Source organism: Oncorhynchus mykiss, chromosome 11, assembly GCF_057628025.1.
Source record: "Oncorhynchus mykiss isolate SJ-2025 chromosome 11, ASM5762802v1, whole genome shotgun sequence".
Lineage (NCBI taxonomy): Eukaryota > Metazoa > Chordata > Actinopteri > Salmoniformes > Salmonidae > Oncorhynchus > Oncorhynchus mykiss.
This window is the reverse complement of record NC_143032.1, coordinates 9,295,849-9,367,251: the sequence shown is the minus strand read 5'-3', so window position 1 is coordinate 9,367,251 and position 71,403 is coordinate 9,295,849. Positions and strand designations below refer to the sequence as shown.

At 42.6% G+C, this 71,403-nt stretch overlaps 5 protein-coding genes, 2 long non-coding RNA genes and 1 pseudogene across 8 annotated transcripts in view; all 8 read left to right on the top strand.

Moving 5' to 3' along the window:
- LOC110536546 (myelin-associated glycoprotein-like) overlaps positions 1–3,328 on the top strand; it is a 9,625-nt gene extending 6,297 nt beyond the window's left edge. Inside the window, exons 4-5 of the mRNA XM_090189190.1 lie at positions 2,970–3,063; positions 3,171–3,328. Of these exons, the coding sequence (XP_090045316.1) occupies positions 2,970–3,063; positions 3,171–3,249 (173 nt within the window). The 3' untranslated portion in view covers positions 3,250–3,328. The remainder of the gene's footprint in view (positions 1–2,969; positions 3,064–3,170) is intronic.
- Positions 3,329–9,164: 5,836 nt separating this feature from the next.
- Positions 9,165–10,515, top strand: LOC149979483 (B-cell receptor CD22-like). The gene is made up of 2 exons (XM_090189189.1): positions 9,165–9,666; positions 10,235–10,515. Exons 1-2 carry the CDS (start codon positions 9,165–9,167, stop codon positions 10,513–10,515), a joined length of 783 nt encoding a protein of 260 aa, XP_090045315.1.
- Positions 10,516–11,448: 933 nt separating this feature from the next.
- On the top strand, positions 11,449–12,726 carry LOC149979482 (uncharacterized). The gene is made up of 2 exons (XR_016484345.1): positions 11,449–11,507; positions 11,852–12,726. It is a non-coding gene; the product is annotated as an uncharacterized LOC149979482 (long non-coding RNA).
- An 8,509-nt stretch (positions 12,727–21,235) lies between these two features.
- Positions 21,236–22,531, top strand: LOC149979481 (myelin-associated glycoprotein-like). The gene is made up of 3 exons (XM_090189314.1): positions 21,236–21,403; positions 21,700–22,086; positions 22,215–22,531. Exons 1-3 carry the CDS (start codon positions 21,355–21,357, stop codon positions 22,529–22,531), a joined length of 753 nt encoding a protein of 250 aa, XP_090045440.1. The 5' UTR covers positions 21,236–21,354.
- Positions 22,532–22,635: 104 nt separating this feature from the next.
- On the top strand, positions 22,636–24,482 carry LOC149979480 (B-cell receptor CD22-like). The gene is made up of 4 exons (XM_090189187.1): positions 22,636–22,921; positions 23,343–23,436; positions 23,545–23,614; positions 23,766–24,482. The coding sequence occupies exons 1-4, from the start codon at positions 22,636–22,638 to the stop codon at positions 23,823–23,825; spliced, it is 510 nt and encodes a 169-aa protein (XP_090045313.1). The 3' UTR covers positions 23,826–24,482.
- A 10,427-nt stretch (positions 24,483–34,909) lies between these two features.
- LOC149979479 (sialic acid-binding Ig-like lectin 13) lies at positions 34,910–35,984 on the top strand (annotated as a pseudogene). The gene is made up of 3 exons (XR_016484321.1): positions 34,910–34,943; positions 35,028–35,409; positions 35,539–35,984. The product of XR_016484321.1 is annotated as a sialic acid-binding Ig-like lectin 13 (transcript).
- A 5,596-nt stretch (positions 35,985–41,580) lies between these two features.
- On the top strand, positions 41,581–43,377 carry LOC118937305 (uncharacterized). Its single transcript, XR_005034547.2, has 3 exons — positions 41,581–42,318; positions 42,427–42,496; positions 42,648–43,377. It is a non-coding gene; the product is annotated as an uncharacterized LOC118937305 (long non-coding RNA).
- Positions 43,378–48,385: 5,008 nt separating this feature from the next.
- Positions 48,386–53,473, top strand: LOC110535226 (sialic acid-binding Ig-like lectin 13). The gene is made up of 6 exons (XM_090189319.1): positions 48,386–50,419; positions 50,548–50,853; positions 50,989–51,252; positions 51,980–52,091; positions 52,205–52,262; positions 52,607–53,473. Exons 1-6 carry the CDS (start codon positions 49,915–49,917, stop codon positions 52,877–52,879), a joined length of 1,518 nt encoding a protein of 505 aa, XP_090045445.1. The 5' UTR covers positions 48,386–49,914; the 3' UTR covers positions 52,880–53,473.
- Positions 53,474–71,403: the final 17,930 nt, after the last annotated feature.

Here is a 71,403-nt window from a genome sequence, read left to right as displayed (position 1 = left end):
GCGACCCCACCTGCAGGAGCACCCCGTCGTGATCCGAAAAGAAAACAGGCAACAGCCGCCCAGACAACTTACCCAAAGACCTGGGTACAAAAATATAGTCGAGCCTCCGCGCAACCCCCATGGAGTTGCGCCATGTAGGACCGGCCATTTTCGGAGTAGTGTGCAGGCCACCATCAACCAGACCATGGCAAGCCATTAGCCCGGTGATGGCGCCTGCACTGCTATCCCCCCCTATTCCTAAATCTGTATTAAAATCCCCCCCTATCACTAATTTCCTATTTGTGACACACAGGGGCGCCAGACAGTCCACCATCTCCCTCCTGTCTGCCACCACCTGTGGCCCATACACCACCACTAATCTAAATGTACAATCCCTTATCATGACATCCACCCCTATAACCCTCCCCTGCATCACCACAAAAGAACCCTCCACTTTTACCTCCCTGTGCCCACACAAAATCTCTACCCCCGATGAGTTTACCCCCCCAATACCCCAAACCGACTCCCCCTTGTCCCACTCCCTCTTAAACCTACTAACATCCCCTCCATCCCTCAGGTGAACCTCCTGTAAAAAACAAAAATCAAACCCCACACCCTCCAAATAACTAAAAACCGCCCTCCTCTTAACAAAATCCCTTAAACCCCTTACATTTAAACTAACAAAAGTAAAATTAGACCCCATGAAAGAATAAAATAAAAACATGTAATACACTCAAATACTAAACCCAGACAGAAAAAAACAAAAACAGGAGACTCACCCGATGCTCCCTTGCTCCATATCTACCTGTGAAAACACCATCCGTACTCCCGACATCCCCCCCTCTTCCTCCATCTCACCAACCCAGGATGCAGGAATAGTGTTTGGCTCCGGGGTGCCCTGCACCCTGGGTCTACCCCCACACTCCTCCCCCTCCCCAGTGCGGCAGCTGGTTTGGAAAAAAATAGGGGAGTCTGAGTCCCCAAACAAAAAACTCCCCACCTCATCCTGTACCCAGTCCTGAGACTTGTTAGGTGTGACCCCACCCAACAGAAGTTGAGGGCCTGGGGAAACCAGCAGCAACCCAGAGGTGTCTCCCACCCCCATCACTCTCTTGACCATCCCCTCCCTCTCACTGTCGGCCAATCGCACCCTCCTCTTCATTCTCTTCTTTGGTAATGGCGGCAGTGGAGAGATACCACCCCCCCGCCCGCCAGCTCCTCCACCATACCCCTCATCTCTTCCACCAGGGCACTTTCCCCCCACTCCACTTGCTCTTCCACCGTCTCCTTCTCCACCACCCCTCCCTCGCTTTCTTCTCTCTCATGCTCCTCCACTCGCTTGCCTTCTTCCGCCGCTTTTCCTGGTTCTCCTACTCCCGTGCCTTCCGTTTCCTTCTCTCTTCCATCCACCGCTTCTTGCTCCTCCTCCTTCCTTGCGACCCTCCCCTCTGGACCTGTACTCTGGTCATGAGGCATTCTTCCTTCCCCTCCTCTTCTTCCCCCATCCCCCGCTCCTGCTACCCCCCAGCCACAGACGCGTATGACCTCTGACGAGCCGGCCACCCCCGGCACAGGTGTGCTAACGAGCCACACCCATGGCACGCCTTAGGCTCGTCACAATCCTTCGCCTCGTGCTCCCCAGATCCACAAAATCTGCATTTTCTTGCGCTGCACGAGGCGAAGATGTGGCCATAGGCCATCCAGCGCCTGCAAAAGGGAGGCTGACGTGCATAAAACAACGTCCCCCTGTCAGCCCCCAGGGAGAACATAGCAGGAGGATGGAGGTAGCCACCATGTCCCTTTGGGTCCTCCCTGAGGAGGGCCTGGAAGCCTCTCCCCCCATTCCAAAACCCAAGGGAGTCTTTGAGGTGCCTTGCTGAGGAGACGTTATCCATGTATCTCCCCAGAAAGGCCCTCACCTCTTCGTCCTTAACGTATGGGTTGTAAATGTTGACAGTTACAACCCTAAAGTTGTTCCTCGCCAGGCTTGTTATTTCATAGTGGCTCATCGGCCTCTCACCTCCCACTGCTCTTGCCCTTCTCAGGATATCATCGTGTTTCTCCTCTGTATGTAGTGCCACGTCGTATGCTCCCTCCAACGAGTTGCCTTGGAAACAAAACACGTCCTTCACCGTCAGCTTTAGAATCCCCATCAATATAGTCCTTCCAAAAGTTTCCCGTCCTAAAGGCTCCAACTCCTTTTCCTTCCAAGCAAACCGAATCGTGTTGGCCAGCCCAATCCCAGGGACCGACCGTGTTGATGGATTTAGCACCATCTCCGCAAGGAGAATGACGCACACGGCTCACGTTCTCTTCTCTTCCAAAACAAGGAAAAAAAGAAAAACCAAAGTGACTGAGAATATCTTGTGACAACAAACACAGAGACAGGAAACAATCATCCACAAATCCCTACACAAAACAGGCTACCTACATATGGTTCCCAATCAGAGACAATGACTAACACCTGCCTCTGATTGAGAACCATATCAGGCCAAACATAGAAATAGACAAACTAGACACACAACATAGAATGCCCACCCAGCTCATGTCCTCACCAACACTAAAACAAGGAAAACACATAAGAACTATGGTCAGAACGTGACACCTGCTGTATGATACGGTTTTAGGATCTGAATTTGATCACTATATTGTTGCTTAGAAGTTTATTGCATTGTGGGAAACACAGATAAGCTTTGTGATTTGCATATATTCACCAAAATCCTGTACTAAAACATGGTTATATTAATAGTATTGCACTTATCATGCAGCCTTATTTTGTCCAGCTAATAGACTCACCACCAATGGAACAACATTACGGAGGAAACGTTCAGATCCTTTTGCTGCAGGATTATTTCACTGCAACAATACTGGCTAAATTAAGATCTTACATCTGTACATCTACAGTATGTGTATAATTTGTAATATTAGACAATGTGCAAAATGTTTCCTCTTTTTGGAACAGATGGCTATAATGTGTGTTTAATTTACAGGGCATGAAGAGCCTGTTAACCCAAAGGTTTTTGAGATTGTAGGAAAAACCTTGGGGTTGATTTTCCTTTTCAGCCTGATCGTATTCTCTGCATGGTAAAAAGATATTCCCAGCCTCAATTTTTACATATTTATCATGCTGATTGTGCTTTTGTATATGAAAAACTAAATTATGTCAATATACCTTTATTCTTGTCTTCCAGGAGGAGGAGAACATCTAGACTCCCCAGTGGGTTTGACATGACAGACCGTTCACAGGGACTGGTGGGAATGGTAGAATAAACCTTTAAAACCCATCTAGAATGTGTGTTTCAGGAAGAATTGAATGAATACTGTGTTGTGTAACCAACTGTAACTATGAAGTCATTATTCTTCTGAAGTGTCGGTCCTGACAACTGATCCTTTCTCTGTGTTCTCTCCACAGAACTCCCCGGTTGGAACAGTGTGCTCTAACCAGGCCACGGTCGGTAGAGGGAACCAGTAACCACCACTTAACAACCTCGATGGTCTTTAAGCACAAGTTAATCAGAGGTGCATTTTATGTATTTTTCCAATGGGTATTAAGTCTTATTATGAACAGTATTGTCATTGTGTATTAGTTTTCTGTGGATATTTTTGTTACATTTATAATTTTGTGCTCTTTGATTATCTGTATATGTGTGCAATTTGCTGGGATGAAAAGTGTTTAACTGTTACTATAGTGTTGATATGATGATGTAGGCTACTCTTTATTTTAGACCATTTATTTTGAGTGTTGAGTTCACAGAGCATCTGTTTAATGGGTTCCAGTATAGAGGAACTGCTGAGTTCAACTAGCTCACTGAAGGCTGTTTAAGACCATATAAAGTCAATGATGACTGAGGAGAGAAGACACAGTTAGTTGGAGAGACAGTGGTCTGATACAAGACAGGAAGTTGGTGCAGTAAGTCTACATGATGGCACAATGGTGTTAACGTTTACAAGTCACTGTTTATCTTCATCTTTTGTGCAGTTCCCAGAAAAACAATGTTATCTACTTTCATCTATTTAGAAGTTATTGCGTCAGCTTTTATGTTGAGTGTTACATTGAATAAATAATTGAGACTGAATTTATTAAGGTTGTTTATTAATTGCCCTGTCATTAAAACCTTTACATTCAATTCCCATGAAATATTTGTCTTATTGGTCCAACATTTAACATCTCATTAAAATGGATTCTATTGAGATTTTGTGTCACTGTTCTACACACAATGTGGAATTATGTTTTTAGACATAAAAATGAAAAGCTGAAAGTCAATATGTGTTCAACACCTTTTCTATGGCAAGCCTAAATAAGTTCAGGAGTAAAGATTTCCTTAACTTGTCACATGAGTTGCATGTATTCACTTTGTGTGCAATACTAGTGTTTAACATGATTTTTAAATGACTACCTTGTCTCTGTACCCCACACATACAATTATCTGTAAGGTCCCTCAGTCAAGCAGCAACTTTCAAACCAGCTTTTCCATTGCCTCACAAAGAAAGGCACCTGTTTCTAGAAGGTTAAAAAGAAAATAAATCTGACATTGAAAACCCCTTTGAGCGTAGTGAGTTAATTAATTACACTTTGGATGGTTTATCAATACACCCAATCACTACAAAGATACAGGCGTCCTTCATAACTCAGTCGCCGGAGAGGAAAAACACTGCACAGGGATTTCACCCACAGGAGGTTGGTGGCACATTAATTGGGGAGAACGTACTCGTGGTAATGACTGGAGCAGAACAGGAGGAATGGTACCAAATACATCCAACAAGTTTTCCATGTGTTTGATTCCATTCCATTTGCTCCGTTCCAGACATTATTATGAGTTGTCTTCCCCTCAGCAGCCTCCACTGGTTTCACCATAAGGTCAGTGGTGACTTTAAAACAGTTACATAGTTTAACGGCTGTGATTGGAGAAAACTGAGGATGGATCAACAACGTGTTACTTACTCCATAATACTAACCTAAATGACAGACTGAAAAGAAGGAAACATGTACAGAAAAAAATATTCTAAAACATGCATTCTGTTTGCAATAAGGCACTAAAGTAAAACGGCAAAACATTTGGCAAAGAAATTCACTCTATGTCCAACACAACATATCACTGAGTACACTCTTCATATTTTCAAGCATGGTGATGGCTGCAATGTGTTACGGGTATACTTGTCATCAAGTGTTATAGGATGAAAATAAATGGAATAGAGATAAGCACAGACAAAACTCTAGAGAAAAACTTGGTTCAGTCTGACTTTCAAAAGACACTGGGACGCAAATTCACTTTTCAGCAGGTCAACAACCTAAAACAAAAAGCCAAATATACACCAGAGTTGCTTACTATGACAATATTGAATGTTCCTAATTGTCCAAGTTACAGTTTTGATGGGCTTGAAAATGTGCAAATATTGTAGATTCCAGGTGTGCAAAGCACTTATAGACTTACCCAGAAAGACTCACAGCTGTAATCACTGCCAGAGGTGATTCTAATGTAACAGTTTCACTTCCGTCCCTCTCCTCGCCTCTATTTGGGCTTGAATGAAGGACCCTCTTTCAACAACTGCTTCCCAAGAAGCATCGTTAGCCATCGCTCCACAAAAGCCATGTTCCCTGCAGAGCAAGGGGAACAACTACTTCAAGGTCTCAGATTGAAATGCTGTTAGCACACACCACGCTAACTAGCTAGCCATGTCACATCGGTTACACTCACCCCCCTTTTGACCTCCTCCTTTTCCGCAGCAACCAGTGATCCGGGTCAACAGCATCAATGTAACAGTATAACCAGCCATCAAGGACATCACGTGGTGTCAGAGGAAGGCCCTAAAATGTGTATATGATTTATTTTTAATGACAGATACTTTGTTTAATTCTATTTAATTTTGTACCAATTTTTCCCCCCAATTTTGTGGTATCCAATTGGTAGTAACAGTCTTGTCTCATCGCTGCAACTCCCTTACGGACACAGGGGATGCAAAGGTTGTGTGTCCTTCGAAACACAACCCAACCAAGCTGCACTGCTTCTTGACACAATGCCTGCTTAACCTGGAAGCCATCCACAACAATGTGTCAGAGGAAACAACATACACCTGGCGACGTGTCAGCGTGCACCTGGCCCGCCCCATGAGTCGTTAGAGCGCGATGGGACAAGGACATCCCTGTGGGTCAAACCCTCCCCTAACCCAGACGACGCTGGGCCATTTGACCCCCCCCCCCCCTTTTATGCTGTTGTTTATTATCTATGCCTAGTCACTTTACCCCTACCTCCTTGTACATATTACCTCAATTACCTGGACTACCCTGTAACCTGTACCATATTCTCCCCCCTGAAATCATGTTACAGGAAGGGCAAATAGATAAATATGCTGAACATTATATGAATCACTCTAAACTGAATCTGAACTTTATTCTTCTTAAATATCCCCATTACATGTCTATTTTCATGTGTGTATAGTTGGGAGTTATTATGTCATTTTGTTTTGAGTGTTGTTCAAGAGACACAAATGAGGCTGCATTTGAGGTTGTTCATTAATTGCACTGTAATAAAAACCCACCTGCTGGGTAAAGTACGTCCTCAGCTCCTGGGTCTCCTTCTCCCAGAAGACCTTGGGCAGGTCCAAGAGGGTTTTGAATAGAAGGGATCCATCCTTCTGTCAAAATGGACTTTTCCTCGCAAATGTAGGAGAACTTGTGCAGCAGGTTGGGAGAATTAACGTAGCAGGTTAGGATAATTAGATTATGGTATGAAAAAGGATTAGGGTTAGCTAAAATAATACATAAAATCAACTTAAGAACCTCAATTTGACAAAAGCTGTATCCCATCTAGACATGACCGTCGGGGAGGTACACCTTGCCCTGAAGGTTGATGGCTCCCTCCTGTGGCTCCCAGCCCACCATGCTCTTCCTGGCAGATAGAAGTGATGTAATGAAAGAGGAAGTGGGTGCAGGAGAAATGTAGAAGTGTGTGATAATCCATCAGCTACAATTACAGTTACTCTGTTTCAGACAAACGTCTGTTTTTCATTCGGAAAGATAATGTGAGAACCGGGTATCTTTTACTGAACTCAAATTTAACTTATCAAGTTTGATGGATTTTGGTTTATGATTTAGCTACATAAAAAAAATTATCTCACACAAATTCCCATTCAAGCCTGTGAGATAGAGGAGAGGGAGAAGGTTATATTGCAGCACGTTTCCATTGTTGTATCAAGGGCGAACTTGACTACTTGGGGGCCTGTAACAAAATGCTGTAAAGGGGTCCCCTTCCCCTAAAAGGGTTATTTACCCACCACACATACATTAACTGCAATGAATATTATTATCCCACAATGAAAAATATATTGTATATAAGTGCTTCATTTCTGGCAGTAATGAAATGTATAGGCCATATAATGCTGTTGAGTCAGTGGCTGACACACACTTTGTGTGTAGAATCAGTCAGTGGGCAGCTGGGGTCCATTTCATTTGAAACTGGTGAAACATGGATCAGGCCAACTCTGCAATGTTTCAAGTAACTGAGACTTATTGTTCTGGAGTAGAAGGTTCAATAGAAAATTACAATGTTCTAAATGCTTAAAATAGCATACCATGTTTTCACAACTGATGTTGACACCCATCACATAGACTATTCAACATCCTGTCATATAAATGCACTTATTAGGAAGTACGTCACTGATGAGATGTGAGATGTGCCACATGAATTTCAGCACTTTAGTTAGTCAGAACACACTATGTGTGTGTGACAGTCTCTCCTGTGGACTGTTTACATCAGTGTAAGGCAAGTGTCAACTACTACTATCTTATCTTTATATTTTAATGTTCAAACTAAATTAAGGAAATTAATTACAAGTAATGACATTCAAAATGTTCAATATGCGGCTGTTAGTTCATGAAGAACTGAAGAACCTATGTGACTATGGACTAAAGCTTCAATGTGATACCATATGTGTCATGTGACCTACTTTACCAGGAAGTGTATGTTTGTACTGTTTCAGGTGATCAGTAGTGTGTGAGTTCTCACATGGCTTGTCCTGAGAACATGTTTTTTCTCATTGGTCTCTTTATATCAGGTGAGTCTTCCACACAACAACAACTAGTTATGAATCAGACATAAAGGATTAACCAGAAATCATGATATGTGATGGGATGCGCTATATTCCAGCTTTTTAATTCTGTAGTAAAGTGTAAAGTTAATTCCTGATTAGTGCAGTTTAATAGTCTGGATTTAAACTGTGCCGTGAAAAGGTTTTTCCCCCTTTCAAATGTTTCTACTTTTGCTTGTTTTTGAAAGTAAATGTTTGATATTATATCAGATATTCAATCTAAAGTTAATATTAGATAAATGGAACCTGAATGAACAAATAACACAACAATTACAAACTCATTTCATTTATTTCATTAACAAAGTTATGCAACACCCAATGCCCCTGTGTGAAAAAGTGATTGTCCCCTAACACTCAATTACTTGTTGTGCCTCCTTTAGCTACAATGACTCCATACACTTCCCATACACTTCCCATACACTTCCCATACACTTCCCATACACTTCCCATACACAACCATTCACAACAATACACAACCATACACTTCCCATACACTTCCCATACACAAACATACACTTCTCATACACTTCCCATACACAACCATACACTTCCCATACACTTCCCATACACAACCATACACTTCTCATACACTTCCCATACACAACCATACACTTCCCATACACTTCCCATACACAACCATACACTTCCCATACACAACCATAAACTTCCTGTAGTTGTTGATCAGTCTTTCACATCGCTGTGTAGGAATTTCGGACCACTCTCCCATATAGAACTGCTTTTTAACTCAGCGACATTTGTGGGTTTTCAAGCATGAACTGTCACAATGTCTCACTCAAATTGTTCCTCATAGTTTCTCATAGTTGGGGGCAAAGGAAAATAGGAAAAAGGAAAAACTCTGACTCAAAGATGAAGCAGCTATTGGATAATACCAATTTAGTGAGTTTCAAGATGCAATCATTGGCTGGAAAAACGCTAGGGTCACTCTACTGAAGGAAGTGTTGCAGGTCACAAAATATAATTTAAAAGTCTGCATTAAGGTGTCTGTAATATAATATACTTGTCAAAAATGAATATAGACATTAATACATGCGTTTCTATATCTTCCAACATCTGTTTTACACTGAAGGAGGAGTAACAAGATGGCTGTGCAGTTGCCTCCAAACAGAGGCCCCTGTCAGTCATCTAGGGTTAATACATATCATTGGACTGAACTGATAAAACATCAGAACATCCCTGATGTTGTACTTTATATTACAGGTGTTTTGGCCTGTTTTGGTCAACGAGATTTGATCGTCACAATGCCAGATAGACTGGATGTACTGACTGGCTCCTGTGTGCAAATCCAATGTTCATTTGATGTTCCTGACCCAAAGAATACATTTAACAGCACAATACTACCCTCTGGAGTGTGGATTAAAGAAAACTCAAACTTTGGTAATCATCCGGACAGAGTGATATTTAACAGTAGTAAGACAGTCAACAGATATCAAGGGAAGATAACTGGAAACATGTCCCAGAAGAACTGCACCACAGTCTTCTTCAATGCAACCACCAGTTACTCTGATAAATACTACTTCAGGATTGAGAGTCGACCATTCCGTGCAACAGATCCTGATAAGTCTGTTAAAATAGTTGTCAGTGGTAAGAGACAATTTATCTTTAAAACCATTTTTTTCCCAGTTTAGATTCCTTGCATCAAAGATAAGAGTAGAACAAGTGGACAGTTTAACTGTTAGTGTGAAATAGATTTATCTACAATGTATTACAGATTTGCCTTCCAGTCCCATCATTACTGTCTCAGGTGAGGTGAAGGAAGGGACCCCTGTCATTTTGAACTGCTCTGCTGTCGCTCCCTGTCCCGAACACCCCCCTGAGCTGACATGGACTCTCCCAACACAGTTCACAACTGAGAACCAACTGCATAAGAATCCAGACCATACCAAATCAGTTCTCTCCACGGTGACCTTCACTCCGTCATATCTTCATCATGAGAAGAACATCACTTGTACTGCAGTCTACCCAGTAGGGACAAGCAACAAGACAGCTGAACATACCAAGATGCTTAACGTTTCATGTAAGATTTAGTCACAGGTTCCTGTAGAATAGATCATTCTATCATGTTTCACTGATGATTGTAATATAGTGGTTTTAAAGAGACTATTCAATATACCATATCCAGATACATTCTAAATGAACCCCTCTCCCTCAGTCTCTCCTAAGGACACCTCGGCCTTCATCAGTCCAGCTGATCCAGTATTAGTGGGCAGCTGTGTTAATCTGACCTGCAGCAGTACAGCCAACCCTCCTGTGACAAACTTCACCTGGTTCCAGATCAGTGGGGGTGAAACAACACAGGTAGCATCTGGACAGAGTTACTTCCTCAATGTGACTGTAGATGGAGGACTGTACTTCTGTGAAGGAAGAAATAGTCACGGCTGTGGGAAGTCGAATGAAGTGCAGCTGGCTATAAAAGGTAAAATGGGCACGTAGGGCACAATCGTAGGTTAGATATACAATATATATTCAAAAGTATGTGGACACCCCTTCAAATGCGTGGATTCAGTTATTAAAGCCTCACATGTTGCTGACAGGTGTTTAAAATCGAGCACACAGCTATGCAATATCCGTAGACAAACATCGGCAGTAGGATGGCAAATTCACTACCGAGTTCCAAACTGCCTTTGGAAGCAATGGCAGCACCAGAACTGTTTGATGAGGGCTTCATGAAATGGGTTTCCATGGCAGAACAGCCACACACAAGCCAAAGATCACTATGTGCAGTGCCAAGAATCAGCTGCAGTGGTGTAAAGCTCACTGCCATTGGACTCTGGAGAAGTGGAAATCCGTTCTCTGGCGTGTTGAATATACGATTCACCATCTGGCAGTCCGGCGGATGAATCTGGGTTTTGATGGATTCCAGGTGAACACTACCTGCACCAAAGCATAGTGCCAACTGTAAAGTTTGGTGGATGAGGAATAATGGTCTGGGGCTGTTTTTCATGGTTTGGGCTGGGCCCCTTAGTTCCAGTGAAGGGAATTATTGACGCTACAGCATACAATGACATTCTATATTCCATATTAATGCCCATGATTTTGGAATGAGATGTTTGACGAGCAGGTGTCCACATACTTTTGGTCAGGTAGTGTACTTGAGAGATCTTTTTGTGAGAATTGACCATAATATGTGTTGTATTTTCAGGGCAAGAAGAGTCAAAAACCTCAGGGGTTGGTTTCTGGTTTCTGGTTTCTGGGGTTGCAGCAGGAACTCTGGGGGCCATTTTGCTTATCAGCCTGATCAGCCTTTTTGTATGGTAAGAACTATTCCTGGCATCAACGCAAAACAACTTTATTTCTGCTGTGTTTGTGCTTTAGCAAATGAAATCCCTCTCAGTGCATCCAGAATACCTTTCTAAATGTCTTCCAGGAGGAGAAACTCGAGGCTCCACGATGGACTTGAAAGGACAGACAGTCCACAGGGACAGGTGGGAATAAGGCTCAACTTACAAAACCATCAACAAAGTGTATCTAAGGAAGTACTGAATTAATGCTGAAACTATTTAAAGCCATGAGGTTAACATAGTTTCAGAGCAAGTTTAGGGGGAGATGACCATATCGAAAGCAATGCCACGTCCTGTAATGACATGGAATGATAACAGAATGGCTGTTGGACTTTGACAGTGTTCACTGTCTTTACACCTGTCAGTTGAATTGACATTTTCATTGACATCCCCTCAGTGTGTGTTGTGTAACCTGCTGACCTTAGAGTTTTACACATTACTGAGCTTAGAGCTTTACACATGTTCCTCTCTCTGTGTTCTCTCCACAGAACTCCCCGGTTGGGACAGTGTGTACTAACCAGGCCACAGCCGGAGAGGAACCAGAGGAACCTGCAGAAGACCAGCCTGAAGAGATCCAATACGGTGACATAGACTTCTCCAAACTACAGACCAAAGAGACCCCAGCTGCAGCCCAGGACAGGGTCCAGGGACAGGAGAGTGAGTACGCTGAAGTCAATGTGACTGGGAGAGGGGCTCAGGAACCACCTCTTAACAACCTAGATGGGCTTTATGCACAAGTGAATAAAATAAGTGCTTGTTAATTATTTTTCCAATGGGTAGTAAGTGTTTTTATGTACAGTATTATCATTGTGTATCTGTTTTCTATTGGCACTTGTGTTACATTCATAATTGTGTGCTCTTTGATTATCTGCATATTTGTAGAATTTGCTGGGATGAAAAGTGTTTAACTGTTACTATAGTGTTGATATGATGATGTAGGCTACTCTTTATTTTGGACCATTTATTTTGAGTGTTGAGTTCACAGAGCATCTGTTTAATGGGTTCCAGTATAGAGGAACTGCTGAGTTCAACTAGCTCACTGAAGGCAGTTTAAGACCATATAAAGTCAATGATGACTGAGGAGAGAAGACACAGTTAGTTGGAGAGACAGTGGTCTGATACAAGACAGGAAGTTGGGTGCAGTAAGTCGACATGATGGCAGAATGGTATTAACATCTACTAGTCACTGTTTATCTTCATATTTTGTGCAGTTGCCAGAATAACAATTTTATCTATTTTCAGTTTATATCTATTTAGAATTTATAGTTTCAGTTTTTATGTTGAGTGTTAAACAACATAATTAATTGAGGCTGAATTTAAGGTTGTTGATTAATTGCACTGCAATAAAAACCTTTACATTTAATTTCCATGAAATCTTTTGGTGTTATTGGTTCCTTTGCAACTGGATCCTGGACTTCTTGATGGGCCGCTCCCCAGGTGGTAAGGGTAGGAAACAACACATCTGCCTCTCTGATACTCAACAGGGGGTCCTTCAAGGGTGTGTGCTTAGTCCGCTCCTGTACTCCCTGTTCACCCATAACCGTGTGGCCAAGCACGACTCCTACACCATCATTAGCTTTGCAGACGAGACAACAGTGGTAGGCCTGATCACCAACAAAAATGAGACAGCCTATAGGGAGGAGGTCAGAGACCTGGCAGGGTGGTGCCAGTATAACAACCTTTCACTCAAAGTGATCAAGACAAAGGAAGAGATGATCGTGGACTACAGGAAATGGAGGGCTGAGCACGCCCCCATTCTCATTGATGAGGCTGTAGTGGAGCAGGTTGAGAGCTTCAAGCTCCTTGGTGTCCACATCACCAGCAAACTATCATTGTCCAAACACACCAAGACAGTCGTGAAGAGGGCACAACAACACCTATACCCCCTCAGGAGACTGAAAAGATTTGGACTGGGTCCTCAGATCCTCAAAAGGTTATACAGATGTATTGTGTCATTTTGCAGTCACTTTTATTGTAATTAAGAATATAATATGTTTCTAAACACATTCATTTGGATTCTACCATGATTACGTATAGTCCTGGATGAATAGTGAATAATTATGAGTGAGAAACATCATACCCCCCCACCCCCCCAAATTGCTAACCTCCCTGTCATTGCAGAGGTGAGAGGTTAGCATGTCTTGGGGGTATGATATTTGTGCGTCTGTGAACAAAAGAGAAGAGATATCATTGATAAAGTCAATCATGAATCAATCAGGTTTAATACAAATTGCAACAGGTAGTCAACATCCATCATAGAAGCAGAGACAATGTCTTACTGGCCTCTTGGAGACAGTCCCTTTATATCCTAATCAGACCAACAAATGTTCTGTAAACACCAGCCTCTTGGAGACAGTCCCTTTATTTCCTAACCAGACCAGCACATGTTCTGTAAACACCAGCCTTGGAGACAGTCCCTTTATTTCCTAATCAGACTAACATGTTTTCTGTAAATACCATCCTCTTGGAGACAGTCCCTTTATTTCCTAACCAGACCAACACATGTTCTGTAAACACCATCCTCTTGGAGACAGTCCCTTTATTTCCTAATCAGACCAACACATGTTCTGTAAACACCAGCCTCTTGGAGACAGTCCCTTTATTTCCTAATCAGACCAACACATGTTCTGTAAACACCAGCCTCTTGGAGACAGTCCCTTTATTTCCTAATCAGACCAACACATGTTCTGTAAACACCAGCCTCTTGGAGACAGTCCCTTTATTTCCTAATCAGACCAACACATGTTCTGTAGACAGTCAAAACAAAAGGCAGTGGCTTTTTTAAAGTCAAAACAAAAGGCAGTGGCTTTTTTAACTACTACAGAATCAGTGTTTAACAGAATACAACAATAATCAGTATATCCTTCCTCCAGTCTGGCATCAATCACTAGAATCAGTTATGAGTTTAATCCACAACATACAGCATTGAGTCTAGTGACCATCAACCCAAGTGTTACAAGCAGCACACTGGAAATCATGTAACAGAAAGGTCAAATATATGAATATGTTGAACATGATATGAATCACTCTAAACTGAATCTGAACTTTATTCATCTTAAATATCCCCAGTACATGTCTATGTTCATGTGTGTATAGTTGGGAGTTATTATGTTGTTTTTATTTTGAGTGTTGATCAAGAGACACAAATGAGGCTGCATTTGAGGTTGTTCATTAATTGCACTGTAATAAAAACCCACCTGCTGGGTAAAGTACGTCCTCAGCTCCTGGGTCTCCTTCTCCCAGAAGGCCTTGGGCAGGTCCAAGAGGGTTTTGTGTAGAAGGGATGTAGATGTAAATGTAGGAGAACTTGTGCAGCAGGTTGGGAGAATTAACGTAGCAGGTTAGGATAATTAGATTAAGGTAAGAAAAAGGGTTAGGGTTAGCTAAACTAAAACATAAAATCAACTTAAGAACCTCAATTTGACAAAAGCTGTATCCCATCTAGACATGACATGACCGTCGGGGAGGTACACCTTGCCCTGAAGGTTGATGGCTCCCTCCTGTGGCTCCCAGCCCACCATGCTCTTCCTGGCAGATAGAAGTGATGTAATGAAAGAGGAAGTGGGTGCAGGAGAATTGTGGAAGGGTGTGATAATCCATCAGCTACAATTACAGTTACTCTGTTTCTGGCAAAGTCTGTTTTTCATGCTGAAAGATAATGTGAGATCCGGGTATCTTTTACTGAACTCAAATTTAACTAATCAAGTTGGATGGATTTTGGTTTATGATTTACCTATATTTAAAAAAAATCAAGCCTGTGAGATAGAGGAGAGGGAGATGGTTATATTGCAGCACGTTTCCATTGTTGTATCAAGGGCGAACTTGACTACTTGGGGGCCTGTAACAAAATGCTGTAAAGGGGTCCCCTTCCCCTAAAAGGGTTATTTACCCACCACACATACATTAACTGCAATGAATATTATTATCCCACAATGAAAAATATATTGTATATAAGTGTTTCATTTTGGCCAGTAATGAAATGTATATAGGCCATATCAAGCTGTTGAGTCAGTGGCTGACACACACTTTGTGTGTAGAATCAGTCAGTGGGCAGCTGGGGCCCATTTCATTTGAAACTGGTGAAACATGGATCAGGCCAACTCTGCAATGTTTCAAGTAACTGAGACTAATTGTTCTGGAGTAGAAGGTTCAATAGAAAATTACAATGTTCTAAATGCTTAAATTAGCATACCATGTTTTCACAACTGATGTTGACACCCATCACATATAGACTATTCAACATCCTGTCATATAAATGCACTTATTAGGAAGTATGTCACTGATGAGATGTGAGATGTGCCACATGAATTTCTTCTTACTGTTGTAAGGCAAGTGTCAACAACTTCACATCTTATCTTTATATTTTAGTAATGAGATTCAAAATGTTCAATGTACGGCTGTTAGTTCATGTATTAGCTTCACAACTGAAGAACCTATGTGATTATGGACTAAAGTTTCAATGTGATACAGTATGTGTCACGTGACCTACTCTACCAGGAAGTGAATGTTTGACCTGTTTCAGGTGATCAGTAGTGAATGCGTTCTCACATGGCTTGTCCTGAGAACATGTTTTTTTCTCATTGGCCTCTTTATGTCAGGTGAGTCTTCCACTCAACAACAATTAGTTATGAATCAGACATATAGGAAAAACCACAAGTCATGATATTTTATGGGATGTGTGATATACTGGCTTTTTAATTGTGTAGAAAAGTGTACAGTTCCTTCCTGATTAGTGCATTTTAATAGTCTGGATTCAAACTGTCCTGTGAAAATGTATTTAGCATATTTTTGATACTGAACATTATCAGATATTCAATCAAAAGCTGATATTAGATGAATGGAAACTGAGTGAACAAATAACACAACATTTACATACTTATTTCATTTATTTCTTAAACAACGTTATGCAACACCCAATGCCCCTGTTTAAAAAAAGTAATTGCCCCCTTACACTCAATAACTGGTTGTGCCTCCTTCAGCTGAAATGACTCCAACCAAATGCTTCCTGTAGTTGTTGATCAGTCTCTCACGTTGCTGTGGAGGAATTTTGGCCCACTTTCCCCTGCAGAACTGATTTAACTCAGTGAAATTTGTGGGTTTTCAAGCATGAACTGTCACAATGTTTCATTTGGGATTAGGTCTGGACTTTGACTAGGCCATTCCAAAACTTTAAATTTGGTACATTAAATACATTTTAATGTATTCCTGATTGTGTGTTTTGGAATGGTGACATAACCAGTTATTGAGTATAAGGTGGGAATTACTTTTCCACACAGGGGCGTGGGTGTTGCATAACTTTGTTAATGAAATCAATTAAATAACTATAACTGTTTTTTTTGTTATTTGTAAACTCAAGTTCCCTTTATCTAATATTAGGTTTTGGATGAAGATCTGATAACAGTAAAAAAGAAGCAAAATAGAGAACCAGAAAGGGGGAAAACCTTTTCATGTCATTGTATGTTCATGTGAAACCGACGTCAGTGTTTGGTTAACAGTATACCTTCCACCACTGTCCCTGTCCCCATACCGGGCTTAAACTAGTGGTCATCTGCTCACAAACACACGTCACCTCACTCCTTGACAACACACCAACCAATTGAAAAATCACCTGTACATAGAAATAAATTCATATTAATGTTATTGGGAGAAACTGTACCAATGATGTGTATAAACCCTGGATCTCTAATGCTATGTAACGGCCAACGAGAGACTTTAAATCCAACGGTCTCTATATATGGTACTCCCCAGAAGAAGCAGTCCTCCATAATAATTAATGGAATTATACAGTATTTAAATCAAATGTTTCAAGGACTATATTACATGTATTTCAGTATTTTGTTGTAGAAGGGACAGTAAAGTTAGTACTCTATAAATAAAACACTTTAATATCTGTACATGTTTATTTATTGTATTTGTTATGTTCAGGTGATATAAAAAGCATTATCTGGAGCACACCCAGAGAAAATGACTTAGTGTAGAGGTGCTGACTAACGGTGAATACACTGTAAGCTATAAAAACAAAGAGAGTTGAACACTCTATATATATATATATAAACTCCCAGTCATTTATTAAGGAAAACACCAACGTTTGGGCATCACTGTTCCTTCTTCAGGGTAAAGTCATGAATGCTTGAACCAGGTTATGTAGAAATACAGTGCAATTAGTGCAACAATGACAATCATGAGGGTTGTGTCACAATTATGAGGTTAATTAGAGTGAATTGAGTGAAACTGTTAAAAGACAATAGTTTACATCATATTGAATATAATAGCCTATTGTTATCATTAACATTAGCATGAGATAAACTGTAGAAAGAATACATTCATTTAAAATACTTCTTCATAAAACTAATTGTTCATAAGAAGGGCCTGAGATCAAAGTCAATATTAAGACAGTAGGGGTCAATGTTTTAAATACCTCCTCTCCTTGGTAGGCCAACATTGGTGTACTTAGTGCAAAAGATTTGTTTTTATTCTTTGGTTTAGTTTTTAGCAATTCTTCTCGTGGTTTTTGAGATATTTTCATCGTTGCAGCATCAATAATTTTTTCCATGTAGCCTCTGAATTTAAATGTATTTTTCATTTTCTTAGCATTGCTGTCAAAATCTGACTGTTGGCCACAGATTTGTTTAACCCTGTATAACTGGCTGTATGGTAGACCATTCCTGAGGGGAAGGGGATGCATACTATCCCCACGTAGCAGGGTATTGAGGTCTGTTGACTTTGTGTACAAGTCTGTATGTTATGCATCATTCTCGTTGATGGTCCAGGTAGTTATTTTTCTCTAATCAGTCTGCATGGTGAATTTAAGATATTCAGAGCCCTCGTTTAGCAGAGTTTGGAATTAATTTTGTTCCTGCTGACTTCCTTCCCAGAGCAAAAAGACATCATCTATGTATCTCTTCCATAGGGGGATTTTAGAAAGTAGGGGGTGTCTCTGTTTTGTGAGTGGTTCCTCAAATTGTTCCACATACATTTTCTCATTGTTGGGGGCAAAGGAAAATAGGAAAAAGGAAAAACTCTGACTCAAAGATGAAGCAGCTATTGGATAATACCAATTTAGTGAGTTTCAAGATGCAATCATTGGCTGGAGAAACGCTAGGGTCTCTCTACTGAAGGAAGTGTTGCAGGTCACAAAATATAATTTAAAAGTTTGCATTAAGGTGTCTGTAATAGAATATACTAGTCTAAAACAAATATAGAAATTAATAAATGCGTTTCTATATCTTCCAACATCTGTTTTACACTGGAGGAGGAGTAACAAGATGGCTGTGCAGTGGCTTCCAAACAGCGGGCCCCTGTTAGTCATCTAGGGTTAGTACATATCATTGGACTGAACTGATAATACATCAGAACCTCCCTGATGTTGTCCTTTATATTGCAGGTGCTATGGTCAACGAGATTTGTCAACCAGTTACACTAATAAATACTACTTCACGATTGAGTCAACCATTCCGTGCAACAGACAATAAAACGTATGTTAATATCGTTGTCAGGGGTAAGAGACAATTTAACTTTTAACCATCTTTTTTCCAGTTTAGATTCCTTTCATCAAAGATAAGAGTAGAACAAGTGGACAGTTTAACTGTTAGTGTAAAATATATTTATCTGCAATGTATTACAGATTTGCCTTCCAGTCCCATCATTACTGTCTCAGTGAGGTGAAGGAAGGGACCCCTGTCAGTTTGAACTGCTCTGCTGTAACTCCCTGTCCCGAACACTCCCCTGAGCTGACATGGACTCTCCCAACACAGTTCACAACTGAGAACCAACTGCAGGAGAATTCAGACCAAACCAAATCAGTTCTCTCCACGGTGACCTTCACTCCGTCATATCTTCATCATGAGAAGAACATCACTTGTACTGCAGTCTACCCAGTAGGGACAAGCAACAAGAGAGCTGAACATAACACGATGCTTAACATTTCATGTAAGATTTAGTCACCGGTTCCTGAAGAATAGATAATTCTATCATGTTTTCACTGATGATTGTAAAAGAGTGGATTTGATGAGACTATTCAATATACCATATCCAGATACATTCTAAATGAACCCCTCTCCCCCAGTCTCTCCTAAGGACACCTTGGTGTCCAGCTGATCCAGTATTAGTGGGCAGCTGTGTTAATCTGACCTGCAGCAGTACAGCCAACCCTCCTGTGACAACCTTCATCTGGTTCCAGATCTGTGGTAATAAACCAACACAGGCAGCATCTGGACAGAGTTACACCCTCAATGTTACTGTTAGTGATGGAGGACTGTACTTCTGTGAAGCAAGAAATAATTATAAATGCATCTCAGTTCAAGAGGCGTCACTACAGTCCCTGGTTTGATTCCAGGCTGTTTTACGTCCGGCCGTGATTGGGAGTCTCATATGGCGGCGCACAATTGGCCCAGCTTTGGCCGGGGTAGGCAGTCATTGTAAATAATAGTTTGTTCTTAACTGACTTGCCAAGTTAAATAAAGGTTCAATTTAAAATTGGAAGAAAATAAAATGATGGGCTTAGCCCTATTTGGTGAAAGACCATCTTCTGTATACCATCCCTACCTTGTCACAACACAACTGATAGGCTGAAACGCATTAAGAAGGAAAGAAATTCCACAAATTAACTTTTAACAAGGCACACCTGTTAATTGAAATGCATTCCAGGTGACTACCTCATGAAGCTGGTTGAGAGAATACCAAGAGTGCAAGGCTGTCATCAAGGCAAAGGGTGGCTAACTTGAAGAATCTCAAATATAAAATATATTTTGATTTGTTTAACACTTTTGGTTACTACATGATTCCATATGTGTTATTTCATCATTTTGATGTTTTCACTATTCTACAGTGTAGACAATAGTAAAAGAGAGAACCCTTGAGTAGGTGTGTCTAAACTTTTGACTGTATATAATTAGTATAAAATTATACTTCTTGCTTTTGAAAATGCAAATAATTTTGTTAACTTATAAGGAATAGGAAGTACATCACATGCCATTGTCCAACTTGAATTGCAACACTTCAGTTTGTCAGAACTCACTATGGGTGTGATATCATCTCCTTTTCTGTGATCGCTTTTCAAGATCGTAAGGCAAGTGTCGACTTCTTCACTACCTTTTCATTTTAATGTTAAGACTCACTGAACTGTTATGACTGGTAATGATTTGAAATGCTGCTGTTGTTGGTTCATGTTATAGCTTCACAACTGAAAGCCATACACTGCATTCAGAAAGTATTCAGACCCCTTTCCTTTTTCCACATTTTGTTACTTTAGTCTTATTGTAAAATGCATTAAATTATTTTTCCTTATCAATCCACACACAATACCCCATAATGACAAATCATTTCTAAAAAATTGTTTTTGTTATTATGGGGTATTGTGTGTAGATTGAAGGGCGACAACAATTTCATCCATTTTAAACAACATAACAACGAGGGGAGAAAAGTCAAGAGGTCTGAATCATTTCCGAATGCACTGTACGCATTAAGGTTCAATGTAATACATTTGAGTAATTTAGCAGAGACACTCTTATCCAGAACGACATACAGTTGGTGCATTCATCTTATGGTAGTCAGGTGAGACAACCGCATTACATTCATAGTAAGTACACTCAAGCAGGTATCAGCAAAGTCAGAGCTAGTGTGTGTGTGTGTGGGGGGGGGGGGTGTCAAGTGCGGATGTTAGTTCACAAAAGGCCTTTTGAGGTCAGGCTGTGAAAGGGGGGAGGGGGGGGGGTGCTGTGGGATTATTTAAAATGCCCTGAAGGGGTAGGGTTTCTGATGTTTTTGCAAGATGGGCAGGTAGCTTCAGGGGGAAGCTGGTTCCAGCATTGGGGTGCCAGGACAGAAAAGAGCTTGGACAGCCTGAGCGGCAGCTGCCCTCCTGTAGGGGTGGGAGAATGGAGTGCTCGGGTGTTGGGTTTGAGCCTGAAGGTAAGGAAGGGCAGTGTGTTGAGTTACTAAATGTGTGTATGTTTGTACTGTTTCAGGTGATCGGTAGTGTGTGAGTTCTCACATGGCTTGTTCTGAGAACATGTTTTTTCTCATTGTCCTCTTTATATCAGGTGAGTCTTACACACAACGATAACTAGTTATGAATCAGACAGAGGAATAAGTACAAGGGATGATGTTTCATACTATGAGCTGTATTCCCATCTGTCTCAATGTATAGAAAAGCAGAGTTTAATAGTCTGGATTCAAACATTGTGCTCCACATATGTTCATGATCCAGTTTAGGGCATGGAGTCGTGACATAAGGAATCACCTGTACATTGAAATGAGTATATATTTTTTGCTGCAGAGAGAGTGAATGTACTGAAAAGATCATATTACCTCCCTGATGTTGTCCTTCATGTTGCAGGTGTTTTGGTCAGTTTTGGTCAACGAAATTTGATCGCCACAATGCCAGATAGACTGGATGTACTGACGGGCTCCTGTGTGCAAATCCCATGTTCATTTGATATTCCTGACCAACATAAGGATACATTTAACAGCACAATACTAACCTCTGGAGTGTGGATAAAAGGAAACCAATACTTTGGTGAGCGTCCGGACAGAGTGATATTTAACAGTAGTGAGACGGTCAACAGATATCAAGGGACGATAACTGGAAACATGTCCCAGAAGAACTGCACCACAGTCTTCTTCAATGTAACCACCAGTTACTCTGATAAATACTACTTCAGGATTGAGAGTAAACCATTCCGTGGAACAGACACTGAAAAGTCTGTTAATATAGTTGTCAGGGGTAAGAAAAAATTTAACTGTTTACCAACTATTTTTCCCAGTTTAGATTCCTTGCATCAAAGATAAGATTAGAACACGTGGACAGTTTAACTATTAGAGTAAAATATATTTATCTACAATGTATTACAGATTTTCCTTCCAGTCCCATCATTACGGTCTCAGGTGAGGTGAAGGAAGGGACCCCTGTCAGCTTGAACTGCTCTGCTGTCGCTCCCTGTCCCGAACACCCCCCTGAGCTGACATGGACTCTCCCAACACAGTTCACAACTGAGAACCAACTGCAGGAGAATCCAGACCAAACCAAATCAGTTCTCTCCACGGTGACCTTCACTCCGTCATATCTTCATCATGAGAAGAACATCACTTGTACCTCAGTCTACCCAGTAGGGACAAGCAACAAGAGAGCTGAACATAACATGATGCTTAACGTTTCATGTAAGATTTAGTCACAGGTTCCTGAAGAATAGATCATTCTATCATGTTTTCACTGATGATTGTAAGAGTGGTTTTGATGAGACTATTCAATATACCATATCCAGATACATTCTAAATGAACCCCTCTCCCTCAGTCTCTCCTAAGGACACCTCGGCCTCCATCAGTCCAGCTGATTCAGTATTAGTGGGCAGCTGTGTTAATCTGACCTGCAGCAGTACAGCCAACCCTCCTGTGACAAACTTCACCTGGTTCCAGATCAGTGAGGGTAAAACAACTCAGGTTGCATCTGGACAGAGTTACACCCTCAATGTGACTGTTGGTGATGGAGGACTGTACTACTGTGAAGCAAGAAATAGTCACGGCTGTGGGAAGTCAAAGAAAGTGCAGCTGGCTATTAAAGGTAGAAGCATTGGCACATTCAATACGACACAACATTAAGAATATTATAGATATAGATAGATGTAGAAGAGATATACTTCCTCATGCTTAGAAGTTAATTGCATTGTGGGAAACACAAATAAGCTTTGTGATTTGCATATATTCAACAGAATCCTGCACTAAAACATGGTTATATTAATAGTATTACACTTATCATGCAGCCTTATTTTGTCCAGCTAATAGACTCACCACCAATGGATCAACATTACAGAGGAAACGTTCAAGTCCTTTTACTGCAGGATTATTTCACTGCAACAATACTGGATAAATTAAGATCTTACATCTGTACATCTACAGTATGTGTATAATTTGTAATATTAGACAATGTGCAAAATGTTTCCTCTTTTTGGAACAGATGGCTATAATGTGTGTTTTATTTACAGGGCATGAAGAGCCTGTTAACCCAAAGGTTTTTGAGATTGTAGGAAAAACCTTGGGGTTGATTTTCCTTTTCAGCCTGATCGTATTCTCTGCATGGTAAAAAGATATTCCCAGCCTCAATTTTTACATATTTATCATGCTGATTGTGCTTTTGTTTTTGAAAACCTAAATGAATGTCAAAATACCTTTATTCTTGTCTTCCAGGAGGAGGAGAACATCGAGACTCACTACTGGGTTTGACATGACAGACCGTTCACAGGGACTGGTGGGAATGGTAGAATAAACCTTTAAAACCCATCTAGAATGTGTGTTTCAGGAAGAATTGAATGAATTCTGTGTTGTGTAACCAACTGTAACTATGAAGTCATTATTCTTCTGAAGTGTCGGTCCTGACAACTGTTCCTTTCTCTGTGTTCTCTCCACAGAACTCCCCGGTTGGGACAGTGTGCTCTAACCAGGCCACGGCCGGTAGAGGGAACCAGTAACCACCACTTAACAACTTAGATGGTCTTTAAGCACAAGTCAATAAAAGAGGTGCATGTTAATTATTTTTCCAATGGGTGTTAAGTGTTTTTATGTACAATATTGTCATTGTGTATTAGTTTTAAATTGATACTTTTGTTACATTTATAATTGTGTGCTCTTTAGTTATCTGCCTGTTTGTAGAATTTGCTGGGATGAAAAGTGTTTAACTGTTACTATAGTGTTGATATGATGATGTAGGCTACTCTTTATTTTAGACCATTTATTTTGAGTGTTGAGTTCACAGAGCATCTGTTTAATGGGTTCCAGTATAGAGGAACTGCTGAGTTCAACTAGCTCACTGAAGGCAGTTTAAGACCATATAAAGTCAATGATGACTGAGGAGAGAAGACACAGTTAGTTGGAGAGACAGTGGTCTGATACAAGACAGGAAGTTGGTGCAGTAAGTCGACATGATGGCACAATGGTGTTAACGTTTACAAGTCACTGTTTATCTTCCTCTTTTGTGCAGTTGCCAGAATAACAATTGTATCTATTTTCAGTTTATATCTATTTAGAAGTTATTGTCAGTTTTTATGTTGAGTGTTAAATCGAAGAAATAATTGAGACTGAATATCAGGTTGTTTATTAATTGCCCTGCAATAAACCTTTACATTCAATTTCCATGAAATCTTTTGGTCTTATTGGTCCAACATTTAACATCTCATTAAAATGGATTCTATTGAGATTTTGTGTCACTGTTCTACACACAATGTGGAATTATGTTTTTAGACATAAAAATGAAAAGCTGAAAGTCAATATGTATTCAACACCTTTTCCATGTCAAGCCTGAATAAGTTCAGGAGTAAAGATTTCCTTAACTAGTCACATGAGTTGCATGGATTCACTTTGTGTGCAATGCTAGTGTTTAACATGATTTTTAAATGACTACCTCGTCTCTGTACCCCACACATACAATTATTTTTAAGGTCCCTCAGTCAAGCAGCAACTTTTAAACAGATATAAACAGCTTTTCCATTGCCTCACAAAGAAGGGCACCTGTTGGTAGATGGGTGAAAAATAAAATAAATCTGACATTGAAAACCCCTTTGAGCATGGTGAAGTTATTAATTACGCTTTGGATGGTTTATCAATGCACCCAATCACTACAAAGATATAGGCATCCTTCCTAACTCAGTCGCCGGAGAGGAAAAACACTGCACAGGGATTTCACCCACAGGAGGTTGGTGGCACATTATTTGGGGAGAACGTACTCGTGGTAATGGCTGGAGCAGAACAGGTGGAATGGTACCAAATTCATCCAACATGTTTTCCATGCGTTTGATTCCATTCCATTTGCTCCGTTCCAGACATTATTATGAGTTGTCTTCCACTCAGCAGCCTCCACTGGTTTCACCATAAGGTCAGTGGTGACTTTAAAACAGTTACATAGTTTAACGGCTGTGATTGGAGAAAACTGAGGATGGATCAACAACATTGTACTTACTCCATAATACTAACCTAAATGACAAAGTGAAAAGAAGGAAACATGTACAGAATTAAAATATTCCTAAACATGCATTCTGTTTGCAATACGGCACTAAAGTAAAACTGCTTAATTAAAAATGAGCAAAGAAATTAATTCTATGTCCTGAATAAAACGTGTATGTTTGTGGCAAATCCAACACAACACATCACTGAGTACCACTCTTCATATTTTCAAGGTGATGGCTGCACCATGTTATGGGCATTCTATTTAATTCATTTTTAATTCAAGCTGTAAAACAACAGAATGTGGAATAAGTCAAGGGGTCCTTTCTGAAGACACTGAGGATAACAAACATTAGGAACACCTTCCTAACTTTGAGTTGAAACCCCTTTTGTCTTCAGAACAGCCACAGTTCATCGGGGAATGGACTCTACCAGGAGGCGAAAGCGTTCCACAGGGATGTTGGCCCATTATGACAGCAATGCTTCCTACAGTTGTGTCAAGTTGGATGGATGTTTTTTGGGTGGTGGACCATTCTTGATACACACCGGGAACTGTTTGGAGTGAGATAAAAAAAACAGCAGTATTTCAGTCCCTGAAACCAGTGCACCTGGCACCTACTACCACAACTCATTCAAAGGCACTTCCATTTTTTGTCTTGCCTAAACACCCTCTAAATGGCACACATACACAACACATTTCTCAATTGTCTCAAGGCTTAAAAATCCTTCTTTAACCTGTCTCCTCCCCTTCGTCTACACTGAAGTGGATTTAACAAGTGACTTCAATAAGGGATCATAGCTTTCACTTGGATTCACCTGATCAGTCTATGTCATGGAAAGAGCTGTACGATTGGTTCTGTTTTATCACCTAATACCTACTCATATATCCATTGATAGTGTGTGGTAGCCTGATCTGCATGCAGGCACATCGTTTCATTGTATTTCCATACATTTTATCCACATATAGGCAAAGCAGTTTCCACATAACTGAAAAGAGCTTGTTAGTACTTTTTTGTCAGTCCCCCCATATAGCAGCATCAGCGTAGTATAATGTATAATGTCCAATAGTCAATACTTTCTCTCTTCTCTCTCTGAATCAGCTGGTCCCTCCACCTCTCAATTCCTGACCTTGTTCTCCAGAGCCTTCAGCTCTCCCTCCACCTGCTGGGTAAAGTACGCCCTCAGCTCCTGGGTCTCCTTCTCCCAGAAGGCCTTGGGCAGGTCGAAGCTGGATTTGTCTCGAAGGGATACAGCTTTTGTGAAAATGTAGTTTTCTAGCAAGTTTAGCAGAATTTATGCAGCAGGTTAGGATAATTAACGTATCAGGTTATGATGATTAGATGAAGGTACGGAAAAGGGTTAGGATTAGCTAAAATGCTAAAAGAATACAACTTCAACTAGACAAAAGCTTCATCTCATCTAGACTTGACCGTCGAAGAGAGGGCCCTTGTCTACCCTGCCGCCCATGCCCTGCAGGTCGCTGGCTCTCTCCTGTTGCACATGGGACACACTCTTTTCACAACACTTCAATAAGAAATTATTTTGGTAGCAGATTAGGAGCAGGGACAGATTACCGAACGGCCCCAGATAGCATATGATATCAAAATGTGTAGAATTACAGGAAATTAGCTTTAAAACTGAAACCTTTCCTATCGACCTCATGGCAAAATGTGTTGAATATCAGGGAATTAGCTTTAAAACTGCAAATTTTGTCTCAGCCTCATTGCGAAATGTGTAGAATAGCATTATCAAATTGCAAATGTTCCTCTCTGCACCATGGCAAAATGTGTTTAATATCAGGAAAGTAAGCTCAGGGTCCCAAATGAGGTCATCTGATTGTAGCGTTAAAACGGCAACCTTTTATATCAGCCTCATGGAAAAATGTGAACACAAGCATGAGGTGCTATAAAACAGCAACAATATAAAAAATAATTCTCTCTGCACCATGGCAGAACGTGTTGAAACGAAGGAAAGTAAGCTCAGGGTCCCAAATGCCCTCATCCAACCCTGGTTAGGAGAGCATTTTCCCTAAACCTGACTATTTAACCTGACCGTAACCTCAGGCTTATAACATGCTAAGAAAATTCTCCTAATCTGCTACATGAGATCTCATAAACATGCTATGAAAAAGTCAAATCCGTATCAAAGTGGAGTGAAAAGAGTGTCTCTGTGGCATCCAGCCCACCAGGCTCCTCTTTGCAAATAGACTTCAAAGAGGAAGTTGGTGTCAGGGAAGTTGAGTGGTGTGTGAGAATCACTCAGATACAATTACAGTTACTCTGTTTCATACCAAGTCTGTTTTTCCTGTTCATGTTTAATGTCATTAATTGTTGACCAGTTGAAGAAGGATTTTATTGAAATGGATAACACGATTAAAGACAAACGCACAGCTCTACAAATAGCTGTTAATGATGATGACATATTCAAATGAACTCATGAAAACTAACCAAGCGCACCAGGACAAGTTGTCTTCAGAAATAAAGGAACATAAAATCAAGAAATTCAACCAATACAAAAAAGACAAGGCCGAGGATAAAGTCTACTTCTGGAGAAACCCTGACAAGGGAGGTCCTGCTCCCTCTCTCCATGGCAGACGCAGGAGGGATGCCGCTTACTTCTATCCACCCCCGTCTGGTCAACGCTCTACAACCAGCGCCTCATCGGCTTCCAGTGGTAGTTTTTTATTCAACCAGAGACTGGACGGACAGAAGGGCGGAGGAGGCCGCAGGCACGCGCATCGACGAGATGTCGCACCCAACGGGGCAAGAAGAAACGACTATCAGAGGCAGAGGAGACCGTTCACACGGTCCTAGAACCCACGAGACTGAGTGTCTTTAATTTATCAAGCAAGATATTGAGCCCTGCCCATGTCTCTTTGCTTAATAAAGGGTTATCTTCTGTGCCTACAACCCAGTGCAACAATTTTGATGTTAAGGTAGACCTGTTTAAGTTTTTTAGAAACATCCGTTTTAGGGAATACTTTAGCTCCCCTAATTCTGACACTTCTATTGAACCAGCAGGTTGCTCTCCTGCACATATTCCGACTCCTTTTAGAAGCAAGAGTTATTTTATACCTCCAGCCAATCGCAATCACTATCGAGACATATTGCAGACTTGTGCAAAAAGATGTTGGACGTCTCCTTAAGAATAAACAGGGGTCCCAATCTTTCCATAATTTACCTGAGGATGAAGAACAAGCTTTGCTTGATTTACAAACCGACAAGTCAGTCCTTTTTCGTCCTGCTGATAAGGGTGGGTCGGTTGTACTCATGGTTAGGACAGTTTATGTACATGTCATAGACAGCTGCTTGACAACACCTTTTACAAGAAACTCAGAAGTGACCCTACTTCCCAATTTCAGAACACTATCTTTACTGTCCTAGATGGGTATTTAAGATCTGGTCAGATAACTAAAACATAACATGACTTTTTGGCTGTTCAACACCCTAAAATTGCCACTTTCTATACTTTGCCGAAATTACACAAGAATGTTACAAAACCACCAGTGCGCCCTATTGTAGCGGGCATTGATGCAGTAACGTCCCCTATTGTAGTGGGCATTGATGCAGTAACGGCCCCTCTATCTACTTCTGTTGACTTTTTTATTAGACCACTCGCAGAACAGCTCCCCTCCTTTGTAAAGGACACCAGCAGTATGATCTCTATCATTGAATCTCTTGATCCTCTCCATGAGAATACCTTGTTAGTTACTTTTGATGTTGAGTCGTTATACACAAATATTCCACACGAGGGCGGTATTGAAGCTCTGGAACATTTTCTTCTGCAACGTGACCCTAATGAACTACCTTCCAGTGCATGCATTATAACATTGGCTGAAATAGTACTCACACATAACTATTTCATGTTTCTAAATGATTTCTTTATTCAGACGAAAGGTACTGCTATGGGATCCCCCATGGCTCCTAACTATGCTAATTTGTATGTGGGTTACATGGAGAAACAGTCTATTTTCAATCTTTTCAAAAATGTTTTCTTGCCTCACATCATTATTTGGAAACGGTATATTAATGATATTTTTGTTCTATGGAGGGGTGATGCAAAACAGCTCCAGGCATTCCATGCTTTTCTTAACTCCTGTTCTGATCATTTGAGATTTACTATGCAATCTGATACACGTCAAATCAGTTTCCTTGATCTTCTGATCTTGTGTGAAGATAATGTTCTATACACTGATCTTTACAGGAAGCCTACTGATCGTAACAGTTTGTTGAGAGCTGATAGTTGTCACCCACTTCCCTTGAAAAATAGTTTGCCCTACAGCCAATTCTGTCGAATCAAAAGAATTTGCAAAAAACAATTAGATTTCGACAGAAATATGGCTGAGACGCAAAGAAAGTTCAAGGAGAGGGGCTACAAAAATGATCAGATTAATATTGCCATGGAGAAAATTCAAAACAAAACGAGACATGACCTTTTTCAAGGTCAGTCCCGCAAAAAGATGCATTCTTGTGTTCTAACTGCCCGCTATTCAAAGTGCTCTGAACAAATGAAGGGAATTGTTCACAAACATTGGCACATTCTAAAATCCAATGATAGTCTCGGTAATGTGTTTTCGGACCTTCCCTTGGTCGTATTCTCGTGGGGCAGAAATCTCAGAGACCAATTGGTACACTCTGATTTACCACCCCAAGATATTGCAGAACAACGTCTATTAGCGCCCCTACTGGATTGAAATTACAAATGTAATGGCTGTGCTCAATGCAATGGCACTTGCATAAACGTAGATCCTTCAAACACCCACAAACATGGAAATCGATCCCAATCAAAGGTGTTATTACGTGCTCCACTAAGGCAGTTATTTATCTTATAACTTGTCCTTGTGGTAAAAATGATGTGGGTAAAACAAAGCGCGAATTAAAAGTACGTATCTCAGAGCATCGTAGCACCATTAGGTGTAAATCTTGACTTACCCAGTTGCGGCCCACTTCTTGGAGGAAGGACACTCGATTTCGTCTCTGTGTTATATTGGCATCGAACATGTCACCCTCCCTATGAGAGGGGGTGACCTTGATAATTTATTGTTAAAACGAGAGGCTGCTTGGATCTTTAACTTAAAGACCCCTGCGCCCTTCGGTCTCAACGTAGACTTTGATCTGAAGCCATTCTTGTGATTATTGTGACTGCCATTATAATTGTTTGTAAGCTTGTGTAGTCAAATTAATCTATGATCGTTTGCTATCCATTTGTTGTTTGTATGCTGTTCTTTGTAGGACCTTTTAATATTTGATAATTATCCAATGATATTAGGCCACTCTTGGCCATGATTACAGACACCTGTGTCTTTTGACACTATATAAACGAGTGTTTGTGATTATACCCTGATGAAGACAGATTTTTGCATCTGAGCTCCTAGAGTGTGCGGCTCTCTTTTATTTTAAAGTTTTTCATATTGAAACATAATGTGACAACCATATGCTTTGTATCAAACTCTAATTTAACTTTTCTTTTTTATATTTGAATAAATTAATCGTGGATTTGGGTTCATAATTTTACTATATTTTTTAAATCCCACAGATATTCCCATTCAAGCCTGTGAGATACGGGAGAGGGAGATACGGGAGATACAGGAGATACAGGAGATACAGGAGATACGGGAGAGGGAGATACGGGAGATACAGGAGATACAGGAGATACGGGAGAGGGAGATACGGGAGATACAGGAGATACAGGAGATACAGGAGATACGGGAGAGGGAGATACGGGAGATACAGGAGATACAGGAGATATGGGAGATGGCTTTGCTGCCAAAAGTTTATTTTAGCAATTTATTGGGGGCAGACTTAGTGATTCAGGGGCCCGTTTCAAAATGCTGCTGACCTGTCCTACCCCGAGAAAGGGACATTAAATACAGTAGTATTCCTTTAAAATGGTTTCTCATACACATATTAGGAAGTATTTCACTGATGAGATGTGAGATATGCCACATGAATTTCATCACTTTAGTTAGTCAGACCTCACTATGTGTGTGACAGTTTCTGCTGTAGACAGTTTACGTTACCGTCTAAGGCAAGTATCGACTTCTTCACTATATTTTCTGTTCATTTTAATGTTCAAAATAAATGAAAGGATATTAATTCTGAGTAATGAGATTCAATATGTTCTAATGTACTGCTGTTTGTTCAAGTATTAGCTTTACAACTGAAGGACATCGTGTATTTGATATGGGGATGGTTTAATGTGTTGTGTGAGTTAAGTTACTCCACCAGGAAGTGTATGTTTGTACTGTTTCAGGTGATCAGTGGTGTGTGAGTTCTCACATGGCTTGTCCTGAGAACATGTTTTTTCTCATTGGTCTCTTTATGTCAGGTGAGTCTTCCACACAACAACAACTAGTTATGAATCAGACATCAAGGATCAGACACAAGTCAATCAGACACAAGTCATTATATTTTATGGGATGTGCTATATTCCAGCTTTTTAATTGTGTAGAAAAGTGTACAGTTAATTCCTGATTAGTGTATTTAATAGTCTGGATTTAAACTGCTTTGAAAAAGTTTTTGCATATTTTTGATACTGAACATTATCAGATATTCAATAACAAGATGATATTAGATAAATGGAACCTGAGTGAACAAATAACACAACATTTACATACTTATTTCATTTATTTCTTAAACAAAGTTATGCAACACCCAATGCCCCTGTGTGAAAAGTAATTGCTCCCTTATACTAAATAACTGGTTGTGCCTCCTTCAGCTGAAATGAAAACCAACTATACATTTCCTGTAGTTGTTGATCAGTCTCTCATGTTGCTGTGGAGGAATGTTGTCCCACTCTCCCGTGCAGAACTGATTTAACTCAGTGACATTTGTGGGTTTTCAAGCATGAACTGTCACAATGTCTCATTTGGGATTAGGTCTGGACTTTGACTAGGCCATTCCAAAACTTTAAAATGTGTTGCTTTTAAGAATTTTCATGTAGATTGCGTGTTTTGGAATGGTGGCACAACCAGTTATTGAGAGTAAGGGGGCAATTACTTTTTCACACAGGGGAATTGGGTGTTGCATAACTTTGTTAATGAAAGAAAATAAATAACTATAAAAAAGTATAAAAACTCAAGTTCTTTTTATCTAATATTAGGTTTTGGTTGATGATCTGATAACAGTAAAAAAAATAAGTAAAAATAGAGAACCATAAAGGGGGAAATACTTTTTCATGTCTCTGTATGTTCATGTTAAACCGACATCAGTGTGCAGTTAACAGTATAGCTTCCACCACTGTCTCTGTATGTTCATGTTAAACCGACATCAGTGTGCAGTTAACAGTATAGCTTCCACCACTGTCTCTGTATGTTCATGTTAAACCGACATCAGTGTGCAGTTAACAGTATAACTTCCACCACTGTCCCTGTATGTTCATGTTAAACCGACATCAGTGTGCGGTTAACAGTATATCTTCCACCACTGTCCCTGTATGCTCATGTTAAACCGACATCAGTGTGCAGTTAACAGTATAGCTTCCACCACTGTCCCTGTATGTTCATGTTAAACCGACATCAGTGTGCAGTTAACAGTATATCTTCCACCACTGTCCCTATCACCACTCCTTGATAACATACCGACCAATTGAAAAATCACCTGTACATAGAAATAAGTTAATATTATGTGAGCGGACCAAGTCATTTGGTGTCACTCTAAAACAGAAAGGTGGAATAAACAAGTCAGGAGTAGGTTTTCTTGGTTGAACGCTGTTCTCTATTGAGAGATTTCTGACAATACCAACACTTCAACACAATCAATGAGAATCTCCCAAGGAACAACATACATCTTCTTCTTTAGATGAAACAGGAACACAAGACGATTATCTTTAAACTTTAACAACAATCACAGATCTGTCACTGTCTTAATGGATCTTCTTTGGCTAGCTCCCTTCTCTTGGTAGCCATTCTACAGAGAGGGTTAATCTCTCCTCTCCCTGCTGGTTCCATCCTCTCTCTTATAGGGGAAAGAGAATATGTCATTATGACCGTCAGCTGTGCTTAATTACCTCTGGTTACCTTGTCTCAACATGCCTTGTTGGGCTACTATCCGTGAGCCCAGCCTGCCCTCTGGTGGTCCTTCCACAACTATTATTATTGGGAGAGACTGTAACAGTGATGGTATAAACTCTGGATCGCTGATTCTATGTAACGGCCAATGAGAGACTATGAAACCACCGGTCTCTATATATGGTACTCCCCAGAAGAAGCAGTCCTCCATAATAATTAATGGAATTCTACAGTATTTAAATCAAATGTTTCAAGGACTATATTACATATATTTCAGTATTTTGTTGTAGAAGGGACAGTAAAGTTAGTACTCTATAAATAAAATACTTTAATATCTGTACATGTTTATTTATTGTATTTGTTATGTTCAGGTGATATAAAAAGCATTATCTGGAGCACACCCAGAGAAAATGACTTAGTGTAGAGGTGCTGACTAACGGTGAATACACTGTAAGCTATAAAAACAAAGAGAGTTGAACACTCTATATATATATATATATAAACTCCCAGTCATTTATTGGGTAAAACACCAATGTTCCGGTATCACTGTTCCTTCTTCAGGGTAAAGTCATGAATGCTTGAACCAGGTTATGTAGACAAACAGTGTAATTAGTGCAACCAATAACAATAGTGAGGGGTGTGTCATAATTATGAGGTTAATTAGAGTGAATTGAGTGAAACTGTTAAAAGACAATAGTTTACATCATATTGAATATAATAGCCTATTGTTATCATTAACATTAGAATAAGATAAACTGTAGGAAGAATACATTCATTTAAAAGACTTCTTCATCAAACTAATTGTTCATAAGAAGGGCCTGAGATCAAAGTCAATATTAAGACAGTAGGGGTCAATGTTTTAAATACCTCCTCTCCTTGGTAGGCCAACATGCTCAATGTGTGTGTATATGCGTGTGTTTTTGAGTGAGGAGATGGGATGGTTAGCTTCAACAAAGTGAGCTGCTACTGGATAGTCAGTGTTGTTACACCTGATTTAGCTGCGGTGGTTGTCACGATCATTCCTGACGGGAAGGGGATGCAAACTATCCGCACGCAGCAGAGTTTTGAGGTCTGTTGTGCTTTGTGTACAAGTCTGTTTGTAATGCATCATTATCTTTGATGATCCATAAGTCCAGGTAGTTTATATTTCTCTCAACAGTCTACATGGTGAATTTGAGATATTCAGAGCTCTCGTTTAGCAGAGTTTGGAATTCATTTAGTTCCTGCTGACTTCCTTCCCACAGCACAAAGACATCATCTATGCATCTCTTCCATGAGAGGATTTTAGAAAGTAGGGAGTGTGTCTCTGTTTTGTAAGTGGTTCCTCAAATTGTTCCACATACAGGTTCACATAGTTGGGGGCAAAGGAAAATAGGAAAAAGGAAAAACTCTGACTCAAAGATGAAGCAGCTATTGGATAATACCAATTTAGTGAGTTTCAAGATACAATCATTGGCTGGAGAAACGGTAGGGTATCTCTACTGAAGGAAGTGTTGCAGGTCACAAAATATAATGTAAAAGTCTGCATCAAGGTGTCTGTAATAGAAAATACTTGTCTAAAACTAATATAGACATAAAAAAAAATAAAATTGAAGGAGGAGTAACAAGATGGCTGTGCAGTTGCCTCCAAACAGAGGCCCCTGTCAGTCATCTAGGGTTAATACATATCATTGGACTGAACTGAAAATACATCAGAACCTCCCTGATGTTGTCTTTTATGTTGCAGGTGTTTTGGCCTGTTTTGGTCGACGAGATTTGATCGCCACAATGCCAGATCAACTGGATGTACTGACGGGCTCCTGTATGCAAATCCCATGTTCATTTGATATTCATGACCCACAGAAAACATTTAACAGCACAATACTACCCTCTGGAGTGTGGATTAAAGAAAACTCTAACTTTGGTGAGCGTCCGGACAGAGTGATATTTAACAGTAGTGAGACGGTCAACAGATAAAGGGAAGATAACTGGAAACATGTCCCAGAAGAACTGCACCACAGTCTTCTTCAATGTAACCACCAGTTACTCTGATATATACTTCTTCAGGATTGAGAGTCAACCATTCCGTGGAACAGATCCTGATAAGTCTGTTAATATAGTTGTCAGTGGTAAGAGACAATTTATCTTAAAACCTATTTTTTTTTCCCAGTTTAGATTCCTTGCATCAAAGATAAGAGTTGAACAAGTGGACAGTTTAACTGTTAGTGTAAAATATATTTATCTACAATGTATTACAGATTTTCCTTCCAGTCCCATCATTACTGTCTCAGGTGAGGTGAAGGAAGGGACCCCTGTCAGTTTGAACTGCTCAGCTGTCCCGAACACCCCCCTGAGCTGACATGGACTCTCCCAACACAGTTCACACCTGAGAACCAATTGCAGGAGAATTCAGACCAAACCAAATCAGTTCTCTCCACGGTGACCTTCACTCCGTCATATCTTCATCATGAGAAGAACATCACTTGTACCTCAGTCTACCCAGCAGGGACAAGCAACAAGACAGCTGAACATAACATGATGCTTAACGTTTCATGTAAGATTTAGTAACCGGTTCCTGTAGAATAGATCATTCTATCATGTTTTCACTGATGATTGTAATAGAGTGGTTTTGATGAGACTATTCAATATACCATATCCAGATACATTCTAAATGAACCCCTCTCCCCCAGTCTCTCCTAAGGACACCTCAGCCTCCATCAGTCCAGCTGATCCAGTATTAGTGGGCAGCTGTGTTAATCTGACCTGCAGCAGTACAGCCAACCCTCCTGTGACAAACTTCACCTGGTTCCAGATCAGTGGGGGTGAAACAACACAGGTAGCATCTGGACAGAGTTACACCCTCAATGTGACTGTTGGTGATGGAGGACTGTACTTCTGTGAAGGAAGAAATAGTCAAGGCTGTGGGAAGTCGAATGAAGTGCAGCTGGCTATAAAAGGTAAAATGGGCACGTAGGGCACAATCGTAGGTTAGATATACAAAATATTCAAAAGTATGTGGACACCCCTTCAAATGCGTGGATGTAGAAGAGGTACTTCTACACACCTGCTGTAACGGCTTTCTTCCTGGGAAGGAGAGGACCAAAGTGCAGTGTGATTAGTGTCCATGGTTATTTAATGACAGAAACTCAACATGAACACACTACAAAACAGTAAACGTGGCACAACCCGAAAACAGTCCTATCTTTTTTTTAATTTTTTATAAAAATAATTTATTATCTTTAATACCATTCATTCTTTACAACTCATAATTTCCATACAAACTCAAATAGTGGTATTTTAATTTAAACAAAACAAAAACCCCAAACAAAACCTCAGGGGAGCATCTTCCCTCCCCGTCATCCTACAAACTACCTTTCCCTATCTCCCCGTCCCTAATCTATCCCTTTACAAATCTAAATGACACCCAGCCCTAAACCCCCCTTCCACCTCTCCCGGGCAGCATGCTGCCCCCACTTCCTCTCCTCCCTCTTCATCCTCCCCCTCAAATCTCCTTCCACCCTCCTCACTATCCCTTCCACCCCCCAATCTCTCCCTGTCTTCACCATGTTCTGCCTGGCTTCCCACAGCCCCCGTTTAAAGAGACTCATGAGAAGCCAGAGCAGAAACCTGTCCCTATCCGTCCCTCTCGCTCTCCCTACACCTCCCTCTAACCTGGCCCACGTCAATACAAAATCCCCCCTTACCAAACCTAACAACACCCGTGCCCTAGCCCATACTACTCCGGCAAAGGCACAGTCCCAAAAGACATGGCGCACAGTCTCCTCCCTGCCACAAGAAGATCTTGGACAGGTGGGGGATTGCACCAAACTATACCGGTACATGATGGAACGTACCGGCAAGCACTTATGGAGGCTCAACCAATTCAGGTCCTTGAGCCTGTTGTCCAGACCCCGCGCCTGCACTCCCTCCCAGACCACTTCCGAGATGCCCACTACAGGCGCCGGACTCCCTGCCTTTCTGACCTCCTCGTACAGGTGCCTGTGATCTAAACCTACTCGGACAACTTCAACCTCAGGGTGCTCACGCAGCCACTTGGCCGCATGACCAAAGTGCCACGGCAGCTGTTCCGCCCGAGGACCCGTGTTAGACCACACCATTACGCTTCTCGCCTGATACGAGAAGAACACCCGCAGGAGGTAACCGGACGGGTGTATCACTGGATGAGCAAGCTCCGTTAACAAGAAAGAAACAAAAATTGCGTCCAGCTTGAGGGGGAAATGTGGTACCCCCCTACCTCCCTCCCCGATGGGACAAAGCATGCGTGCCCTGGCGACCCACTCGCACCTGCCACTCCACATGAACTGAAACACAAGCCTCACTAGAGGCCTCCTCAGACTAGCCGGCAATGGGTAGATGTACGCCAAATACAAAAGAGACGGCAACACATCCACCTTTAGAACCAGGACTTTGCCCATAAAAGACATACCTAGCCTTCCACATTGCTAGCTTCCTCTGTACCACTGCGATACGCATGTTCCAGTTTAGCGTCGCTGAGCCGGAGGTCTCAAAATGGACCCCGAGAATCCTCAGGGCCCCCTCACAGAGAGATAACCCCCCGGGCACATCCGTTCTACCGCGCCATCTTCCGAAAAACTTGACGGAAGACTTTGCATGGTTCAGAACTGCTCCCGACGCTCGGGTGAAATCCCCAAAGATGGCAAGGGACCTTGTCAGGCACGAGTCCTTGCACAGCAGCAAGGAAGTGTCGTCGGCGTACTGCGTCATCTTAACACGCAGCCCACCACTTCCAGGGATCAACAAGCCTTCCACCCCTGTGTCTGCCCTAATGGCAGCCCCCAGAGGCTCCATGTACAGAACGAAGAGGAGAGCTGAGAGTGGGCACCCCTGCCTGACCCCAGACGAGAGGTCAAAAACGTCACCCAAGTGACTATTTACACTAACTCGGCACCCCGCTCCGACATATAATGTACGAATCCATCCTATGAACTTCTCCCCAAATCCTAATCGACCTAACACTCTGAATAAAAATGATCTATTCACGCGATCAAAGGCTTTCGCCTGATCTAGCGCTGCTACCATTAAAGGCAGTCCTCTATCTTCAACCCAAGCGATGGAGTCCCTGATTAACTGTAGGTTCCATCTAATAGAGCGGCCCTCTACCCCGCACGTCTGATCCTCATGGACGACGTAGGGAAGGGCTGTGCGCAACCGGTCTGCTAAAACCTTTGCAAGTAGCTTGTAATCTACACACAGCATGGTCAACGGCCGCCAGTTGCCAAGGTCTGTTACTTCCCCCTTCTTATATAAAAGTGACAGCACACCAACAGCCATTGATCCCCCCGGGACCCCCGTCTCAAGGATGGCCTTCAAGACTTCGAGGACCACTGGTCCAAGTATACCCCAAAACTTGAGATAAAACTCAGCCGGCAGCCCATCTATCCCAGGCACCTTCCCTTTTCCCATCCTCCTAAGAGCGCTCTCAACCTCTTCTAGTGAGATCTGGGCCTCCATCACTTCTCTAATGTCCTCCGGCAACCGCCTGGACAAGTGTTCTAAAAACACATTTCCCTGCTCTACATCTATTTCCCTTTCCTTAAATAAACCTTGGAAATGATCAGTTGTCACCCTGACCATATCCTCTGGTTCTCTAACTATACTACCATTTTCTTCCCTAACGCCATGCATTACCTTCCTACTCTGTCTGGCCCTAACCGACTTAAAGAACATAGCAGAACAAGTCTCATTGTGTTCTAGAAAGCCACTATGCGCACGCTCCAGGAAAGCTCGAGCCTTCCGCTCCTGCAACTCCCTGAGCTGCGCCTTTAGGGTTGCGGATCTCTCCCAGTCAAACGACCCCGCCGAGGTTGCCTACCTCGTACTCGAGTTCAATTAACCTTTGGATACGATCCACCTCCCTCCTCTCCTCCCCTTTTTTCCTCTTGCAATATCCTATTATAAAAGCCCTAATCCTCACCTTAACTAAATCCCACCACTCTAACACCCCCTCGCACATGGACCGGAGACCCTCAAGCCTCCAAAAGAAACCATAAAACCCGTCAACAAAAGCCTGCTCCTCCAGCACATCCCGATCTAGCTTCCAGTACCCCCTACCAAAGAGGCAGACTGGCGACCCCACCTGCAGGAGCACCCCGTCGTGATCCGAAAAGAAAACAGGCAACAGCCGCCCAGACAACTTACCCAAAGACCTGGGTACAAAAATATAGTCGAGCCTCCGCTCAACCCCCCTGGAGTTGCGCCATGTAGGACCGTCCATTTTCGGAGTAGTGTGCAGACCACCATCTACCAGACCATGGCAAGCCATTAGCCTGGCAATGGCGCCTGCACTGCTATCCCCCCCTCTTCCTAAATCTGTATTAAAATCCTGTATAACCCTCCCCTGCATTACCACAAAAGAATCCTCCACTTTAACCTCCCTGTGCCCACACAAAATCCCTACCCCCGATGAGTGCACCCCCCCAACACCCCAAACCGACTCCCCCTTGTCCCACTCCCTCTTAAACCTATTAACATCCCCTCCATCCCTCAGGTGAACCTCCTGTAAAAAACTAAAATCAAACCCCACACCCTCCAAATAACTAAAAACCGCCCTCCTCTTAACACAATCCCTTAAACCCCTTACATTTAAACTAACAAAAGTAAAATCAGACCCCATGAAAGAATAAAATAAAAACATGTAATACACTCAAATTCTAAACCCAGACAGAAAAAACAAAAACAGGAGACTCACCCGATGCTCCCCTGCTCCATATCTACCGGTGATGACACCATCTGTACTCCCAACATCCCCCCCTCTTCCTCCATCTCACCAACCCAGGATGCAGGAATAGTGTTTGGCTCCGGGGTGCCCTGCACCCTGGGTCTACCCCCACAATCCTCCCCCTCCCCAGTGCTGCAGCTGGATTGGAAAAATTTGGGGAGGCTGAGTCCCCAAACAAAAAACTCCCCACCTCCTCCTGTACCCAGTCCTGAGTCCTGTTAGGTGTGTCCCCACCCAACAGATATTGAGAGCCTGTGGAAACCAGCAGCAACCCAGAGGTTTCTCCCACCCCCATCACTCTCTTGGCCATCCCCTCCCTCTCACTGTCGGCCAATCGCTCCCGCCTCTTCATTCTCTTCTTTGGTGATGACGGCAGTGGAGAGATACCAATCCCCCCCTCCGCCAGCTCCTCCACCATACCCCTCATCTCTTCCACCAGGGCACATTCCCCCCAGTCCACTTGCTCTTCCACCGTCTCCTTCTCCACCACTCCTCCATCGCTTTCTTCTCTCTCATGCTCCTCCACTCGGTTGCCGTCTTCCGCCGCTTTTCCTGGTTCTCCTACTCCCGTGCCTTCCGTTTCCTTCTCTCTTCCTTCCGCCGCTTCTTGCTCCTCCTCCTTCCTTGTGGCCTTCCCCTCTGGACCTGTACTCTGATCATGAGGCGTGCTTCCTTCCCCTCCTCTTCTTCCCCCATCCCCCGCCCCTGCTCCCCCCCCAGCCGCAGACGCATATGACCGCTGACGGGCCGGGCACCCCCACCACAGGTGTGCTGACGAGCCACACCCATGGCACGTCTTAGGCTTGTCACAATCCCTCGCCTCATGATCCTCAGATGCACAAAATCTGCATTTTATTGTACTGCATGAGGCGAATATGTGACCGTAGGCCATACAGCGTCTGCAAAATGGGGGCTGACGTGCATAAAACAACGTCCCCCTGTCAGCCCCTAGGGAGAACATAGCAGGAGGATGGAGGTAGCCACCATGTCCCTTTGGATCCTCTCTGAGGAGGGCCTGGAAACCTCTCCTCCCATTCCAAAACCCAAGGGAGTCTTTGAGGTGCCTTGCTGAGGAGACGTTATCCATATATCTCCCCAGAAAAGCCCTCACCTCTTCGTCCTTAACGTAAGGGTTGTAAATGTTGACAGTTACAACCCTAAAATTATTCTTCGCCAGGCTTGTTATTTCGTAGTGGCACATCGGCCTCTCACCTCCCACTGCTCTTGCCCTTCTCAGGATATCATCGTGTTTTGCCTCTGTATATAGTGCCACGTCGTATGCTCCCTCCAACGAGTTGCCTTGGAAACAAAACACGTCCTTCACCGTCAGCTTTAGAATCCCCATCAATATTATCCTTCCAAAAGATTCCCGTCCTAAAGGCTCCATCTCCTTTTCCTTCCAAGCAAACCTAATCGTGTTAGCCAGCCCAATCCCAGGGACCGACCGTGTTGATGTATTTAGCACCATCTCCGCAAGGAGAATGGCGCTCGTTCTCTTCTCTTCCAAAATAAGTGAAAAGAAAAAACCAAAGTGACTGAGCCTATACTGGTGCAAACTAACACAGAGACAGGAACAATCATCCACAAATCCCAACACAAAACAAGCTACCTAAATATGGTTCCCAATCAGAGACAATGACTAACACCTGCCTCTGATTGAGAACCATATCAGGCCAAACATAGAAATAGACAAACTAGACACACAACATAGAATGCCCACCCAGCTCACGTCCTGACCAACACTAAAAAGAGGAAAACACACAAGAACTATGGTCAGAACGTGACAGCTGCTGTATGTATCTAGGTATGATACGGTTTTAGGATCTTAATTTGATCACTGTATTGTTGCTTAGAAGTTTATTGCATTGTGGGAAACACAGATAAGCTTTGTGATTTGCATATATTCAACAGAATCCTGCACTGAAACGTGGTTATATTAATAGTATTACACTTATCATGCAGCCTTATTTTGTCCAGCTAATAGACTCACCACCAATGGATCAACATTACAGAGGAAACGTTCAAATCCTTTTGCTGCAGGATTATTTCACTGCAACAATACTGGCTAAATTAAGATCTTACATCTGTACATCTACAGTATGTGTATAATTTGTAATATTAGACAATGTGCAAAATGTTTCCTCTTTTTGGAACAGATGGCTATAATGTGTGTTTTATTTACAGGGCATGAAGAGCCTGTTAACCCAAAGGTTTTTGAGATTGTAGGAAAAACCTTGGGGTTGATTTTCCTTTTCAGCCTGATCGTATTCTCTGCATGGTAAAAAGATATTCCCATTCTCAATTTTTACATATTTATCATGCTGATTGTGCTTTTGTATATGAAAACCTAAATGAATGTCAATATACCTTTATTCTTGTCTTCCAGGAGGAGGAGAACATCTAGACTCCCCAGTGGGTTTGACATGACAGACCGTTCGCAGGGACTGGTGGGAATGGTAGAATAAACCTTTAAAACCCATCTAGAATGTGTGTTTCAGGAAGAATTGAATGAATACTGTGTTGTGTAACCAACTGTAACAATGAAGTCATTATTCTTCTGAAGTGTCGGTCCTGACAACTGTTCCTTTCTCTGTGTTCTCTCCACAGAACTCCCCGGTTGGGACAGTGTGCTCTAACCAGGCCACGGTCAGTAGAGGGAACCAGTAACCACCACTTAACAACCTAGATGGTCTTTAAGCACAAGTCAATAAAAGAGGTGCATGTTAATTATTTTTCCAATGGGTATTAAGTGTTTTTATGTACAATATTGTCATTGTGTATTAGTTTTAAATTGATACTTTTGTTACATTTATAATTGTGTGCTCTTTAGTTATCTGCCTGTTTGTAGAATTTGCTGGGATGAAAAGTGTTTAACTGTTACTATAGTGTTGATATGATGATGTAGGCTACTCTTTATTTTAGACCATTTATTTTGAGTGTTGAGTTCACAGAGCATCTGTTTAATGGGTTCCAGTATAGAGGAACTGCTGAGTTCAACTAGCTCACTGAAGGCAGTTTAAGACCATATAAAGTCGATGATGACTGAGGAGAGAAGACACAGTTAGTTGGAGAGACAGTGGTCTGATACAAGACAGGAAGTTGGTGCAGTAAGTCGACATGATGGCAGAATGGTGTTAACGTCTACTAGTTACTGTTTATCTTCCTCTTTTGTGCAGTTGCCAGAATAACAATTGTATCTATTTTCAGTTTATATCTATTTAGAAGTTATTGTCAGTTTTTGTGTTGAGTGTTAAATTGAAGAATCAATTGAGACTGAATTTCAGGTTGTTTATTAATTGCCCTGCAATAAAAACCTTTACATTCAATTCCCATGAAATATTTTGGTCTTATTGGTCCAACATTTAACATCTCATTAAAATGGATTCTATTGAGATTTTGTGTCACTGTTCTACACACAATGTGGAATTATGTTTTTAGACATAAAAATGAAAAGCTGAAAGTCAATATGTATTCAACACCTTTTCTATGGCAAGCCTAAATAAGTTCAGGAGTAAAGATTTACTTAACTTGTCACATGAGTTGCATGGATTCACTTTGTGTGCAATACTAGTGTTTAACATGATTTTTAAATGACTACCTCGTCTCTGTACCCCACACATACAATTATCTGTAAGGTCCCTCAGTCAAGCAGCAACTTTCAAACAGATATAAACAGCTTTTCCATTGCCTCACAAAGAAGGGCACCTGTTGGTAGATGGGTAAAAAGAAAATAAATCTGACATTGAAAACCCCTTTGAGCATGGTGAAGTTATTAATTACGCTTTGGATGGTTTATCAATGCACCCAATCACTACAAAGATATAGGCATCCTTCCTAACTCAGTCGCCGGAGAGGAAAAACACTGCACAGGGATTTCACCCACAGGAGGTTGGTGGCACATTATTTGGGGAGAACGTACTCGTGGTAATGGCTGGAGCAGAACAGGTGGAATGGTACCAAATTCATCCAACATGTTTTCCATGCGTTTGATTCCATTCCATTTGCTCCGTTCCAGATATTATTATGAGTTGTCTTCCCCTCAGCAGCCTCCACTGGTTTCACCATAAGGTCAGTGGTGACTTTAAAACAGTTACATAGTTTAACGGCTGTGATTGGAGAAAACTGAGGATGGATCAACAACATTGTACTTACTCCATAATACTAACCTAAATGACAAAGTGAAAAGAAGGAAACATGTACAGAATTAAAATATTCCTAAACATGAATTATGTTTGCAATAAGGCACTAAAGTAAAACTGCTTAAAAATGAGCAAAGAAATGAATTCTATGTCCTGAATAAAATGTGTATGTTTGTGGCAAATCCAACACAACACATCACTGAGTACCACTCTTCATATTTTCAAGGTGATGGCTGCACCATGTTATGGGCATTCTATTTAATTCAAGCTGTAAAACAACAGAATGTGGAATAAGTCAAGGGGTCCTTTCTGAAGACACTGAGGATACCAAACATTAGGAACACCTTCCTAACTTTGAGTTGAAACCCCTTTTGTCTTCAGAACAGCCACAGTTCATCGGGGAATGGACTCTACCAGGAGGCGAAAGCGTTCCACAGGGATGTTGGCCCATTATGACAGCAATGCTTCCTACAGTTGTGTCAAGTTGGATGGATGTTTATTGGGTGGTGGACCATTCTTGATACACACCGGGAACTGTTTGGAGTGAGATAAAAAAAAAACAGCAGTATTGCAGTTCCTGAAACCAGTGCGCCTGGCACCTACTACCACACCTCATTCAAAGGCACTTCCATTTTTTGTCTTGCCTAAACACCCTCTAAATGGCACACATACACAACACATTTCTCAATTGTCTCAAGGCTTAAAAATCCTTCTTTAACCTGTCTCCTCCCCTTCGTCTACACTGAAGTGGATTTAACAATTGACTTCAATAAGGGATCATAGCTTTCACTTGGATTCACCTGGTCAGTCTATGTCATGGAAAGAGCTGTACGATTGGTTCTGTTTTATCACCTAATACCTACTCATATATCCATTGATAGTGAGTGGTAGCCTGATCTGCATGCAGGCACATCGTTTCATTGTATTTTCATACATTTTATCCACATATAGGCAAAGCAGTTTCCACAAAATTGAAATGAGCTTGTTAGTACTTTTTTGTCAGTACTACCATATAGCAGCATCAGCGTAGTATAATGTACAATGTCCAATAGTCAATACTTTCTCTCTTCTCTCTCTGAATCAGCTGGTCCCTCCACCTCTCAATTCCTGACCTTGTCCTCCAGAGCCTTCAGCTCTCCCTCCACCTGCTGGGTAAAGTACGCCCTCAGCTCCTGGGTCTCCTTCTCCCAGAAGGCCTTGGGCAGGTCGAAGCTGGATTTGTCTCGAAGGGATACAGCTTTTGTTTTCTAGCAAGTTTAGCAGAATTTATGCAGCAGGTTATTAGGATAATTACCGTATCAGGTTATGATGATTAGATGAAGGTACGGAAAAGGGTTAGGATTAGCTAACATGCTAAAAGAACTTCAAGAACTTCAACTTGACAAAAGCTTTCTCATCTAGACTTGACCGTCGAAGAGAGGGCCCATGTCTGCCCTGCCGCCCATGCCCTGCAGGCTCTCTCCTGTTGCACATGGGACACACTCTTTTCACAACACTTCAATAAGAAATTATTTTGGTAGCAGATTAGGAGCAGGGACAGATTACCGAACAGCCCCAGATAGCATATGATAGCACATGTAGAATTACAGGAAATTAGCTTTAAAACTGAAACCTTTCCTATCGACCTCATGGCAAAATGTGTTGAATATCAGGGAATTAGCTTTAAAATGGCAAATTTTGTCTCAGCCTCATTGCAAAATGTATAGAACAGCATTATCAAATTGCAAATGTTCCTCTCTGTGTCACGGTTTTCTGTATGTGAAGGAGAGTCGGACCAAAATGCGGCGTGTAGATTGCGATCCATGTTTAATAAAGATACGTAAAACACGAATCGACACAAACACTACAAAACAAAGAACGTAACGAAAACCGACACAGCCCTATCTGGTGAAAACACAGAGACAGGAACAATCACCCACAAACACACAGTGAAACCCAGGCTACCTAAATATGGTTCCCAATCAGAGACAATGACTAACACCTGCCTCTGATAGAGAACCATATCAGGCCAGACATAGAAATAGACAAACTAGACAATCAACATAGAATGCCCACCCAGCTCACGTCCTGACCAACACTAAAACAAGGAAAACACACACGAACGATGGTCAGAACGTGACACTCTGCACGATGGCAAAATGTGTTTAAAGCAGAAAAGTAAGCTCAGGGTCCCAAATGCGGTCGTCCAACCCTGGATAGGAGAGCATTTTTACTAAACTTGTTAAGTTAGATACGGGAGATACGGGAGAGGGAGATACAGGAGATACGGGAGATACGGGAGAGGGAGATACGGGATAGGGAGATACAGGAGATACGGGAGAGGGAGATACGGGAGATACGGGAGATACGGGAGATACGGGGAGAGGGAGATACGGGTGAGGGAGATACAGGAGATACAGGAGATATGGGAGATACGGGAGAGGGAGATACGGGAGAGGGAGATACGGGAGAGGGAGATACGGGAGAGGGAGATACGGGAGATACGGGAGATACGGGAGATACGGGAGAGGGAGATACAGGAGATACGGGAGATACGGGAGAGGGAGATACAGGAGATACGGGAGATACGGGAGATACGGGAGAGGGATATGGTTTTGCTGCCAAAAGTTTATTTTAGCAATTTATTGGGGGCAGACTTAGTGATTCAGGGGCCCGTTTCAAAATGCTGCTGACCTGTCCTACCCCGAGAAAGGGACATTAAATACAGTAGTATTCCTTTAAAATGATTTCTCATACACATATTAGGAAGTATTTCACTGATGAGATGTGAGATATGCCACATGAATTTCAGCACTTTAGTTTGTCAGACCTCACTATGTGTGTGACAGTTTCTGCTGTAGACAGTTTACGTTACCGTCTAAGGCAAGTATCGACTTCTTCACTATATTTTCTGTTCATTTTAATGTTCAAAATAAATGAAAGGAGATTAATTCTGAGTAATGAGATTCAATATGTTCTAATGTACTGCTGTTTGTTCATGTATTAGCTTTACAACTGAAGGACATCGTGTATTTGATATGGGGATGGTTTAATGTGTTGTGTGAGTTAAGTTACTCCACCAGTAAGTGTATGTTTGTACTGTTTCAGGTGATCAGTAGTGTGTGAGTTCTCACATGGCTTGTCCTGAGAACATGTTTTTTCTCATTGGCCTCTTTATGTCAGGTGAGTCTTCCACACAACAACAACTAGTTATGAATCAGAGATAAAGAAATAACCACAAGTCATTATATTTTATGGGATGTGCTATATTCCAGCTTTTTAATTGTGTAGAAAAGTGTACAGTTAATTCCTGATTAGTGTATTTAATAGTCTGGATTTAAACTGCTGTGAAAAAGTTTTTTCATATTTTCAGATATTCAATCAAAACCTGATATTAGATAAATGGAACCTGAGTGAACAAATAACACAACATTTACATACTTATTTAATTTATTTCTTAAACAAAGTTATGCTCCCCTACACTAAATAACTAGCTGTGCCTCCTTCAGCTGAAATGACAACCAACCATACATTCCCTGTAATTGTTGATCAGTCTCTCACATTGTTGTGGAGGAATTTTGGCAAACTGTCCCATGCAGATCTGCTTTAACTCAGTGACATTCATGGGTTTTCAAGCATGAACTGCTCGTTTCAAGTCCTGCCACAATATCTCAATTGGGATTAGGTCTGGACATTGAGTAGGCCATTCCAAAACCTTAAATTAATTGCTTTTAATCCCTTTTCATGTATACTTGATTGTGTGTTTTGGAATGGTGGCACAACCAGTTATTGAGAGTAAGGGGGCAATTACTTTTTCACACAGGGGTATTGGGTGTTGCATAACTTTGTTAATGAAAGAAAATAAATGACTATAAAAAAAGTTTATAAACTCAAGTTCCCTTTATCTAATATTAGGTTTTGGTTGAAGATCTGATAACAGTAAAAAAGAAGCAAAAGTAGAGAACCATAAAGGGGGAAATACTTCTTCATGTCCCTGTATGTTCATGTTAAACCGACATCAAACTAATTGTTCATAAGAAGGGCCTGAGATCAAAGTCAATATTAAGACAGTAGGGGTCAATGTTTTAAATACCTCCTCTCCTTGGTAGGCCAACATGCTCAATGCGTGTGTATATGCGTGTGTTTTTGAGTGAGGAGATGGGATGGTTAGCTTCAACAAAGTGAGCTGCTACTGGATAGTCAGTGTTATTACACCTGATTGAGCTGCGGTGGTTGTCACACACTGACCTTAGAGAGCTTTTTATGTCTCTATTTTGGTTTTGTCAGGGTGTGATTTGGGTGGGCATTCTATGTTCCTTTCTCTATGTTTTGTATTTCTTTGTTTTGGCCGGGTATGGTTCTCAATCAGGAACAGCTGACTATCGTTGTCTCTGATTGGGAACCATACTTAGGTAGCTTTTTCCCACCTATGTTTTGTGGGTAGTTGTTTTCTGTTTAGTGTTTTCTGCACCTGACAGGACTGTTTCAGTTTGCACTTTGGTCTTTTTGTGTCAGTGTTCAGTTAAATAAAGGTCATGAACTCTTACCACGCTGCTCTTTGGTCCGATTCCTCATCATCAGACGACGACACACGTTACAGTGGTCAGCTATGCATTGTTTTAATTGTCTTTTCGGTTGTCCTACGTAGGCTTTTCCACATGAACATGTGATGAGATAGATTACTCCCTTTGTCTTGCAAGAGATGATACCCCTAACAGGGATGTTTCCACCTGTATGTGGGTGTCTGAAGAATGATGTTTTTGTAGTGCTATTGCACTGTGAGCATGAGTCACATTGGTATTTCCAACTTGTATTGTGTGTCAAGAGTGTCTGAGTGGGCTCAGGGGGCAGGTCAGATCTCACTAAGCCATCCTGGGTTGGTCCTTGAGGTCTGCAATTGTTGTGTCTGATTGCAGAATATACCAGTGCTTCTTCAGGATTGCTTTCATTTTCTCTGAACACTTGGTGTACTTAGTGCAAATGATTTTCTTCTTTGGTTTAGTTTTTAGCAATTCTTCTCGTAGTTTTTGAGATATTTCCATCGTTGCATCATCAATAGTTTTTTTCATGTAGCCTCTGATTTTGAAATTATTTGTCATTTTCTAAACATTGCTGTCAAAATCTGAATGTTGGCCACAGAGTCGTTTAACCCTGCATAACTGGCTATATGGTAGATTCCTGAGGGGAAGGGGATGCATACTATCCCCACGTAGCAAGGTATTGAGGTCTGTTGTGCTTTGTGTACAAGTCTGTACTTAATGCATCATTCTCTTTGATGATCCATAAGTCCAGGTAGTTTATATTTCTCTCAACAGTCTGCATGGTGAATTTGAGATATTCAGAGCTCTCATTTAGCAGAGTTTGGAATTAATTTAGTTCCTGCTGAGTTCCTTCCCAGAGCACAAAGACATCATCTATGTATCTCTTCCATGAGAGGATTTTAGAAAGTAGGGAGTGTGTCTCTGTTTTGTAAGTGGTTCCTCAAATTGTTCCACATTTTCTCAAAGACTCAAAGACTCAAAGATGAAGCAGCTATTGGATAATACCAATTTAGTGAGTTTAAAGATGCAATCATTGTCTGGAGAAACGCTAGGGTCACTCTACTGAAGGAAGTGTTGCAGGTCACAAAATATAATTTAAAAGTCTGCATTAAGGTGTCTGTAATATAATATACTTGTCAAAAATGAATATAGACATTAATAAATGCATTTCTATAGCTTCCAACATCTGTTTTACACTGAAGGAGGAGTAACAAGATGGCTGTGCAGTTGCCTCCAAACAGAGGCCCCTGTCAGTCATCTAGGGTTAATACATATCATTGGACTGAACTGATAATACATCAGAACCTCCCTGATGTTGTCCTTTATGTTGCAGGTGTTTTGGCCTGTTTTGGTCAACGAAATTTGATCGCCACAATCCCAGATAGACTGGATGTACTGACGGGCTCCTGTGTGCAAATCCCATGTTCATTTGATATTCCTGACCAACATAAGGATACATTTAACAGCACAATACTACCCTCTGGAGTGTGGATTAAAGGAAACCCATACTTTGGTGGGCGTCCGGACAGAGTGATATTTAACAGTACTGAGATGGTCAACAGATATCAAGGGAAGATAACTGGAAACATGTCCCAGAAGAACTGCACCACAGTCTTCTTCAATGTAACCTCCAGTTACTCTGATAAATACTATTTCAGGATTGAGAGTAAACCATTCCTTGCAACAGACACTGAAAAGTCTGTTAATATAGTTGTCAGTGGTAAGAGACAATTGAACCGTTTACCAACAATTTTTCCCAGTTTAGATTCCTTGCATCAAAGATAAGAGTTGAACAAGTGGACAGTTTAACTGTTAGTGTAAAATATACTTCTCTACAATGTATTACAGATTTTCCTTCCAGTCCCATCATTACTGTCTCAGGTGAGGTGAAGGAAGGGACCCCTGTCAGTTTGAACTGCTCTGCTGTCGCTCCCTGTCCCGAACACCCCCCTGAGCTGACATGGACTCTCCCAACACAGTTCACACCTAAGAACCAACTGCAGGAGAATCCAGACAAAACCAATTCAGTTCTCTCCACGGTGACCTTCACTCCGTCATACCTTCATCATGAGAAGAACATCACTTGTACTGCAGTCTACCCAGTAGGGGCAAGCAACAAGAGAGCTGAACATAACATGATGCTTAACGTTTCATGTAAGATTTAGTCACCGGTTCCAGTAGAATAGATAATTCTATCATGTTTCACTGATGATTGTAATAGAGTGGTTTTGATGAGACTATTCAATATACCATATCCAGATACATTCTAAATGAACCCCTCTCCCTCAGTCTCTCCTAAGGACACCTCGGCCTCCATCAGTTCAGCTGATCCAGTATTAGTGGGCAGCTGTGTTAATCTGACCTGCAGCAGTACAGCCAACCCTCCTGTGACAAACTTCACCTGGTTCCAGATCAGTGGGGGTAAAACAACTCAGGTTGCATCTGGACAGAGTTACACCCTCAATGTGACTGTTGATGGAGGACTGTACTACTGTGAAGCAAGAAACAGTCACGGCTGTGGGAAGTCGAATGAAGTGCAGCTGGCTATAAAAGGTAAAATGGGCACGTAGGGCACAATCGTAGGTTAGATATACAATATATATTCAAAAGTATGTGGACACCCCTTCAAATGCGTGGATTCAGTTATTAAAGCCTCACATGTTGCTGACAGGTGTTTAAAATCAAGCACACAGCTATGCAATCTCAGTAGACAAACATTGGCAGTAGGATGGCAACATTCACTACAGAGTTCCATACTGCCTTTGGAAGCAATGGCAGCACTAGAACTGTTTTATGAGGGCTTCATGAAATGGGTTTCCATGGCAGAACAGCCGCACACAAGCCTAAGATCACTATGTGCAGTGCCAAGAATCAGCTGCAGTGGTGTAAAGCTCACTGCCATTGGACTCTGGAGAAGTGGAAATCCGTTCTCTGGCGTGTTGAATATACGATTCACCATCTGGCAGTCCGGCGTACGAATCTGGGTTTTGACGGATTCCAGAAGAACATTACCTGCCCCAATGCACAGTGCCAACTGTAAAGTTTGGTGGATGAGGAATAATGGTCTGTGGCTGTTTTTCATGGTTTGGGCTTGGCCCCTTAGTTCCAGTGAAGGGAATTCTTAACGCTACAGCATACAATGACATTCTATATTCCATATTAATGCCCATGGTTTTGGAATGAGATGTTTGATGAGCAGGTGTCCACATACCTTTGGTCAGGTAGTGTACTTGAGAGATCTTTTTGTGAGAATTGACCATAATATGTGCTGTATTTTCAGGGCAAGAAGAGTCAAAAACCTCAGGGGTTGGTTTCTGGTTTCTGGTTTCTGGGGTTGCAGCAGGAACTCTGGGGGCCATTTTGCTTATCAGCCTGATCAGCCTTTTTGTATGGTAAGAACTATTCCTGGCATCAACGCAAAACAACTTTATTTCTGCTGTGTTTGTGCTTTTGCATATGGAAACCCTCTCAGTGCATTCAGAATACCTTTCTAAATGTCTTCCAGGAGGAGAAACTCGAGGCTCCACGATGGACTTGAAAGGACAGACAATTCACAGGGACAGGTGGGAATAAGGCTCAACTTACAAACCCACCTACAAAGTGTATCTAAGGAAGTATAGAATTAATGCTGAAACTATCCAAAGCCATGAGATTAACATAATTTCAGAGCAAGTTTAGGGGGAGATGACCACATCGAAAGCAATGCCACATCCTGTAATGACATGGAATGATAACAGAATGGCTGTTGGACTTTGACAGTGTTTACTGTCTTTACACCTGTCAGTTGAATTGACATTTTCATTGACATCCCCTCAGTATGTGTTGTGTAACCTGCTGACCTTAGAGTTTTACACATTACTGAGCTTAGAGCTTTACATCTGTTCCTCTCTCTGTGTTCTCTCCACAGAACTCCCCGGTTGGGACAGTGTGTACTAACCAGGCCACAGCCGGAGAGGAACCAGAGGAACCTGCAGAAGACCAGCCTGAAGAGATCCAATACGGTGACATAGACTTCTCCAAACTACAGACCAAAGAGACCCCAGCTGCAGCCCAGGACAGGTTCCAGGGACAGGAGAGTGAGTACGCTGAAGTCAATGTGACCGGTAGTAGGGCCCAGTTACCACCACTTAACAACCTAGATGGGCTTTATGCACAAGTCAATAAAAGAGGTGCTTGTTAATTATTTTTCCAATGTGTATTAAGTTTTTTTATGTAGAGTATTGTCATTGTGTATCTGTTTTCTATTGGTACTTTTGTTACATTTATAATTGTGTGCTCTTTGATTATCTGCATATTTGTAGAATTTGCTGGGATGAAAAGTGTTTAACTGTTACTATAGTGTTGATATGATGATGCAGGCTACTCTTTATTTTAGACCATTTATTTTGAGTGTTGAGTTCACAGAGCATCTGTTTAATGGGTTCCAGTATAGAGGAACTGCTGAGTTCAACTAGCTCACTGAAGGCTGTTTAAGACCATATAAAGTCAATGATGACTGAGGAGAGAAGAGACAGTTAGTTGGAGAGACAGTGGTCTGATACAAGACAGGAAGTTGGTGCAGTAAGTCTACATGATGTCAGAATGGTGTTAAAATCTAATAGTCACTGTTTATCTTCATCTTTTGTGCAGTTGCCAGAATAATAATTTTAGCTATTTTCAGTTTATATCTATTTAGAATTTATAGTTTCAGTTTTTATGTTGAGTGTTAAACAACATAATCAATTGAGGCTGAATTTAAGGTTGTTGATTAATTGCACTGCAATAAAAACCTTTACATTTCATTTCCATGACATCTTTTGGTCTTATTGGTCCCTCTGCAACTGGATCCTGGACTTCCTGATGGGCCGCACCCCAGGTGGTAAGGGTAGGAAACAACACATCTGCCTCTCTGATACTTAACACGGGGGTCCTTCAAGGGTGTGTGCTTAGTCCGCTCCTGTACTTCCTGTTCACCCATAACCGTGTGGCCAAGCACGAGTCCTACACCATCATTAGCTTTGCAGACGAGACAACAGTGGTAGGCCTGATCACCAACAAAAATGAGACAGCCTATAGGGAGGAGGTCAGAGACCTGGCAGGGTGGTGCCAGTATAACAACCTTTCACTCAAAGTGATCAAGACAAAGGAAGAGATGATCGTGGACTACAGGAAATGCAAAAGTCAAAACAAAAGGCATTGGCTTTGTCAGCTACTACAGAATCAGTGTTTAACAGAATACAACAATAATCAGTATATCCTTCCTCCAGTCTGGCATCAATCACTAGAATCAGTTATGAGTTTAATGCACAACATACAGCATTGAGTCTAGTGACCATCAACCCAAGTGTTACAAACAGCACACTGGAAATCATGTAACAGAAAGGTCAAATATATGAATATGTTGAACATGATATGAATCACTCTAAACTGAATCTGAACTTTATTCATCTTAAACATCCCCATTACATGTCTATTTTCATGTGTGTATTGTTGGGAGTTATTATGTTGTTTTTATTTTGAGTGTTGTTCAAGAGACACAAATGAGGCTGCATTTGAAGTTGTCCATTAATTGCACTGTAATAAAAACCCACCTGCTGGGTAATGTGCGTCCTCAGCTCCTGGGTCTCCTTCTCCCAGAAGGCCTTGGGCAGGTCGAAGAATGTTTTGTGTAGAAGGGATACAGCTTTTTGTCAAAATGAACTTTTCCTAGCAAATGTAGGAGAACTTTTGCAGCAGGTTGGGAGAATTAACGTAGCAGGTTAGGATAATTAGATTAAGGTAAGAAAAAGGGTTGTGGTTAGCTAAACTAAAACATAAAATCAACTTAAGAACCTCAATTTGACAAAAGCTGTATCCCATCTAGACATGACCGTCGGGGAGGTACACCTTGCCCTGAAGGTTGATGGCTCCCTCCTGTGGCTCCCAGCCCACCATGCTCTTCCTGGCAGATAGAAGTGATGTAATGAAAGAGGAAGTTGGTGCAGGAGAAATGTAGAAGTGTGTGATAATCCATCAGCTACAATTACAGTTACTCTGTTTCTGGCAAAGTCTGTTTTTCATGCTGAAAGATAATGTCAGAACCGGGTATCTTTTACTGAACTCAAATTTAACTAAGCAAGTTGGATGGATTTTGGTTTATGATTTAGCTACATAAAAAAAATAATCTCACACAAATTCCCAATCAAGCCTGTGAGATAGAGGAGAGGCAGATGGTTATATTGCAGCACGTTTCCATTGTTGTATCAAGGGCGGACTTGACTACTTGGGGGCCTGTAACAAAATGCTGTGAAGGGGTCCCCTTCCCCTAAAAGGGTTATTTACCCACCACACATACATTAACTGCAATGAATATTATTATCCCACAATGAAAAATATATTGTGTATAAGTGTTTCATTTCTGGCAGTAATGAAATGTATATTGGCCATATAATGCTGTTGAGTCAGTGGCTAACACACACTTTGTGTGTAGAATCAGTCAGTGGGCAGCTGGGGCCCATTTCATTTGAAACTGGTGAAACATGGATCAGGCCAACTCTGCAATGTTTCAAGTAACTGAGACTAATTGTTCTGGAGTAGAAGGTTCATTAGAAAATTACAATGTTCTAAATGCTTAAATTAGCATACCATGTTTTCACAACTGATGTTGACACCCAGCACATAGACTATTCAACATCCTGTCATATAAATGCACTTATTAGGAAGTACGTCACTGATGAGATGTGAGATGTGCCACATGAATTTCAGCAGTTTAGTTTGTCAGAACACACTATGTGTGTGTGACAGTCTCTCCTGTGGACTGTTTACATCAGTGTAAGGCAAGTGTCAACTACTACTATCTTATCTTTATATTTTAATGTTAAAACTAAATTAAGGAAATTAATTACAAGTAATGACATTCAAAATGTTCAATATGCGGCTGTTAGTTCATGAAGAACTGAAGAACCTATGTGACTATGGACTAAAGCTTCAATATGATATTCACCTGGTCAGTCTATGTTATGGAAAGAGCAGTAAGATACAGCTGAACTGATTCTGATCTGTCAACTAATACCTACTCATATATCCATTGATAGTGAGTGGAAGCCTGATCTGCATGCAGGCACATCGTTTCATTGTATTTTCATACATTTTATCCACATATAGGCAAAGCAGTTTCCACATAACTGAAAAGAGCTTGTTCGTCCCTTTTTTGTCAGTCCCCCCATATCCCCATTCCCACCATATAGCAGCATCAGCGTAGTATAATGTCCAATAGTCAATACTTTCTCTCTTCTCTCTCTGAATCATCTGGTCCCTCCACCTCTCAATTCCTGACCTTGTCCTCCAGAGCCTTCAGCTCTCCCTCTACCTGTTGAGGGAAGTGGCTCTCACCTAACAGGTAAAGTACACCCTCAGCTCCTGGGTCTCCTTCTCCCAGAAGACCTTGTCAGGTCAAAGAGGGTTTTGTCTAGAAGGTATACAGCTTTAAAAATAAATAAATAATAAAAACACGTTTTCTAGCAAGTTTAGGAGAATTTATGCAGCAGATTAGGATAATTAACATAGCAGGTTATGATAATTAGATTCAAGTACAGAAAAGGGTTGAGATTAGATAAAATGCTAAAATAATTCAACTTTTGACGTAAATTTGACAAAAGCTTTATCCCACCTAGACTTGACCGTCGAAGATGGCGCCAATTTCCACCTTGCCTCTCAGGCGCTTCAGGTCGCTGGCTCTCTCCTGTGGTACCCGTGGACTGTCTTTTCACGTCACTTCAATAAGAAGTTATTTTGGTAGCAGGTAAGGTGCAGGGCCGAACTACTGAACGGTCCCATAAAGCATATATGATAGCAAAATGTGTTGAATAGTAGGAAATGAGTTTTAACACTGCAACACTTTGTCTCTGCCTCATGGCAAAATGTGAACACAAGCATGATGAGCTATAAAACACCAAAATCAATATCTGCTTCGTGGCAAAAAGTGTAGAATTTCAGGAAGTTAGCTTTAAAACTGACAAAATGTGTAGAATAGTGTTATAAAAATGTTTCTCTCTGCACCGAGGCAAAATGTGTTGCAGAAAGTACAATGGCAAGAAAAAGTATGGGAACCCTTTGGAATTACATGGATTTCTGCAGAAATTGGTCATAAAATGTGATCTTCATCTGAGTCACAACAATAGACACACACAGTGTGCTTAAATTAGTAACACACAAATTATTATATTTTCCTTGTCTTTATTGAATACATAATTTAAAAATGCATAGTGTAGGTTGGAAAAGGTAAGGCTAATGACTTCTCCAAAAGCTAATTGGAGTCAGGAGTCAGCTAACCTGGAGTCCAATCTATGAGATTGGTGGTGTTGGTGAGAGTTGCCCTGCCCTATACAGAACACTCACAACATTTGAGATTGATAATCACAAGAAGCATTGCCTGATTTGAACCATACTTTGAACAAAAGAGATCTCAGAAGACCTAAGATTAAGAATTGTTGACTTGCATAAATCTGGGAATGGTTACAAAAGTAGCTCTAAAAGCCTGGATGTTCATTAGTCCCTTGGTAAGACAAATTGTCTATAAATGGAGAAAGTTCTGCACTGTTGCTACTCTCCCTAGGACTGGCCTTCCTGCAAAGATGACTGTAAGAGCACAGCGCAGAATGCTCAATGAGGTTAAGAAGAATCCTAGAGTGTATGCCAAAGCACACAGCACACCAACATCAAAACCTCATCCCAACTGTTGTCACGCCCTGGTCTAAGTATTTTGTGTTTTCTTTATTATTTTGGTCAGGCCAGGGTGTGACATTGGTTTATTATGTGGTGTGTTTTGTCTTGGGGTTTTTGTAGGTATTGGGATTGTGGTTTAGTGGGGTTATCTAGTATAGTCTATGGCTGTCTGGAGTGGTTCTCAATCAGAGGCAGGTGTTTATCGTTGTCTCTGATTGGGAACCATATTTAGGCAGCCATATTCTTTGAGTGTTTCGTGGGTGATTGTTCCTGTGTTAGTTTGCACCAGTATAGGCTCAGTCGCTTTGGTTTTTTCTTTTCACTTGTTTTGGAAGAGAAGAGAACAAGCGCCATTCTCCTTGCGGAGATGGTGCTAAATACATCAACACGGTCGGTCCCTGGGATTGGGCTGGCTAACACGATTAGGTTTGCTTGGAAGGAAAAGGAGATGGAGCCTTTAGGACGGGAATCTTTTGGAAGGATAATATTGATGGGGATTCTAAAGCTGACGGTGAAGGATGTGTTTTGTTTCCAAGGCAACTCGTTGGAGGGAGCATACGACGTGGCACTATATACAGAGGCAAAACACGATGATATCCTGAGAAGGGCAAGAGCAGTGGGAGGTGAGAGGCCGATGTGCCACTACGAAATAACAAGCCTGGCGAAGAATAATTTTAGGGTTGTAACTGTCAACATTTACAACCCTTACGTTAAGGACGAAGAGGTGAGGGCTTTTCTGGGGAGATATATGGATAACGTCTCCTCAGCAAGGCACCTCAAAGACTCCCTTGGGTTTTGGAATGGGAGGAGAGGTTTCCAGGCCCTCCTCAGAGAGGACCCAAAGGGACATGGTGGCTACCTCCATCCTCCTGCTATGTTCTCCCTAGGGGCTGACAGGGGGACGTTGTTTTATGCACGTCAGCCCCCATTTTGCAGACGCTGTATGGCCTACGGTCACATATTCGCCTCATGCAGTACAAGAAAATGCAGATTTTGTGCATCTGAGGATCATGAGGCGAGGGATTGTGACAAGCCTAAGACGTGCCATGGGTGTGGCTCGTCAGCACACCTGTGGCGGGGGTGCCCGGCCCGTCAGCGGTCATATGCGTCTGCGGCTGGGGGGGGAGCAGGGGCGGGGGATGGGGGAAGAAGAGGAGGGGAAGGAAGCACGCCTCATGATCAGAGTACAGGTCCAGAGGGGAAGGCCACAAGGAAGGAGGAGGAGCAAGAAGCGGCGGAAGGAAGAGAGACGGAAACGGAAGGCACGGGAGTAGGAGAACCAGGAAAAGCGGCGGAAGACGGCAACCGAGTGGAGGAGCATGAGAGAGAAGAAAGCGATGGAGGAGTGGTGGAGAAGGAGACGGTGGAAGAGCAAGTGGACTGGGGGGAATGTGCCCTGGTGGAAGAGATGAGGGGTATGGTGGAGGAGCTGGCGGGGGGGGGGGTTGGTATCTCTCCACTGCCGTCATCACCAATGAAGAGGAGGGAGCGATTGGCCGACAGTGAGAGGGAGGGGATGGCCAAGAGAGTGATGGGGGTGGGAGAAACCTCTGGGTTGCTGCTGGTTTCCACAGGCTCTCAATATCTGTTGGGTGGGGACACACCTAACAGGACTCAGGACTGGGTACAGGAGGAGGTGGGGAGTTTTTTGTTTGGGGACTCAGCCTCCCCAATTTTTTCCAATCCAGCTGCAGCACTGGGGAGGGGGAGGATTGTGGGGGTAGACCCAGGGTGCAGGGCACCCCGGAGCCAAACACTATTCCTGCATCCTGGGTTGGTGAGATGGAGGAAGAGGGGGGGATGTTGGGAGTACAGATGGTGTCATCACCGGTAGATATGGAGCAGGGGAGCATCGGGTGAGTCTCCTGTTTTTGTTTTTTTCTGTCTGGGTTTAGAATTTGAGTGTATTACATGTTTTTATTTTATTCTTTCATGGAGTCTGATTTTACTTTTGTTAGTTTAAATGTAAGGGGTTTAAGGGATTGTGTTAAGAGGAGGGCGGTTTTTAGTTATTTGGAGGGTGTGGGGTTTGATTTTTGTTTTTTACAGGAGGTTCACCTGAGGGATGGAGGGGATGTTAATAGGTTTAAGAGGGAGTGGGACAAGGGGGAGTCGGTTTGGGGTGTTGGGGGGGTGCACTCATCGGGGGTAGGGATTTTGTGTGGGCACAGGGAGGTTAAAGTGGAGGATTCTTTTGTGGTAATGCAGGGGAGGGTTATAGGGGTGGATGTCACGATAAGGGATTGTAATTTTAGATTAGTGGTGGTGTATGGACCACAGGTGGTAGAAGACAGGAGGGAGATGGTGGACTGTCTGACGCCCCTGTGTGTCACAAATAGGAAATTAGTGATAGGGGGGGATTTTAATACAGATTTAGGAAGGGGGGGGATAGCAGTGCAGGCGTCATTGCCAGGCTAATGGCTTGCCATGGTCTGGTAGATGGTGGTATGCACACTACTCCGAAAATGGACGGTCCTACATGGCGCAACTCCAGGGGGGTTGAGCGGAGGCTCGACTATATTTTTGTACCCAGGTCTTTGGGTAAGTTGTCTGGGCGGCTGTTGCCTGTTTTCTTTTCGGATCACGACGGGGTGCTCCTGCAGGTGGGGTCGCCAGTCTGCCTCTTTGGTAGGGGGTACTGGAAGCTAGATCGGGATGTGCTGGAGGAGCAGGCTTTTGTTGACGGGTTTTATGGTTTCTTTTGGAGGCTTGAGGGTCTCCGGTCCATGTGCGAGGGGGTGGTAGAGTGGTGGGATTTAGTTAAGGTGAGGATTAGGGCTTTTATAATAGGATATTGCAAGAGGAAAAAAAGGGAGGAGAGGAGGGAGGTGGATCGTATCCAAAGGTTAATTGAACTCGAGTACGAGGCAGGCAACCTCGGCGGGTCGTTTGACTGGGAGAGATCCGCAACCCTAAAGGCGCAGCTCAGGGAGTTGCAGGAGCGGAAGGCTCGCGCTTTCCTGGAGCGTGCGCATAGTGGCTTTCTAGAACACAATGAGACTTGTTCTGCTATGTTCTTTAAGTCGGTTAGGGCCAGACAGAGTAGGAAGGTAATGCATGGCGTTAGGGAAGAAAATGGTAGTATAGTTAGAGAACCAGAGGATATGGTCAGGGTGACAACTGATCATTTCCAAGGTTTATTTAAGGAAAGGGAAATAGATGTAGAGCAGGGAAATGTGTTTTTAGAACACTTGTCCAGGCGGTTGCCGGAGGACATTAGAGAAGTGATGGAGGCCCAGATCTCACTAGAAGAGGTTGAGAGCGCTCTTAGGAGGATGGGAAAAGGGAAGGTGCCTGGGATAGATGGGCTGCCGGCTGAGTTTTATCTCAAGTTTTGGGGTATACTTGGACCAGTGGTCCTCGAAGTCTTGAAGGCCATCCTTGAGACGGGGGTCCCGGGGGGATCAATGGCTGTTGGTGTGCTGTCACTTTTATATAAGAAGGGGGAAGTAACAGACCTTGGCAACTGGCGGCCGTTGACCATGCTGTGTGTAGATTACAAGCTACTTGCAAAGGTTTTAGCAGACCGGTTGCGCACAGCCCTTCCCTACGTCGTCCATGAGGATCAGACGTGCGAGGTAGAGGGCCGCTCTATTAGATGGAACCTACAGTTAATCAGGGACTCCATCGCTTGGGTTGAAGATAGAGGACTGCCTTTATTGGTAGCAGCACTAGATCAGGCGAAAGCCTTTGATCGCGTGAATAGATCATTTTTATTCAGAGTGTTAGGTCGATTAGGATTTGGGGAGAAGTTCATAGGATGGATTCGTACATTATATGTCGGAGCGGGGTGCCGAGTTAGTGTAAATAGTCACTTGGGTGACGTTTTTGACCTCTCGTCTGGGGTCAGGCAGGGGTGCCCACTCTCGGCTCTCCTCTTCGTTCTGTACATGGAGCCTCTGGGGGCTGCCATTAGGGCAGACACAGGGGTGGAAGGCTTGTTGATCCCTGGAAGTGGTGGGCTGCGTGTTAAGATGACGCAGTACGCCGACGACACTTCCTTGCTGCTGTGCAAGGACTCGTGCCTGACAAGGTCCCTTGCCATCTTTGGGGATTTCACCCGAGCGTCGGGAGCAGTTCTGAACCATGCAAAGTCTTCCGTCAAGTTTTTCGGAAGATGGCGCGGTAGAACGGATGTGCCCGGGGGGTTATCTCTCTGTGAGGGGGCCCTGAGGATTCTCGGGGTCCATTTTGAGACCTCCGGCTCAGCGACGCTAAACTGGAACATGCGTATCGCAGTGGTACAGAGGAAGCTAGCAATGTGGAAGGCTAGGTATTTGTCTTTTATGGGCAAAGTCCTGGTTCTAAAGGTGGATGTGTTGCCGTCTCTTTTGTATTTGGCGTACATCTACCCATTGCCGGCTAGTCTGAGGAGGCCTCTAGTGAGGCTTGTGTTTCAGTTCATGTGGAGTGGCAGGTGCGAGTGGGTCGCCAGGGCACGCATGCTTTGTCCCATCGGGGAGGGAGGTAGGGGGGTACCACATTTCCCCCTCAAGCTGGACGCAATTTTTGTTTCTTTCTTGTTAACGGAGCTTGCTCATCCAGTGATACACCCGTCCTGTTACCTCCTGCGGGTGTTCTTCTCGTATCAGGCGAGAAGCGTAATGGTGTGGTCTAACACGGGTCCTCGGGCGGAACAGCTGCCGTGGCACTTTGGTCATGCGGCCAAGTGGCTGCGTGAGCACCCTGAGGTTGAAGTTGCCCGAGTAGGTTTAGATCACAGGCACCTGTACGAGGAGGTCAGAAAGGCAGGGAGTCCGGCGCCTGTAGTGGGCATCTCGGAAGTGGTCTGGGAGGGACTGCAGGCGCGGGGTCTGGACAACAGGCTCAAGGACCTGAATTGGTTGAGCCTCCATAAGTGCTTGCCGGTACGTTCCATCATGTACCGGTATAGTTTGGTGCAATCCCCCACCTGTCCAAGATCTTCTTGTGGCAGGGAGGAGACTGTGCGCCATGTCTTTTGGGACTGTGCCTTTGCCGGAGTAGTATGGGCTAGGGCACGGGTGTTGTTAGGTTTGGTAAGGGGGGATTTTGTATTGACGTGGGCCAGGTTAGAGAGAGGTGTAGGGAGAGCGAGAGGGATGGATAGGGACAGGTTTCTGCTCTGGCTTCTCATGAGTCTCTTTAAACGGGGGCTGTGGGAAGCCAGGCAGAACATGGTGAAGACAGGGAGAGATTGGGGGGTGGAAGGGATAGTGAGGAGGGTGGAAGGAGATTTGAGGGGGAGGATGAAGAGGGAGGAGAGGAAGTGGGGGCAGCATGCTGCCCGGGAGAGGTGGAAGGGGGGTTTAGGGCTGGGTGTCATTTAGATTTGTAAGGGGATAGATTAGGGACGGGGAGATAGGGAAAGGTAGTTTGTAGGATGACGGGGAGGGAAGATGCTCCCCTGAGGTTTTGTTTGGGGTTTTTGTTTTGTTTAAATTAAAATACCACTATTTGAGTTTGTATGGAAATGATGAGTTGTAAAGAATGAATGGTATTGATGATAATAAATTATTTTTATAAAAAAAAAAAATAGGCTGTTTCTTGTTTTTGTGTTACGTTTCTTGTTTTTGTATTGTTCGTGTTTATTCGTTATTAAACATGTATGAAAATTACCACGCTGCATTTTGGTCCGATCCTTGCTACACCTCCTCTTCAGAGGAGGAGATAACAACTGTAAATTATGGTGGAGGGAGCATCATGGTTTGAGTCTGCTTTGCTTCCACAGGGCCTGGACAGCTTGCCGGAAAAATGAATTCCCAAGTTTATCAATACCTAATGCAGCAGAATGTAAGGCTATCTGTCTGCCAATTGAAGGTCAACAGAAGTTGGGTGATGCAACAGGACAACAACCCAAAACACAGAAGTAAATCAACAACAGAATGGCTTCAACAGAAGAAAATACACCTTCTGGAGTGACCCAGTCAGAGTCCTGACCTCAACCCGATTGCGATGCAGTGGCATGACCTCAAGAGAGCAGTTCACACCAGACATCACAAGAATATTGCTGAACTGCAACAGTTCAGTAGTACAGAAAACGTTTGGTTGAGGTTATTGCTTCCAAAGGAGGGTAAACCAGTTGTAAAATCCAAAGGTTCACTAACTTTTCCCACCCTGCACTGTGAATATTTACTCGTGTGTTCAATAAAGACGTGAAAACGTATAATTGTTTGTGTGTTAGTTTAAGCAGACTGTGTTTGTCTATTGTTGTGGCTTAGATGAAGATCAGATTAAATTGTATGACCAATTTAAGCAGGTAATTCCAAAGGGTTCACATACTTTTTCTTGCCACTGTAAACTCAGGGTACCAAACGCTGTCTTCCAACCCGAGATAGGAGAGCATTTTCTTAACCATATCCCTTTTACCAAACCTATTTTTATTTATTTTTTAACCTTTATATAATCAAAGTGGAGTGAAAAGAGTGTCTCTGTGGCATCCAGCCCACCAGGCACCTCTTTGCAAATAGACTTCAAAGAGGAAGTTGGTGTCGGAGAAGTTGAGTGGTGTGTGAGAATCACTCAGATACAATTACAGTTGCTCGCTTTCATACCAAGTCTGTTTTTCATGTTGAAACATAATGTGACAACCATATGTTTTGCATCAAACTCAAATGGAACTTTTACTTTTATGTCTTGAGTCAAATGAATAGTGGAGTTTGGTTCATGATTGAACTGTGTTTTTAAATCCCACACACATTCCTATTCAAGCCTGTCAAGAATCGACGTCTTCACAGTATCTTCTGTTATTTTGAACATTCAAAATAAATTAAAGAAAATGAATTCAGAGTAATGAGATTCAATATGTTCAAAGTACTGCTGTTTGTTCATGTATTACCTTCACAACGGAAAGACATAGTGTATTTGATATGGGGATGGTTCAATGCAATGTGTTGTGAGTTCAGCTACTCTACCAGTAAGTATATAGAAAAGTGTACAGATAATTCCTGATAAGTAGAGTTTAATAGTCTGGATTCAAACATTCTGTGCTCCAGATATGTGCATGATCCAGTTTAGGGCATGCAGTTGTGACATCAGGACTCCCCCTTCCGGCGCCGACAGAGATGGCCGCCTCGCTTCGCGTTCCTAGGAAACTATGCAGTATTTTGTTTTTTTACGTGTTATTTCTTACATTGGTACCCCAGGTAATCTTAGGTTTCATTACATACAGTCGGGAGGAACTACTGAATATAAGAGCAACGTCAACTCACCATCATTACGACCAGGAATATGACTTTCCCGAAGCGGATCCTGTGTTCTGCCTTCCACCCAGGACAATGGATCGGATCCCAGCTGGCGACCCAAAACAACAACATCGTAAAAGAGGCAAACAAAGCGGTCTTCTGGTCAGGCTCCGGAGACGGGCACATCGCGCACCTCTCCCTAGCATACTCCCAGTCTCTTGACAACAATGTTGATGAAATCCAAGCAAGGGTAGCATTCCAGAGAGACTCAGAGAGATTCACTTAAACATGAATCAATCGAGAGACGCTATCAGAGTCGGTGCAGCCAGCTGGTTTCTTCACGCATCGCACCGACAGAAACAAGCATCTTTCTGGTAAGAAGGGCGGGGGTGTATGCCTTATGATTAACGAGACGTGGTGTGATCATAACAACATACAGGAACTCAAGTCATTCTGTTCACTTGACTCACAATCAAATGTCGACCGCATTATCTACCAAGGGAATTCTCTTAGATTATAATCACAGCTGTATATATTCCCCTCCAAGCAGACACATCGATGGCCCTGAACAAACTTTATTTGACTCTATGCAAACTGGAAACCACATATCCTGAGGCTGCATTCATTGTAGCTGGGGATTTTAACAAGGCTAATCTGAAAACAAGACTCCTTAAATTGTATCAGCATATTGATTGCGTAACCAGGGCTGGTAAAACCCTGGATCATTGTTATTCTAACTTCTGCGATGCATATAAGGCCCTCCCCCGCCTTCCTTTCGGAAAAGCTGACCACGACTCCATTTTGTTGTTCCCAGCCTACAGACAGAAACTAAAACAAAAAGCTCAGGCCTGTTCAACACTGGTCCGACCTTTCTGATTCCACGCTTCAAGACTGCTTCGATCATGTGGATTGGGATATGTTCCGCATTGCGTCCAACAAGAACATTGACGAATACGCTGATTCGGTGAGCGAGTTCATAAGAAAATGTATTGACAATGTCGTACCCATAGCAACGATTAAAACATTCCCAAACCAGAAACCGTGGATTGATGGCAGCATTCGGTGAAACTGAAAGTGCGAACCACTGCTTTTAACCAGGGTAAGATGACCGGAAACATGACCGAATACAAACAGTGTAGCTATTCCCTCCGCAAGGCAATCAAACAAGCTAAGCTTCAGTATAGAGACAAAGTAGAGTCGCAATTCAACAGCTCAGACACGAGGTATGTGGCAGGGTCTACAGTCAATCACGGATTACAAAAAGAAAACCAGCCCCGTCGCGGACCAGGATGTTTTGCTCCCAGACAGAATAAATAACTTTTTTGTCCGCTTTGAGGACAATACAGTGCCACTGACACTGCCCGCAACCAAAACCTGCAGGCTCTCCTTCACTGCAGCCGACGTGAGTAAAACATTTAAACGTGTTAACCCTCGCAAGGCTGCAGGCCCAGATGACATCCCCAGCCGCGTCCTCAGAGCATGCGCAGACCCGCTGGCTGGTGTGTTTACGGACATATTCAATCAATCCTTATCCCAGTCTGCTGTTCCCACATGCTTCAAGAGGGCCACCATTGTCCCTGTTCCCAAGAAAGCTAAGGTAACTGAGCTAAACGTCTACCGCCCACTAGCACTCACTTCCGTCATCATGAAGTGCTTTGAGAGACTTGTCAAGGACCATATAACCTCCACCCTACCTGACACCCTAGACCCACTCCAACTTGCTTACCGCCCAAATAGGTCCACAGACGACGCAATCGCAACCACAATGCACACTGCCCTAACCCATCTGGACAAGAGGAATACCTATGTGAGAATGCTGTTCATCGACTACAGCTCAGCATTTAACACCATAGTACCCTCCAAACTCATCATCAAGCTCGAGACCCTGGGTCTCGACCCCGCCCTGTGCAACTGGGTACTGGACTTCCTGACGGGCCGCCCCCCAGGTGGCGAGGGTAGGTAACAACATCTCCACCCCGCTGATCCTCAACACTGGGGCCCCACAAGGGTGCGTTCTGAGCCCTCTCCTGTATTCCCTGTTCACCCATGACTGCGTGGCCATGCATGCCTCCAACTCAATCATCAAGTTTGCGGACGACACTACAGTGGTAGGCTTGATTACCAACAACGACGAGACGGCTTATATGGGAGAGGTGAGGGCCCTCGGAGTGTGGTGTCAGGAAAATAACCTCACACTCAACGTCAACAAAACAAAGGAGATGATTGTGGACTTCAGGAAACAGCAGAGGGAGCACCCCCTATCCACATCGACAGGACAGTAGTGGAGAGGGTAGTAAGTTTTAAGTTCCTCAGGAGGCTGAAGAAATTTGTCTTGTCACCAAAAGCACTCACAAACTTTTACAGATGCACAATCGAGATCATCCTGTCGGGCTGTATCACCGCCTGGTATGGCAACTGCTCCGCCCACAACCGTAAGGCTCTCCAGAGGGTAGTGAGGTCTGCACAACGCATCACCGGGGGCAAACTACCTGCCCTCCAGGACACCTACACCACCCGATGTCACAGGAAGGCCATAAAGATCATCAAGGACAACAACCACCCGAGCCACTGGCTGTTCATCAAAGGTGCATCAAAGCAGAGACCGAGAGACTGAAAAACAGCTTCTATCTCAGGCCATTAGACTGTTAAACAGCCACCACTAACATTGAGTGGCTGCTGCCAACACACTGATTCAACTCCAGCCACTTCAATAATGGAAATTGATGGAAATTGATGTAAAAACATATCACTAGCCACTTTAAACAATGATACTTAATATTATGTTTACATACCCTACATGACTCATCTCATATGTATATGTATATACTGTACTCATCTCATATACTGTATCATCTACTGCATCTTTATATAATACATGTATCACTAGCCTCTTTAAACTATGCCAGTTTGTTTACATACCCTACATTACTCATCTCATATGTATGTACTGTACTCTATACCATCTACTGCATCTTGCCTATGCCGTTCTGTACCATCACTCATTCATATATCTTTATGTACATGTTCTTTATCCCTTTACACTTGTGTGTATAAGGTAGTAGTTGTGGAATTGTTAGGATAGATTACTCGTTGGTTATTACTGCATTATCGGAACTAGAAGCACAAGCATTTCGCTACACTTGCATTAAAACCTGCTAACCATGTGTATGTGACAAATACATTTGATTTGATTTGATTTGTATATTGAAATTAGTTCATATATTTTGCTGCAGAAGGAGAGATAGACTGTACTGAAAAGATCATATTACCTCCCTGATGTTGTCCTTCATGTTCCAAGTGTTTTGGCCTGTTTGGCCAACGAGATTTGATTGCCACAATGGCAGATAGACTGGACGTACTGACTAGCTCCTGTATGCAAATCCCATGTTCATTTGATAGTCCTTACTATAAATTGAACAGCACAATACTTACCTCTGGAGTGTGGATTAAAGAATTACCAGTCTTTGGTGGGCGTCCGGACAATGTGATATTTAACAGCAGTGAGATGGTCAACAGATATCAAGGGAAGATAACTGGAAACATGTCCCAGAAGAACTGCACCACAGTCTTCTTCAATTTAACCACCAGTTACTCTGATAAATCGTCATTCAAAGCAACAGACCCTCAACAAGTCTGTTTATTTACTGTAGTTGTCAATGGTAAGAAGCGACAGACTATTTAACTTTGATACATTTTTCTAAAATGATATGACTAGAATAAGACCAAGTAGGTGCCTGTCAGTGTAAAATATATTTATCTACAGTCCCATCATTACTGTCTCAGGTGAGGTGAAGGAAGGGACCCCTGTCAGCTTGAACTGCTCTGCTGTCGCTCCCTGTCCTGAACACCCCCCTGAGCTAACATGGACTCTCCCAACACAGTTCACACCTGAGAACCAAATGCAGGAGAATCCAGACCAGACCAAATCAGTTCTATCTATGGTGACCTTCGCTCCATCATACCTTCATCATGAAAATAACATCAGTTCTACTGCAGTCCACCCAATAGGGTCAAGCAAAAAGAGAGCTGAACAAAACATGATAATTAACAGGTTCCTGTAGAATAGATCATTCTATCATGTTTTCACTGATGATTGTAATAGAGTGGTTTTGATAAGACTATTCAATATACCATATCCAGATACATTCTAAATGAACCCCTCTCCCTCACCCTCAGTCTCTCCTATGGACACCTCAGCCTCCATCAGTTTGGATGGTTTATCAATACACCCAGTCACTACAAACCCACTCAGAGATTTCACCCACAAGCGGTTGGTGGCACCTTAATTTGGGAGAACGTATTCGTGGTAATGGCTGGAGCAGAACAGCAGTATTGCAGTTCCTGAAACCAGTGCGTGCGCCTGGCACCAACAACCGCACCTCATTCAAAGGCACTTACATTTTTTGTCTTGCCCAAACACCCTCTAAATGGCGCCCATACACAACACACTTCTCAATTGTCTCAAGGCTTAAAAATCCTTCTTTAACCTGTCTCCTCCCCTTCGTCTACACTGAAGTGGATTTAACAAGTGACTTCAATAAAGGATCATAGCTTTAACTTGGATTCACCTGGTCAATCTATGTCATGGAAAGAGCAGTAAGACTGGTTCTGTTTTATCACCTAATACCTACTCATATATCCAGTGATAGTGAGTGGTAGCCTGATCTGCATGCAGGCACATCGTTTCATTATATTTTCATACATTTTATCCACATATAGGCAAAGCAGCTTGCACAAAATTGAAATGACCCTGTTAGTAATTGTTTGTCCGTACCACCATATTTCAGTATCAGAGTATTATAATGTCCAATAGTCAATACTTTATCTTCTCTCTCTGAATCATCTGGTCCCTCCACCTCTCAATTCTTGATCCTGTCCTCCAGAGCCTTCAGCTCTCCCTCCATCTGTTGGGGGAGGTCGGCTCCCACCTGCTAGGTAAAGTATGCCCTCAGCTCCTGGGTCTCCTTCTCCCAGAAGGCCTTGGGAAGGTCAAAGAGTGATTTGTCCAAATGTAGTGTTCTCGCAAGATTAGGAGAATTAGGCTGCAGGTTAGGATAATTAATGTAGCAGGTTATGATAATTAGATCAAGGAATGGAAATTGTTAGGATTAGCTCAAATGCTAAAAGAGTTTGATGTCAATTTTATAAAAGCTTTATCCCAACTAGACTTGACCGTTGTAGAGTGAGCCCATGTCCAACTTGCCTCCCAGTACCTGTTGGGCGCGGTCTCCGGTCATTATTTTCACGCCACTTCAATAAGAAGTGATTTTGGTAGCAGGTTAGGAGCATGGCAGGACTACAGAACGGCCCCAGATAGCATATGATATCAAAATGTGTTGAATAGAGGGAAATTAGCTCGAAAACAACACCATTTTTTGTCAGCTTCATGACAACATGTCGAATAGCATTCTAAAACTGTAAATATGCATCTCCACACCATGGCAAAATGGGTTGAAATGCTCTCCACACCATGGCAAAATGGGTTGAAATGCAGTAAGTAAGAGGGGGGGTGTGGGGTCGTCCGACCCTGGTTAGGAGAGCAATTTCACTAACCGTAACCCATAGCCGTAATTATCCTAACCTGCTGCATAAATTCTTCTAGCCTGATACGAAAAAGTCAAATCTGTATAGAAGTGGAGTGAAAATGTGTCATCCAGCCCACCAGGGTTTTCTTGGCAAATAGACTTTAAAGAGGAAGTTAAGCAAGAAAAAGAGGAAGTTGGTGTATTACAAGTTGAGTGGTGTGTGTGAGAATCAGTCAGATACAATTACACTTACTCTGTTTCATACCAGGTCTGTTTTTCATGTTGAAAAAATGATGTGACAACCCTATGATTTTGCATGGGTCCCAAGATCCTCAAAAGGTTCTACAGCTGCACCATCGAGAGCATCTTGACCGGTTGCATCACCGACTGGTATGGCAACTGCTCGGCATCTGACCGTAAGGCGCTACAGAGGGTAGTACGTATGGCCCAGTACATCACTGGGGCCAAGCTTCCTACCATCAAGGACCTATATACTAGGCGGTGTCAGAGGAAAGTCCATAAAATTGTCAGAGACTCCAGTCACCCAAGTCATAGACGGTTCTCTCTGCTTCCGCACAGCAAGCGGTACCGCAGCGCCAAGTATCGGACCAAAAGGCTCGTTAACAGCTTCTACCCCCAAGCCATAAGACTGCTGAACATTGAATCAAATGGCCAACGGACTATTTACATTTACCCCCCACCTTCATTTGTTTTGTACACTGCTGCTTCTCACTGTTTATTATCTATGTACGGTCACTTCACCCCTACCTCCATGTACAAATTACCTCGACTAACCTGTACCCCCGCATGGACTCTGTACCGGTACTCCCACATTGACTCTGTACCGGTACTCCCACATGGACTCTGTACCGGTACTCCCACATTGACTCTGTACCGGTACTCCCACATTGACTCTGTACCGGTACCCCCACATTGACTCTGTACCGGTACCCCCACATTGACTCTGTACCGGTACCCCCTACATTGACTCTGTACCGGTACCCCCTACATTGACTCTGTACCGGTACCCTTACATTGACTCTGTACCGGTACCCCCACATTGACTCTGTACCGGTACCCCCACATTGACTCTGTACCGGTACCCCCACATTGACTCTGTACCGGTACCCCCACATTGACTCTGTACCTGTACCCCCACATTGACTCTGTACCGGTACCCCCACATTGACTCTGTACCGGTACTCCCACATTGACTCTGTACCTGTACCCCCACATTTACTCTGTACCGGTACTCCCACATTGACTCTGTACCGGTACTCCCACATTGACTCTGTACCGGTACTCCCACATTGACTCTGTACCGGTACTCCCAC

Excerpts from the sequence above, each read along its gene's own strand:
- LOC149979480 (XM_090189187.1), top strand. The coding sequence starts at position 22,636 with ATGAACCCCTCTCCCTCAGTCTCTCCTAAGGACACCTCGGCCTCCATC. Across the intron at positions 22,922-23,342 it reads AGTGCAGCTGGCTATTAAAG|GGCATGAAGAGCCTGTTAAC; the intron begins GTAGAAGCATTG and ends TTTTATTTACAG. Across the intron at positions 23,437-23,544 it reads CTGATCGTATTCTCTGCATG|GAGGAGGAGAACATCGAGAC; the intron begins GTAAAAAGATAT and ends CTTGTCTTCCAG.
- LOC149979481 (XM_090189314.1), top strand. The coding sequence starts at position 21,355 with ATGGCTTGTTCTGAGAACATGTTTTTTCTCATTGTCCTCTTTATATCA. Across the intron at positions 21,404-21,699 it reads CATTGTCCTCTTTATATCAG|GTGTTTTGGTCAGTTTTGGT; the intron begins GTGAGTCTTACA and ends TTCATGTTGCAG. Across the intron at positions 22,087-22,214 it reads TGTTAATATAGTTGTCAGGG|ATTTTCCTTCCAGTCCCATC; the intron begins GTAAGAAAAAAT and ends AATGTATTACAG.
- LOC149979483 (XM_090189189.1), top strand. The coding sequence starts at position 9,165 with ATGGCTGTGCAGTTGCCTCCAAACAGAGGCCCCTGTCAGTCATCTAGG. Across the intron at positions 9,667-10,234 it reads TGTTAAAATAGTTGTCAGTG|TCTCTCCTAAGGACACCTCG; the intron begins GTAAGAGACAAT and ends CCTCTCCCTCAG.
- LOC110535226 (XM_090189319.1), top strand. The coding sequence starts at position 49,915 with ATGGCTGTGCAGTTGCCTCCAAACAGAGGCCCCTGTCAGTCATCTAGG. Across the intron at positions 50,854-50,988 it reads CATGATGCTTAACGTTTCAT|TCTCTCCTAAGGACACCTCG; the intron begins GTAAGATTTAGT and ends CCTCTCCCTCAG. Across the intron at positions 52,263-52,606 it reads CAGACAATTCACAGGGACAG|AACTCCCCGGTTGGGACAGT; the intron begins GTGGGAATAAGG and ends TTCTCTCCACAG.